Source organism: Lycium barbarum, chromosome 5 (assembly GCF_019175385.1).
Source record: "Lycium barbarum isolate Lr01 chromosome 5, ASM1917538v2, whole genome shotgun sequence".
NCBI classification, from domain to species: Eukaryota; Viridiplantae; Streptophyta; class Magnoliopsida; order Solanales; family Solanaceae; genus Lycium; species Lycium barbarum.
In genome coordinates this window covers 141180329-141252417 of record NC_083341.1, presented here as the reverse complement: position 1 = coordinate 141252417, position 72089 = coordinate 141180329, and the positions used below count along the sequence as shown (strand labels likewise).

Sequence of the window (72089 nt, the reverse complement as noted above, 5' to 3'; positions counted from 1 at the left end):
ATAAGGGAGCGTTTTGAATAATTAAACAAATAAAAATATAGTTTCTCTAATATAGTTTAACCTTTTTGGATGAGATGCATGATTGGATTTTTCAACACAGTCAAGTTGAATCCTCCACAGTCCACACTATCAATTTACTCTCCTTTTTTTTTTTTTCGTAAACTTTTTTTTACTAGTAATTCTAATTAATTTGTATTCTAGGACCTTGGGGGCAAAACCTCCTCTTATTAAATTGTATGTTTTTGTTTTTAGTTTCTATTTTTCACTGTTGAATGGTTTTAAATCAGTATATTGTTATATAAATTGTACATTATCTGTGATGCATGTAGACTTTTAAATTGTCGTATTCATATCAAGTCCATAATCCACTAAAGCAATTGCTTTAGGCTCCCCCAAATTGAAGGCCCCAAAATTTTATTTTATAGGAGCATATTATAAAGTGAAACTTATATAAATAGCTACCTTTTATTGACTTCTAACTAGATATAACTATAAAATGCAAAATTATCAAGCGTAGTTACTTTTCTTTAAAAACGCGTGTATTTCTATTTTTTTGAAATATAGAGAAATACAGTGAACAGTAGCTATTTATGGAACAAATTTTTTGAAATACACGGAAATACAAAATCGGGTTGAGTGAAAATAGGCTATATTTTTGGACAGATTCTTTTTTTTTTAAATGGTAAGTTAAATTAAATCAACCATATTTCACGCATTCCATAACAGCTCACGAATCTCTCTCAACTTTTATCACAATAAAAACTTTTTGAATTCAAAAACCACTAAAGATCTGAAAACTTCCAAATATAGAAAAATATACACTAGAATACAATGAAATATGGTTGACTGTTTAAGAAATATAAAGTTTATACATTGAAATACAGCGAAATACAAAAATCGTGAAAACAAAGTGGAGTAGAAATAGGCTCTACACCAAAAAAAAAAAAGATAAATACATTTAAATACAGCGAAATAATACACTGAAATATACTAAAAAATTAGATATATTGTTTGTTGATACACAGAAATACATTGAAATATACTAAAATATACTGAAACATTTTATCAAACACTCGGTGGGCATGAAGCTCCACAACTCTCATCAATGGTGTTGCTACAACAACAACAACCTATTCTCTTGCTCCTAGATGATGCTAAAATATCATATTGCTATAATCAATACAATTCTTCATCACTCATAAGATAAACATGCAATACCACATGTTTAGCAAACATAAAAAGAATTTTCCTCTTATTTCAGCCTATCCATGGAGATTTAGCAAACGAATTGTTATGGCTGAGCTTCGGCCATTGGCTGGAGATCCTCCGCTGCTTTTCTTGTTGTCACTGGTGTGTTTTTGCTTGAAGTATCAATATCCGCCATTAAAAATGGAGAGTTAGAGCTTGTTGAAGATACTCTAACAATGACTGAAAATATATAAAAGAAAAAAATTGAATGAAAAGTAAAGGTAAAGACAATGAAATTTATGAACAATTGAAGAGAAATACAACAAATAACATAACGAAAATTAGTTACCTGTAGAGATTGGGTAACTGATAAGGAAGAAGAAGAAATCGTACTAATTATGGTGCAGACTAATGGGAGTAAAATATGGTTGTGAATTGAAGATGTGAGAGAAAAATATTTGGAAAAAAAAAAATTGTGGGTAAGTAGGAGAGAGATACCTTATTTTTAGGGAAATACACTGCAGTTACAAAAATAAGTTATAGATGGTAATTTGATAAATAATTTTTAAAAAAGCTAGCTATTACTAATAAATAGTCTTAGAGATAGTTATGGGCTGTAAATTTTCCTATTATAAAACTATGAATAAAAGAGACTAGATTTTATATCTCTTTTCTTGAAATGTGATAAGTTATTGAAATAAATAATTCAAATTTTATACTCTTTTGGTTCCCATTTATGTAACATTTTTTTTTATCAGTCCCCAAAAGAATAATATGTTTCATATTTGATAAGAATCTAATTTTAAACTTTTCGTTTGACCTTAATAAGATGATTTATAGCTACAAAAGCTCTATAACTTGTTTTAGACCACAACTTTCAAGAATCTTTCTTTTATCTTAATTCCGTGCCCAGCCAAACATCTTTACATGAATTAGAGAGCAATAAACGTTATGCAATTTATAAAAATGAACAAATTGATGACGACTTTGATAATTTTAAAAAGATGAAGTCTCTTGTAGAGTTGAGTAATTCTTATAAATAATGGATTAAACCTTTTTTTCACTTCAAATAGATTGAATTATTCTAAATGTATGAAATTAATGACATCTACTTAGTGCTGCAAAATTGAGATTATTAGATTATGAGAATTTATAAATATATTATCGTAACCACCAATATATATTTCTTATACAAATATTCAATTAAATTACAATGGATAGAGTTACTAAATATCTGTAATGGTGGAAGGTAGCATGTAACAGAGTGAATATTAATCTAGATAGGCACAAGATGATTCATATACCATCTTTACAAAACAAAGAGAAAGAATTAGAATAAAATTATATAAAATTTTATTAAATAAATTAAGGCCTCTTATAAAAATTTAGCTTTAGCCCATGAATATCGTTGAGCCGCCCCGACATGACACAAGTTACTTTTTTGAGAAAAACAACAATAAGGCAATTGTATAAATTTACCGATCTCTTTTTGGAGTACTACAATCAGTAATACCTTTTTCTCTCTAAAACGACTGCAACCCGTCGTAATTTTTATCTTATTTTTCTTCTTTACTATTTTGCAAATCACCCTTTAATTCTCTCAACGTTAAGACGGATCATTTTCTAGTTATGGCTTTAACCTAATTTGTATATCAAGATTCCTCCAGTATACAAGTAATATGATTATATCCTTATAGTTATATATAGTAGTAATAGTCTTTGGTTTTCCATCCGATGATCGACACTTGTTGTTGAACTCTATTAATTCGGTTCACGCTAAAAAGTCCACTTTAGAAGAATAAAGTACCCCTATTAAAGACGATGTCACTCTCAAAATTTGAACCCAAGAGACCAAGACTCATAAAATATACTAAAGATACTAAATCATGACAATTCTAGCTTTTATGGATTATATTCCACTCTTATTAAAACATAAAAAGCGCTACTACATATAACATATATTTATACATAGATCTTAGCATTCAGATCACCTCACTAAATCACTTAAATATAAAAAGATTATGTAATTTGATAGTGTAAAATGTAAATAATTAACAGGGATAAGTATTTACCGTGATTATGTCATCAAAGGGAAGTAACGGACCAAAGAGATAATAAACCAAGAATTGCATAAGTAGTTTTAGTCTTTATTAGACGACGTTTCTTATCTATTCTTCACTAAAATTATTCTCTTTGCATTCCAAATTGTTTGATTCAGCGCCAAATTCTAAAAAAAAAAAATATTATAACTTTTAATTTTAAAAATATCATATGTATAATTACAAAAAAATATCATTTTTCAAAAATAATCTAAAAAATAAATAGCGTCAAACCAAGTAGAACGAAAGTAGTACTTACATAGACACGTGCTTGCCTAACAGAGACATTAGATATGCCAACCTTACCTTTAGTTACTTTCTGAAGTAGATGGGATCGAACCGAACAATTTGACTTCAAATATAGGACAAATAACATTTTGAAAGGGAAATGTTATTAAATTCTCTTAGGGAGTAATATTCTTTACTGAAGAATCCTACTTTATAAGTAGGGTAAAAATAATGTTGTTCTTATATATAATATAAATTGTTGAATTCTTTGAAAAATTGTTGAATTCTCTTAGGGAATAATATTCTTTACTGAAAAATCGTGTTTCATAAGTAGGGTAAACGTAATCTTTTTTGTTATACATAATCTGTTGAATTCTCTTAGTATTAAGAAAGATTTTAATGCAGCAATTAAAGGGGCTCAAAAATCATTTTATGGTACATGTTTAGATCCTAAGTGTGGCACTCTAATATTGTGTAGAATTTTTTGTATGAACTTCTATTCTTTAAACTAGATTTTCTCAAAAGTTCTAAAAAGTTACGAATAATTATTTTGATAAATGAAATTGTATTGGAATAATTGCAGATGTTTTAAAAACAATTATGTATTTGCGCCAAAAGAAAAACGTTCCTTTTAGAAAAGTGTTAAAAGTTCATGTTCAGGCAATTACTTCTTTTTGCTTTGAAATTAAAGTGTCTAAATAAATAATCATAAATCCTTTTTGTGTCCAAATGGGGTTCATCTTTGTAGAAAATACAGTGAATTTGTCCTTATTTTTGTTTATTTACGTTCAAACTCTCCTTCATTACTTCCTTTCCAATTGTAACTTAGTTGGAAGTCTGAACAATTTTAGGAATAAAATTTATATCGGGAGCTAGAAAGGTTATTGCAAAAACTTATTCGCATCGAATATTTATACTAAATTATGATTATGATTACGTGACAAATTAAGGTGAGAATGTGTATGAGTTAACTATAATTTTGTGTTGGGTTATGAGCATTTTAATATTAAATATATTATATTAATTTGCCTCATATTAAAATTCCTTATTATTCTTTATGCTCATTTTCGTGCCTCATAACTCATATGAGTACTGGCAGATTATGACCTTTTATTTCCCTGTAACCTTTTATCATTCATTCTCCCATGTTCTCCATTTCTTCACCAATTTATTACCCCACTGATCCACTCCTTCATCCAATCAATTCAAGGATGAATTTTTGAACTACAAATAGTTATTCATCCTTACTAGCTATGTGGTGGGTAGAAAAATTATAGAGTGCATGAAAAAGTGACAAAAGAGAGAGTTTTATTTCAGTTGAAGGAAGTTGTTCTTATGGGGGAGCTTTTGACTCTTCAACTAGTCCGGAGTTGTTTGAGTCATACGACGTTGACAGGTTGTTGTATCCTGGAGGGGACAAGTCAGAGTGTTACTGCTGGACCGGTGAAGATTATACCGCAGTGGGTTTGAATCTCCTTAGAGAGAGCGAGATATCCGCGCCTCAGCCTGAATATTTACTTATTTATTTTTTGTTCATTTTATTGTAATTTTCAACAGTAATTTATTGGTATATTCACCAACAATTTTAAGGAGATTCAAGCCCAAAAAATTCTAAGTCATGTATGAGGAAACCCAACTTGGGGACTAGAGACCCTATAACCAAGTTCAATGGAAAAAACGAATCGTATGATGACTTGTGTTGTGAAATGCACTATTATATTTTTATTCCCTCCATATGATGTGAGTGCATTTATTTAGTAACGATTTGTGGAGGTTGAGTTCATAAACTCTTAATGAAATTCTGTAGCTCGTATGAGTAGGGTGTTAAAGTTACAAAAGCACCCTTGACAGATTTCACCTATATAAGTGTGGAAGTAGGTCGCTTCCTATGAGAATTAGGCTTGTTCTCAAAAGCTCTCATGAAAATCGAGATAACACAAAGGCGTAATGTGCTGGCTGTTAAAGCTCATGTCAACAATGTGTAAGCAGTGATACTTTATTTTCCCTAAGCAGTCATAGTTCAATGCAGAGCACGCTATTGACTCTGGAATAGAAATCGTTGTTTTACTAAGTGAAGGTTCAACACAGAGTACACCTTCATTATGCATAGTAATCTTCCTTCAACTAAGTTGGTGATAACTCTCGTGTTTCAATATTAAAATGAATAGGGATTGTTGGGTTATGAGCATTGTAATATTAAATATATTATTTTAATTTGCCTCATATTAAAGTTCCTTATTAGTCTTTACTGCTCATTTTTGTGCCTCATAAACTCATGTGAGTTAGTGGCAGATTATGACCATTTATATCCCTGTAGCCTTTTATCATTCATTCTCCCATGTTCTCCATTTCTTCACCAAATTATTACCCCACTAATCTACTCCTTCATCCAATTAATTTAAGGATGAATTTTTCAATTATAAGTAGCTATTCATCCGTACTAGCTATGTGGTGGGTAGAAAAATTATAGAGTGCATGAAAAAGTGATAAAAGAGAATTTTACTTTAGTTGAAGGAAGGTGTTCTTATGATGGAGCTTTGGACTCTTCAACTAGTCGGAGTTGTTTGAGTCATACGATGTTGACGGGCTTTATATCCTGGAGGAGACAAGTCAAAGTATTACTGTTGGACCAGTGAAGATTATACCGCAGTGAACTTGAATCTCCTTAAAGAGAGCGAGATTTCTGTGCCTCAGTGTCACACCCCATTTTAACCCGGATGGGTTTAGGTTATGACGTATTGGTTGACTCCTATTTATTTTATTTTAAGGAGTCGTCACCTAATTAATTTAACGATGAATTAGGACATCTAAATGTTAACTAAGGTAAAGTTAAAACTAAACCTCAATTAATAGTCTACTTAACCAGTGTGATTCTAGGTAAGGGCTCTATATTATCCTAAAGGGAAGGGGTTAGGCATCATTTAGAATCCGTTAACTTACGGTTATCCGACCAAACTTAGGTTAATTAATTAATGCTAAATAAGACGTTAAACCTTAAGAAAAACAAAAAAAGGTTAAGAAATGTTGCTAAGGTTTTTTAAGAAAAATATAAGAATGTTGTTGAAGATAAGATTTAAAGAAAATATAATAATTTGCATGAAAGAAGATTTTCAAATGCCATTTCAAACAAAATTGATAGAAATTGATAAAACTTTAAATAAAAAATGCTATTTAGAATGAGACCTGTAGAAAACGTGATGATTTGCATAAAAGGAAATTTCAAATGCCATTCAAAATAAACTTATAAAATGTTGCTAAGACCTTAAATAATAATGCTCTTTGAAATAAAATTTACATATAATATATACATAGAAAGAAGAAATGCGAATTTGTAACATACCTTTTTTGATAACTATATGAAACAATTTTAACAATTATGTATTAATTAGCTTGGCGCTTTAGAAATACCCGAGATTATGTTTCGTTAACTACATTTGACTGAAGTGTGCATAATTTTGGATGAAACCTTAAGATGTCTACAAAATATTCTTTAGTTCCTATTTGCGTGTTAGTGACGTTTTGAAATTCCTAAGATAGTAAAACATGATTCCTATTGAAAAATTAATTATCCTAAATATTATAAATGCTTCAAATAACTTCAATATAACGGAAGAAAATGAAACTTACAGGACTAATTGTTAGTTTTCCTTAAACTAAACTACCCATTACTAAAACTAAACCTATTAATTCATTAGGATTTATCTAAATTAAGAAAACAAAACAAGCAAAGAGTTAGTTGCATAATACAAATTAATATGCACAAAATAAAATAAAAGAGGGAAATAAATATCAAATGGGCCAGCCCATTTTTTGACTGCTGGGAACTGTCCACGCTATTGGGCCTTGGCCCAGAATTTCCATTTTTCTTTCTTTTGGGTTTTTGCTGCGGATTGGGCTGGGCGGAGATGGTTTTGTTGGGCTTTTAGCCCAACCCCGAATATGGAAGAAGAACGAGTCCCTCGGACTCGTATGCGGTGATCATGCAAAAAAAAACGAAAGGAAAAGGATCAGTATACGATCAGTGAATAATGTTAAACATATGAAATATAAACTCAAACAAGTCGGTAGATTGGGTGCATATTATGTATATTCAAGTATACTTCGTGTATACGCATTTGTAGCGGTTTTAAATATAGATATACCAGTAGTATGCGCAGATACACATAACCAACTGAAATATGCTTTTAGCGACGCGCAGAATTTGAACAACACCAAATGATAATATAGACTATACATTACATAAGTGATGTACATATACATGAGGTATACTTCGTATATACGTACGCATAGATCAGGAATAAAACAGCAATGGTGCACACATATGCATTATTAGGAGTTAATTGGAGACGTACATGGAATCATACAGCGTATAGAAAGCAATATAGTAGTCATGGGGATAAAAGAAAGCAAGTGTAAGCACACAAATGAAGTTAGAAAGCAGGAGCAAACGCAGGGTCTGGAGTATTTATTTGAATTAGTGACATTTCATCAAAGTATAGAAATCTGCTTTTTCTAAAAAGGCAGCAAATTTATAATAGCAACCATTACGTCGAGTATATCATATATACTCATTTCCAACACTTAATCCATTAAGAGTACTTTAAGAGTGATCAGCATGCTTGACTGCAAACAACATCAACAAAATGGCAGACAGGGAAGCAACAAGTTTATCCCGAAATGTGACAGTCACATAGAAGTCTCAAAAGCCAAAAGCTACAGTTCAGAAGACATCCCAGCTACAGACAAACAAGTCCTGGACACCTAGCATGCATAATATACTTAGCGAAACATGTATATGGGAAACCTGAAGGATCATTTGGAGCTTACACATTCAAACTTTTACTCAGCTCTAACACTTATGATGTGTGATCAACTGATGACCAGATTGCAATTTGTGACACACAAGGAAAGAAAACTGGAACTAAACATAGATAAAAATGCATGTTCAAGCTTCACACTAAGACCAATCTCAGAAGTTGAAGGCAGCTGATGGCACAATGTAACACCAAAACTTATCAGAACCAACTCATGGACTAGGATAGAGACATTAAAGATAGCACAGAAACAACTCTGGAAATCTGATTCCCTTTAAACATACAGAATTAATTTTCACTCTCAAAATCATACTTTACCCATCTCGGATGAAGAAATCGTGAAAGGACGAGACCCTTTATAAATAAAGAATTTGTTCATATAGGCATAAGCTGAAACACGCAGTTAAGGAGGTTTAAACCAGGCAAAAAATACAGTCATGCTTAATTATAAAATCACTTATCATATAAGGCTTCACTGGATTAAGCTAACTTAAGCTGGCCAGATGATTCAAATACCAAGCAAACAGAAGGATCTTTCTACTTCAACTATGATTACAGTTTCAAATTGAGCAAACAAATTAGGACACTTTGGGTGTAAATTCCATACTAATTACAACACTAAGCAAGACAAACTAAATAGCTAAACACAGAACAAACTACTTATTATTATATAGGAACTAAAACCAAAATAACAAGGGAATAGGCCAGATCTGTTTTTAGACTGATGGTGTGAAAAATGAACAATTTGCACATCGACAGGACTAGGGAGTTGAGGTGGGGAGAAATAGGGATCAATGTCTATGTATCAAGGTTGCCAGGTGGTCAAGTATGTTCAAAAGACATCTTTAGATTGTTTAAACCTGAAACAGCATCTAACCTCCTTAAGACAATATATACCAAGCCTAAGAACTGAAACTGATGATGTTAATAGCTCCAAACAACACATCAATTTTACCTTATGCTAATTTTAGACCAGATTTATTTATCTTATCCACAAACCATCGCCCTTATCATAGTACAAACTGGATATGCTTTCTCTCTGTTACAATTTCAGCCCTCCATATTACTATGTCATTATTGGATTGCATTAAACAAACTTGTGTTATAATCAGAAGCAAACAGAAATCAATCACAGATTTAACCAGTAATCATGCCTAACCTAGCAACAAAAACTCAAATATCCTGCAAACTAATTGTCCAGATTTATGTAACGATATGCGACTTAAACCAACTAGCGCGATTAACTCATGCATTTGAATTAACTAAATCCAAGTTATCACACATAGCATATGTAATTGCATAAACAGGTCCGAACTCGATAATTAAACCATCATACAAACTAATTAAGCCCGAATTAACATCAACATACAAACAAACTATCCGTTGAACCAAACTAAACCAACTAATCAGCCTGTCCTAAAACTACATAGCGATTAAAAAAACAGATAAGACGGAAAATAAAAGGGGAAGGGGAAATTACCTTCTTCGGGTGCAGCGAAGTGGGTGCGAATCTTCGATCTACACTTGAACACTTCAAATCTACTTCGAAACACTGCGAATCCCGGATTTGTATACCATCGAATCCAAACGGATGCCAAGGGCAAAAAAAAGAACAAAAAGGGTGTGGATTTCGACTCGATATCAAATAATATTGCTAAAAGAATGATTTAGGAGCTTCATAAACTATTTTTTGTTGAGGTAATTTTGGGGTTTTTCGTGACCAGAAAGAAAAAATGAAATTTCAGATTCTTTGGGGTTTTCGATTTTTCTCTTCCCAAAGCTTTTTTCTTCTCCCCTCTGATAAACTTATCATCTCCCCCTTTATAGAGTAAGGAAAAAGAGGAGCGGAGGGAGCGTAGGTGATGATGAAAGAGGGAAGCAGGGGCGGCGGTGAGTGGAGAGTGGGGTAGCGGGGTACGACGATGATGATGATGAAAGGGAAAGAAAGGAGCGGGGGGTAGGGAAAAGGGAACGGCGTGGTGTGGGTGGCGGGGAACAGGAGATGACGAAGAGGAGCGGCGGTGGTGGGGCTGTCGATGAGAGAAGAGGGAGCGAAGAGAGAGAGAAAGAGGAAGGGAGCGGCGGAGGAAAAAAAATGAGGGGAACCCTTTTTAGGTTTCCCTTATTTTGATGAAACTATATCGGACCCGGTCCATTTGTGGACCGGGTTTTAAAAGGATGGACTAGTGAATTAAAACATGTACTGGTCAAAAAATTGAGATAAAAAACATGGTCTAGTCCAAAAAATATTAGGAGTTAATCGGACTTTGATTTGGGGTCCGGTAAGTCAAAAATACGGACTACGTGCACAAAAAATAGTTTGGTTTCTAAATTTAAATAAAGACCTGTTTAAATAACTTGTGTTAAAATATTGCTCAATATGAGATATGCAATCATTAATGCTCAGATATAAAAAAAATGGCGTTGTAATAGCCGTGCAATAATATTTTGAAAATCCACAGTAAAATAAATACTATTATTTAATTATGCAAAGATAAATGCGATGTGTGTGCGTAAGCTGGTAAAATGTCGAAATGATAAAAAAATTGTGAATTATAGTACTAATAATAATAATAATAATAATAATAATAATAATAATAATAATGATAGTAATCGTAATAGAATAATGAAGTGCCGGTATTGATAAGAGGCTAATAATTTAGTAAAAAATAAATATATATATTTTTTAATTTTCTAAAAATATTAGAAGCGTAAATAGGTATTTTGGAGGAGAGGCGGGACAAAATTGGGTGTCAACAACTTGTCCCTCTTTGCCCGATAATGATGAAAAGAGTTGTCGGGCAAAGACGTTGACTCGGTAGCCTATTTTGTCCCGGCTAAAGGAAACTTGAGAGGATTATGACCGAACTCCGGTCTCTGAGTTGCCTACATATCTCGGGCTGCACGATAATCAGGTCGAGTGTAGTTCTGGGACAACTACGACACCTGAACGACTAATGAACCCTGATTGGCGCGAATCTTGTAAAAAATTGTCCTAGTGTTGAATTATGATAACACTGGGTATTATGATAGAAACTCGAGAATTCTTAAAAAAATTGAATTGCTGGAATGCAAGAGAATACTTGTATTTAGAGATGAGTGTTCGAGGTAGATCTTTGACCCGTGTCGGGAAGTCTGATTATCCTTCCCAACAAATTGCCCCAGTTTGCTGCCGAAGAAAAAGTTCCACGATTTGATGTGTGATGCCAACTTCGATATTGGTCAAAGCCACCAGCTAAAACAAATGTTAGCCATAAAAAAATATATATATATGTGTAAATAAGACGAGGTTGGAGAAGTTACACTTGCAACCCCTGTTTTGAAAGTTGAATCCACATTCGGAGGTGGGTGCCTGAACTGAAATATAAAATACTCGCATTCGGAGGTGGGTGCCTGCATTCGGAGGTCGGTGCCTGAACTGATATATAAAATACCCGCATTCGGAGGTGGGCACCTGAACTGAAATATAAAATACCCGCATTCGGAGGTGGGCGCCTGAACTGAAATATAGAATACCCGCATTCGGAGGTGGGCGCCTGAACTGAAATATAAAATACCCGCATTCGGAGGTGGGTGCCTGAACTGAAATATAAAATACCCGCATTCGGAGGTGGGTACCTGAACTGAAATATAAAATACCCGCATTCGGAGGTGGGCGCCTGAACTGAAATATAAATCCACGTCCACTTCCACGGTACAAAAATGTAAATCCACATCCACTTCGACAGTGCAGAAAAATAAATCCACGTCCACTTCCACAGTTCAAAAATATAAATCCACGTCCGCATTTCACGGTACAAAAAATGTAAATCCACATCCACTTCCACAGTGCAGAAAAATAAATCCACGTCCACTTCCACAGTGCAAAAATATAAATCCACGTCCGCATTTCACGGTACAAAAATGTAAATCCACATCCACTTCCACAGTGCAGAAAAATAAATCCACGTCCGCATTTCACGGTACAAAAAATGTAAATCCACATCCACTTCCATAGTGCAGAAAAATAAATCCACGTCCACTTCCACAGTGCAAAAATATAAATCCACGTCCGCATTTCACGGTACAAAAATGTAAATCCACATCCACTTCCACAGTGCAGAAAAATAAATCCACGTCCGCATTTCACGGTACAAAAAATGTAAATCCACATCCACTTCCATAGTGCAGAAAAATAAATCCACGTCCACTTCCACAGTGCAAAAATATAAATCCACGTCCGCATTTCACGGTACAAAATGTAAATCCACATCCACTTCCACAGTGCAGAAAAATAAATCCACGTCCACTTCCACGTCCGTATTATACGGTACAAAAAAAATAAATCCACATCCACCTCCACGTCTGTATTATACGGTACAAAAATATAAATCCACATCCACTTTCACAATGCAAAAAATAAATCCACATCCACTTTCCACGGTGCAAGAAAATAAATCCACCTCCACTTTCACAAACTTAAAAAATAAATCCACTTCCACGTCCACAATGTTCATATGAATCCACATCCCCTTCCACAATTTTTTTTATTTTATAATGTACAAATATAAATCTACTTCCACGTCCACATCCACAATGTAAAAAAAAATGTAAGTCTACGTCCACTTAAAAAATAGTATTGTAGAAAGGTATCCACGTTTATATCCACATCCTAATCCATGTCCCGTTGTGACGGAAGTTAAATCTATAATTATCCCCACAATTTAATATATGATGCAAGATTTCGATCTTGTATCTTAGTAAATATCACATTCTAAAAAAAACATAACATGTTATCAACTTGAAATAAATAAGTATATATAAAGTGATGAAAAAGATGAGGAATTTAACCCGCTAATAGGTGATCATGTCCGTATCCACCTTGAAGAAAGTTAAATCCACGATTATGTGCACTTGATCCATCGAGAAATGCCACGAGCTAAAACAACTGTTAGTGGTAAGAATATGTAAATAGCTGGGTTTGAAAGAATTACGCTCGCAGTCCCTGGTTGGGAAGATAAATTCATGTCCACTGTTGCGATCAAAATTTCATGAAGAGTGGAACAACGTCCATCGTTTAGCGTAGGCTGACTTTACATCCACATTGAAGAATATTTGTCTTTTGAAGAAAGCTAACTCTTTGATCACGTGCATAATTAAAATTTTAAGAAGAGTCAAATATGCACCACATTCATGTTAATGAACCTGTCTCATCAAAGAAAAATTGTGAGTTTAAAAGAAAATTGGTTGACTTGTGCATGTCGGGGAACTTGGCCCTTGAATTGATCCTTGTTTCGGTCGCGTTCACGTTCTTCGATACCTCATTCCATATTTTGCCTTGCCTGGGGAGTTTCAGTTAAAAAAGTGTATTTTGAAAATAAAAGCAATGAGATTTGATGACTTCGAAAGGAAAAACTTAGTGGCTCTAATCGGTAAAATGATTATGAAGACTCGATTTTTGAATTTATCCGCATTTTAGAAATATATGGATGGACTTTTATTTAAAATTGTTAAACATTTAAGACCACTTTTATGCTACTTCTAAAAATTTGTCCCAGTTTCCAGTCTTGAAGCCACTTGGTTCTAAACGATTGAAAAGTGAGAACTTATAATTAAAGTTTTTGAAATTGATTTTGTTACACTCCATAATAATCTGTGCTACTTGTATTAAAACAAGAAAGAATGAGTTAAGAAGGTTCAAGGAAAGTTAATCGAGTTAGTAAGAATATCGTTATATATACATGGTTTCCTTAAGTATCCCAAGGCGACACGGTTACCTAAAGGGTGTGGAATCGCGCTATGAGTATGTATATGAAGTAATGCGAGTGACCTTTTAAAGTATTTGAGATTATTAGTAATGATATAGAGGGTGGACAAAAGATATGAATATACTTTTGCGATTGGAGTTTCGTCAAAGCTTTGTGAGTTCTCTAGTTATGTTTAAGGTTATTGTGAGTCTCTGGACCCTTCAAGATGTGTATATGGATTTTTTTATTGATGTATATAAGTGTGTATATGTATGCATAAGAGGTTACATAAGGTTGGAAGAGGATTAGAAGTTAAACGAAATGAATCGGAACAACTTCAGTAAAATTTCGGACCCGATTTTAGTCTATATTGTAGGAGGCATATCTCCTTGAATATGAGGAGTTTTAAGGTGTTTCAAAAGCCTAAAATGAAGTTCATCGAGTCTAGTTTGTAATGCAACAAACCGCTCGTCAAAATGATATCGGGATAAGGAGATATGGACGATGCAAGTTGGGCTGGCAGGGCAGCAAGTTTGGACCCGACCCAAACACTCACATTTCGGCCCATGAGGCCCATTAAACTCAATAGATAAGTCACCACTTTGCCCTATATCATTTCACACGACCTAAAACAGATCCAAAACCCTTATTTTCTCTCCCAAACCCCCTTTCTAATTGAGCCATCATATAAGCTAAATCCTAGACCCTTGACATGATATTAGTTAAAGAGAAGTTGTAGCTTAAGTTTTTTTTGTGTTGTTAAGCAAGCAGCTGGAAAGAGGAACAAGATTCTTGAAGATTCTGATTGCTAAAGGTAATTTCAACCTCCCACTCATGTTATCAATTTGGATTAAAGGTTTAATATGGTGTATACGTGAAGGAAACGTTGATATACAAGCTAGAGAGAGAGAGAGCATAAGCCATGGCATTCGGCCATGGCTAGCAAAATTGGAGCTCAAATTTGTTGATCCAAAAATCAGATTTTCTAGGTATTTCAGCCCTTAGGAAGGTGATAATAACGTGGAGAATTCATTTGGAGCAACAAGAACAAGTATTAGTGCATTTCACAAATTCTAGCTAAGTGGAAAAAGCCAACTTGTTAAGGTAAGAGTTGATCATTTTTCTATGTGTTTGATGATGAAGTTGGACGTGTGGGGAATATGCAAATGTAAATTGTATGTGTGAAATTATGTATCTTGATGTTGAAGCATAGTTGTAACTTGGTAACATGAATTGCACGAATGTTGGAATGTTGTTGAATGCCGTAGGGGCTGTTTTTAATTGAAATTTGATGGACTGATTTGAATTAATATTTTGGTTGTTGTAATCATAGATTATGTGATGAGAATGAAGGAATTTAATGGTTAGAGTTGGAGTTAAAATTGTTGTGGGTTGTTGTAAGGATTATAGAGATAATAATGTGATTTACTTGCATATGGATAGATGATGTGGTGTCGTGTGGCTGCTGTTGTATTTCCCTGAAATTTGCTGAAAAGATGGCATGAAATAAGTCGTAAGAAGTGTATATGGGCTGCTTGGTGTGTTGTAAGTGTTCGTTAGAATTTCGGGCATCGTTATGTTATAGTTTAGGGGCTGTTTTCGGCCCAATTTGGAGAAACTGTTGGATCGTTGGAAATATTATGTGAATTGTTTAGAATGTTCTTAAATGTTGTTAGTATGGGTTTGGGTTAGTATTTGAATGTATAGGCGTTGATGTTGGCTTGAAGGTAAGCCGTTGAATTGAATATTTGGAAAGTTGTCGAATGATGAAAAAGAGAGTATTAATGTAATATTGTCTTTCGGATTGGTTATTGGAGTTGCTAGGTTGGTTATTGTGGTTGTTGTTGTTGATTTTGAGCGAGTTAAATTCTCGGGATGACCTATTTACAGGGGAAGTGCTGCCGAATTTTCTGTAGAATTTAATGTTAGTTTGGAATGAATGGCTTAAGTGCCTATGTTTAATATTGGATATTCGTTGGCATATTTGTAGACCTTGGGGAGCCCGAGGCGTAGATTGGAATTTACTTTAGATTGGCTATCTTGGAGTGCGTACGAGGTATGTAAAGCGCAACCCTTCTTTCTTTTGGCATGCCTTAGTTTTCAATAGGCTATATCACGAGCCTCGAGGAAATTCCAAATTCGAAATCCGAGCACGTTATGATCCTTATATATATTTCTTGGCATTCTTATGTATGTTGTGATGAAGTATGAACAATTATGTCTTCGAAAGCATTGATTTCCAAACTTTGTACAAAAAGTTGTTTTAAAGAATTCCGTAACTACGAAATGCCATATCTTTTGCATAAAGGCTCGGATTGCTCCAATATTTTCATAAGAGTTTGCATGATGTATAATGAGTATGTTTTCCATGAGCGGGCCCGATTCGGGTCGATACCCGTTCGTGGGTCCCGCGACTTTCCTTTATGTAATTCGGACGACTTTTGAAAGAATTTGGTATGATTATCATTTCGAATTTCAAATATGATCATTTTACTTATGTTTGAATTTATGATAATGATTTTATGCATATGACTACTCTATTAACTACTAAACAAAAATTGTTTTAAATAATTCATTAAGTCTTATAAATTTTTTTGGCACTCGGAACGACTTCAGAAAGGTATGCTTCTGTAATTCATTATGACATCCGAAACTCACTTATTATGATCCCGTCTGACTTCATTGAATTGGTTTGTCATTGATATGCCTCATCGAGTCTCTGAAAATATTTATGATATTTTAACTGCATTTAGTTTCTCACTACTCTATTCGTGGATGCCCCAATGTTTCCCACACTGAGCCCGGGCCAGGATATGTTGTCAAGCGTAATCCTCTGCATTGTTCGCCGTGCCTCGATGTGAGGGGGCAGGTATACGTGTACATGGGTTTGTGGAGTATGCTGTGCCATGTACATATGTTCTGATATGATTTGCCATGGCCATCTGATATGATATACTATGTTACGGGGTTATGCCCCTATTCTGATTCTTCTGTGTTGTGGCACCAGCGTCGGGAGGGTGGCCACGTTCTGTTTGCCGAGTCCCTTGGCAGGGGTCGGATTTGATATGACATATGTTTCTGTACACACTCCGCATGTTTTGAAGATATGTATTTGATACTTTGGATTTTCTACTCACTTTTTCTGTACGTTCTGTACCAGTTATGATTTTGGTTCTGTAATTCAGGCTTTACATATTCAGTACATATTTCGTACTGACCCCCTTTCTTCGGGGGCTGCGTTTTCATGCCGCGCAGGTACCGACGACAGGTTTGCTGATCCGTCCGTCTAGGATATCTTTTCTGCCATTTGGAGCGCTCTTTTATTCAGAGCCCATCTTTTGGTACAGTCTGTCACTACTGTATATATATATATATATATATTCTCGTTCATGGGTACGGCGGGGCCCTGTCCCGTTATATGATTCCGTCGGTCTGTTTAGAGGTCTGTAGACATGTTTGTGGGTTAGGGTCTTTCTGTACGGATGCGTGTATATGTTGTGTTTGGGCGATCTCATTCGCCGCGGCGGCCGGTCCGCATATGTTTAAATGTTGCTTTGTTGGCCCTGGGTGGTCATTGTTGGTATTATCTGTGCGCAGGGTTAATTTGGATAGTCTGTAAAACAAAGGAAACTCTGCCAAAATTTTTCTGGAAATTATCTAAATATTGAAATATAGCCTTGTCGGCTTCTGCTATATACTTGAATGCGTTTGATAATATTCGTTCTCAACTCTGTTTAAAAATGATGATTTAGTTTGTATGTCCGTTTGGGTGCCCAAGTAGGGCACCAGTCGCGGCCCACGGGGCTGGGTCGTGACAGAAGTGGTATCAGAGCAGTTCGTCCTCGGAATGTCTACAGACCGTGTCTAGTAGAGTCTTGTTTATCGGTGTGTTGTGCACCACATCTATAAACAGGAGGCTACAGGACATTTAGGGTGTTACCTTTTTTTCATATCTAAGATCGTGCGATAGAGCCCAGTCATAGGAAATGAAATTCTTTATACTAACATTTGATTTCAACTGAAGAACGACATCGACAGAAGAAAGTGATTGATGATATTGGAAGTTTCAAAGTACGCAGGTAAGCAAAGGTACGAAAGGTATAAGTCGAGTAAGGTATGGAAGTGCGATTGAAATGTAAAGTTGAAAATTGAAAGAGAAAGTATAACAGGTGCAGTTTGAGTTGGGCATACGAGGTATGTTCATCACTTTTATACTGTTGTTAATATTGGGAGCCCTGTGTGGCTATGATATGATATGATGTGTATATACGTATAAATGTTGTCCCTGTGAGGCATTGTTGGTATTTCCTGCGTGGAGGTTTTGGGATAGTAAGAAGTACAGAGAAAACTCTGCCCAAATTTTTCCAGAAATAGAAAAAGAGAATGAGACATAGGTTTGTAATATGTTTTGAAAGGTTGTGTCAATAGTAAGGATATGATTTGACTAATTTGCCAATATGGCTGACCTCGAGAAATAAGTTGACTGCCGAATCGATGGTAATAGTAATTGGGAAGTCGATATCGATATGGTAAAAAGAATAATTTGGAAAGGGTTTATGATACTAAGAGATGATTTAGAAAAAGGCTGGATAATCTTGATAAAGTGTTATAGTAAGGTACCGACTGAATTGATAAGCAAGGAAAAAAAATTATGACGAGTTTATAGTAAAAGAAGTAGTAGTATGATTAAGATGAGAGTACAGAGGAAAATGAATTGTGACGGATGCGAATGTATTGGTAAGACAGGCTGTGAGGTTGTGAAGGATAAGATTGACTAGGAACGGTGAAAGGTTAAGTATGCTTATACAACACTAATGTAACATTCGAGGACGAATGTTCCTAAGGGGGGAAGAATGTTACACTCCATAATAATCTGTGCTACTTGTATTAAAACAAGAAAGAATGAGTTAAGAAGGTTCAAGGAAAGTTAATCGAGTTAGTAAGAATATCGTTATATATACATGGTTTCCTTAAGTATCCCAAGGCGACACGGTTACCTAAAGGGTGTGGAATCGCGCTATGAGTATGTATATGAAGTAATGCGAGTGACCTTTTAAAGTATTTGAGATTATTAGTAATGATATAGAGGGTGGACAAAAGATATGAATATACTTTTGCGATTGGAGTTTCGTCAAAGCTTTGTGAGTTCTCTAGTTATGTTTAAGGTTATTGTGAGTCTCTGGACCCTTCAAGATGTGTATATGGATTTTTTTATTGATGTATATAAGTGTGTATATGTATGCATAAGAGGTTACATAAGGTTGGAAGAGGATTAGAAGTTAAACGAAATGAATCGGAACAACTTCAGTAAAATTTCGGACCCGATTTTAGTCTATATTGTAGGAGGCATATCTCCTTGAATATGAGGAGTTTTAAGGTGTTTCAAAAGCCTAAAATGAAGTTCATCGAGTCTAGTTTGTAATGCAACAAACCGCTCGTCAAAATGATATCGGGATAAGGAGATATGGACGATGCAAGTTGGGCTGGCAGGGCAGCAAGTTTGGACCCGACCCAAACACTCACATTTCGGCCCATGAGGCCCATTAAACTCAATAGATAAGTCACCACTTTGCCCTATATCATTTCACACGACCTAAAACAGATCCAAAACCCTTATTTTCTCTCCCAAACCCCCTTTCTAATTGAGCCATCATATAAGCTAAATCCTAGACCCTTGACATGATATTAGTTAAAGAGAAGTTGTAGCTTAAGTTTTTTTTGTGTTGTTAAGCAAGCAGCTGGAAAGAGGAACAAGATTCTTGAAGATTCTGATTGCTAAAGGTAATTTCAACCTCCCACTCATGTTATCAATTTGGATTAAAGGTTTAATATGGTGTATACGTGAAGGAAACGTTGATATACAAGCTAGAGAGAGAGAGAGCATAAGCCATGGCATTCGGCCATGGCTAGCAAAATTGGAGCTCAAATTTGTTGATCCAAAAATCAGATTTTCTAGGTATTTCAGCCCTTAGGAAGGTGATAATAACGTGGAGAATTCATTTGGAGCAACAAGAACAAGTATTAGTGCATTTCACAAATTCTAGCTAAGTGGAAAAAGCCAACTTGTTAAGGTAAGAGTTGATCATTTTTCTATGTGTTTGATGATGAAGTTGGACGTGTGGGGAATATGCAAATGTAAATTGTATGTGTGAAATTATGTATCTTGATGTTGAAGCATAGTTGTAACTTGGTAACATGAATTGCACGAATGTTGGAATGTTGTTGAATGCCGTAGGGGCTGTTTTTAATTGAAATTTGATGGACTGATTTGAATTAATATTTTGGTTGTTGTAATCATAGATTATGTGATGAGAATGAAGGAATTTAATGGTTAGAGTTGGAGTTAAAATTGTTGTGGGTTGTTGTAAGGATTATAGAGATAATAATGTGATTTACTTGCATATGGATAGATGATGTGGTGTCGTGTGGCTGCTGTTGTATTTCCCTGAAATTTGCTGAAAAGATGGCATGAAATAAGTCGTAAGAAGTGTATATGGGCTGCTTGGTGTGTTGTAAGTGTTCGTTAGAATTTCGGGCATCGTTATGTTATAGTTTAGGGGCTGTTTTCGGCCCAATTTGGAGAAACTGTTGGATCGTTGGAAATATTATGTGAATTGTTTAGAATGTTCTTAAATGTTGTTAGTATGGGTTTGGGTTAGTATTTGAATGTATAGGCGTTGATGTTGGCTTGAAGGTAAGCCGTTGAATTGAATATTTGGAAAGTTGTCGAATGATGAAAAAGAGAGTATTAATGTAATATTGTCTTTCGGATTGGTTATTGGAGTTGCTAGGTTGGTTATTGTGGTTGTTGTTGTTGATTTTGAGCGAGTTAAATTCTCGGGATGACCTATTTACAGGGGAAGTGCTGCCGAATTTTCTGTAGAATTTAATGTTAGTTTGGAATGAATGGCTTAAGTGCCTATGTTTAATATTGGATATTCGTTGGCATATTTGTAGACCTTGGGGAGCCCGAGGCGTAGATTGGAATTTACTTTAGATTGGCTATCTTGGAGTGCGTACGAGGTATGTAAAGCGCAACCCTTCTTTCTTTTGGCATGCCTTAGTTTTCAATAGGCTATATCACGAGCCTCGAGGAAATTCCAAATTCGAAATCCGAGCACGTTATGATCCTTATATATATTTCTTGGCATTCTTATGTATGTTGTGATGAAGTATGAACAATTATGTCTTCGAAAGCATTGATTTCCAAACTTTGTACAAAAAGTTGTTTTAAAGAATTCCGTAACTACGAAATGCCATATCTTTTGCATAAAGGCTCGGATTGCTCCAATATTTTCATAAGAGTTTGCATGATGTATAATGAGTATGTTTTCCATGAGCGGGCCCGATTCGGGTCGATACCCGTTCGTGGGTCCCGCGACTTTCCTTTATGTAATTCGGACGACTTTTGAAAGAATTTGGTATGATTATCATTTCGAATTTCAAATATGATCATTTTACTTATGTTTGAATTTATGATAATGATTTTATGCATATGACTACTCTATTAACTACTAAACAAAAATTGTTTTAAATAATTCATTAAGTCTTATAAATTTTTTTGGCACTCGGAACGACTTCAGAAAGGTATGCTTCTGTAATTCATTATGACATCCGAAACTCACTTATTATGATCCCGTCTGACTTCATTGAATTGGTTTGTCATTGATATGCCTCATCGAGTCTCTGAAAATATTTATGATATTTTAACTGCATTTAGTTTCTCACTACTCTATTCGTGGATGCCCCAATGTTTCCCACACTGAGCCCGGGCCAGGATATGTTGTCAAGCGTAATCCTCTGCATTGTTCGCCGTGCCTCGATGTGAGGGGGCAGGTATACGTGTACATGGGTTTGTGGAGTATGCTGTGCCATGTACATATGTTCTGATATGATTTGCCATGGCCATCTGATATGATATACTATGTTACGGGGTTATGCCCCTATTCTGATTCTTCTGTGTTGTGGCACCAGCGTCGGGAGGGTGGCCACGTTCTGTTTGCCGAGTCCCTTGGCAGGGGTCGGATTTGATATGACATATGTTTCTGTACACACTCCGCATGTTTTGAAGATATGTATTTGATACTTTGGATTTTCTACTCACTTTTTCTGTACGTTCTGTACCAGTTATGATTTTGGTTCTGTAATTCAGGCTTTACATATTCAGTACATATTTCGTACTGACCCCCTTTCTTCGGGGGCTGCGTTTTCATGCCGCGCAGGTACCGACGACAGGTTTGCTGATCCGTCCGTCTAGGATATCTTTTCTGCCATTTGGAGCGCTCTTTTATTCAGAGCCCATCTTTTGGTACAGTCTGTCACTACTGTATATATATATATATATATATTCTCGTTCATGGGTACGGCGGGGCCCTGTCCCGTTATATGATTCCGTCGGTCTGTTTAGAGGTCTGTAGACATGTTTGTGGGTTAGGGTCTTTCTGTACGGATGCGTGTATATGTTGTGTTTGGGCGATCTCATTCGCCGCGGCGGCCGGTCCGCATATGTTTAAATGTTGCTTTGTTGGCCCTGGGTGGTCATTGTTGGTATTATCTGTGCGCAGGGTTAATTTGGATAGTCTGTAAAACAAAGGAAACTCTGCCAAAATTTTTCTGGAAATTATCTAAATATTGAAATATAGCCTTGTCGGCTTCTGCTATATACTTGAATGCGTTTGATAATATTCGTTCTCAACTCTGTTTAAAAATGATGATTTAGTTTGTATGTCCGTTTGGGTGCCCAAGTAGGGCACCAGTCGCGGCCCACGGGGCTGGGTCGTGACAGATTTGACCGATTTCAAAATTTTGTCCCAGTTTGAAGATACTAAGACACATGAATTTAAAAAGTGGGAAGACCGAAATCTTATATAAAAAATCCTTATGTATCTTATAGGAATTAAAATGGTTTGGACAAACCGAAGATATTGAAAATTTTAAAATAGAAGGGCCGAACCCGCCTCGGGTTGCCTACGTATCCCAAAGGAATCAGGCCAGACGTAGTTCGTGATAAAAATAAAGACTTTTGAGTTTTGTTTTTTTTTTGATAAAAAGGGGGGCCGAGCCCTATGTGGGTTGCCTACGTATCCAAAAGGAAATCAGGCCACACGTAGTTCCACCCATACAACAAAAACACTGAAATATTTTGAAAAAGTGGCCGAACCCGATATGGGCTGCCTACGTATCCAACAGGAAGTCAGGACAAACGTAGTTCCAACCACAAACAAAGATACTGAAATGATTTGAAAAGAGTGGCCGAACCCGATGTGGGCTGCCTACGTATCCAACAGGAAGTCAGGCCAAACGTAGTTCGTTACAAAACAAAAATGACAAACTCTGAATTCAAAAAGGCCGTAACAAAACATAGAGGCAGCATGACAAAAGGAACTAAATGTTCTAGTTGATGCCTCCGGCCTATTACAAAGGAAATTTAAACTTAAATTACTGAAACTCCCGGCGGGCTGGGGCTAAGATAGAAGTTCAATTCTGCAACTCAAGTCCTGGCTCAACAGCCTATAAAGTCAATATTTCAGCAAAGTCTTTGATTATCACAGCATGATCATCTTCATCTTCCACGAACAGGTTCTTGATTCCCTCCACGATATCATCATAGGCAACCTCAATAATTAGATCTGAAGGTTTTGAGAAAGTTTGATCAATGGTAGGAATAGGTTTTGGCAATGTAACCTCTTTCTTTTTATTCTTTCGTGCTTTCTTCACTTCTTCCTCAGTTGGCTCATATCCCAAACCGAATGTAAACTGTTGCGTAGGGAGAACGACTGGCTCAACCCGCCCATTTAATGTCTTCCCTAGCCCAAATCCAGGTTGGTACCCATTTCTCAGCATTTCTTTTGCAACCATAATCGCGGCGCATGACCTTTTAAACTCTTGAGTTTGACAGACTTCACCCACTTTAGTGACATTCACAACCTCCCAAGCGTGGTAAGCTGCTCCGTCGAACCCTCCTTCTGCCTCAATGAATGGGATGGATTGCTCTCGATAGAAAGACGTATCCCCTTCTCCATGTATACATATTTGTTGCTGATCCCACTCGAATTTGACAGTTTGGTGCAAAGTAGATGGTACAGCCCCAGCCAGATGTATCCACGGTCTTCCTAACAGCATGTTGTATGTCGTGGAAATATCCAGTACTTGAAAATCCATAATGAATTCAACAGGACCAATCAACACTTTCAACTCTATTTCTCCAATAGGGCGCCTTTGAGCCCCATCAAATGCTCGAATATTCACATCACTTGTCTTGAGCTCACTAACATTATATCCGATCTTCTTCAGACTTGTTAATGGACAGATGTTAAGTCCAGAACCCCCATCAATCAACACTTTAGCCACAAACATGTTACGACACTTGACAGTTATATAGAGCGCTTTGTTATGCATGCATCCTTCTGGCGGCAGTTCTTCATTATCGAAACTGATTCGATGACTGTCAAGCACGCGCTCGATCATCCCAGCTAACGCCTCACTAGTTGTTTCACTTGGAACATATGCTTCATTCAAAATCTTCAAGAGTGCATTTCTGTGCACATCCGAACTCAAAAGCAAAGAGAGAATAGGAATTTGGGCATTGGTCTTTTTCAACTGATCCACAACTGAGTACTCACTAGCTTTAATTTTCCTCAGAAATTCTTCTGCTTCGAATTCAGTCACGACCCTTTTGGGAGGTACGTTGGTTTCCTTAAGTTGCCCCAATCTAACTAGTTCTTCTGGAGAATAGCACCTCCCAGACCTTGTCATTCCTGACGTCTTAACCTTGTCAGTGATCGTGTCCTTTCCTCGACACTCCATCACAGTTTGTTGATAATTCCATGGTACGGCTTTTGTATCGAGCACTGGCAACTGATTTGGTGCTCGAACTACTTCCACAGGTATTGATGAAGCTCCTAATATCTCGACAGGCACACAACCCCTTATCACTACAGCCGGAGAAGCAACGGCTACAAAATCATGATCCTCCACACGATCCACAGGCACTATAAATTCGGCTGGGTCGTCAACATTTTCATCTATTCCAATCATATTTATCGTGGCCCCATCATGGGTCGGGAGTGGATTGTTAACCACATTTGGTGTTGGTGGTTTGACCGTGATCTGTTTTGCTTCAATAAGATCCTCAACCTTATGCTTCAATGCGTAACAACGATCAGTGGAATGGCCTTTTACCCCCAAATGATATGCACATGTTTTAGTGGGATCAAAGCTTCTGGGTAATGGATCTGGAATTCTACCTTCCACAGGATATACTAAGCCTGAAGCTTGCAGCCTTTCAAAAACAACGCTCAGTGGCTCTCCTAATGGTGTGAAATTGCGAAACGGTTTATTTGGGCGAGGTGCGGATGCATTGTTTGGATGATGAGTTTGTGATGGTGGAGTTGGATATGTTGGTGGTCGTGGAGCTCGATATGCTGGTTGTGTGTTGTAAACAGGGTAGGGTATTTGTGGTGATTGAGGTTGGTAAGAAGATGACAAAGCTTGGTCGTAGGGATGTGGAGAATATTGGAAATATTGTGAGTGGTGAGCGTTAGGCTGGTATCGCGGGGGTCGTTGATGGTGGTATGATGTGTTTCCCAAAGCCATTACCGATGCTGCTTCTTTTTCTTTTTTCTTTCCGTTTCCGAGAGTACCAGTTTGTATGGCCCTACTAGTAGACTGTAAAGCCGCAAGACTTGTTATTCTCCCTGTCTTAATGCCATCTTCGATCATGTCCCCGGCTTTGATCACCTCTGCAAAAGTTTTTCCGCCCATTGTCACCAAACGTTCATAGTATTCCGATTCTAGTGCTTGAATGAAGAAAGTAACCATTTCTGTCTCCTCCATGGGTGGGTGTACTCTAGATGCTTCTTCCCTCCACCGTATAGCATATTCTCGAAATGATTCGGTGAACTTCTTCTTCAACTTTGTAATTGAGATTCTGTCAGGAGCGATCTCAACATGAAACTTGTAGTGATCCACAAAAGCATTTGCCAAATCATCCCAAGTACGCCATTTGGTTGTATCTTGCTTAGAATACCACTCCAAGGCTTTTCCACTCAAACTCTGATTGAATAGTTTGACTCTTATCCCTTCATTCTTCCCCACACCAATCAATTTTTCACAATAGACCTTCAAATGGAAGAAAGGGTTCCCCGACCCATCAAACTTCTCAAATTTTGGAATCTTGTAACCTGGTGGCAATTCTACCTCAGGAAATGCACATAATTCTTCATATCTCACGCTTTGGTCACTACCAAGTCCACGCAAACTTCTCATGGCATCCTCCAAACTTTTGAGCTTTCTATTTATCATTTCATCATTAATTGACCGTGCCTCATTTTCAACTTCGACATAATGATCAACATCTGTGCGACATTGTCCCTGGATTTGTGTCATGGGTGGAGCTGTGGTATAAGTATATACTGGCGGAACTTGATGTGTATTGGTAACATCATGTGCCGGCGGTATGAACTGAGTTTTTGAAGAGGTGGCTGTAAATAAAAGGGGAGCATTCTGAGTGAGGGGTTCGGAACGAACCGGCTGAGAGGTGGTAAAATAATTTGCTTGGTTAAATTCGTCCAAATTTGGGAATGGATGTGGCATAGGCAAAGTCTGACGAACCCCATGAGACGGAGTCATATGTGGTGGCGTTTGAGAAAATGACCGGTTGTGAAGTACCATGTGACTTAATTCAGCAACTCGTCGCTCCAAACGAGCAATGATCTCCAAATGTGTTTCTGGTTGATTAGAAGATATGGGATCACTCGTGATCGGCAAACTAAGAGATGGCTCAGATGAAGTGGTTGCATTGATCAAACTTTACTCCATTTTAGAACGAGTCTTTTTAGTTAACCAGATGATTAGTGATGAGTCAGAGTCTGATTTTTTGGCTCTAGACCGTGTGAAATATGGATGCTCCGCCAGTTCCCCTTTAGCACAAGTCAACCTTTTATTTTGAAAATAAATTTTAAAAAGAAAAAAGATAAAACAAGAAAAAGAAAAAAGAAAATGAGTCAGTATACGGTAAGGACATATTATTGCATATAAACACATTATTGCACATAATACATCGTGTTTTATAATGCAAGGGACCTCTTTATGCCAGAGGTAGGCCTAACGAATATTTGAAGGACAAACATGTCTTTTATGTATCATTCCACAACTCCTCCTAAAAGTAATTTGCAAGAATAAGAAATTATTACATGCCAATAATACATCTCAAAATCAACCTAAGATATCTAATACTTCAACTTCACTAATTTCTTTGGTTGTCTTCGACCTCCGGCATTAATTGAATGCTCCACGCAACCTGCGACAAAAGGTCAGTTTCCTCGAAATATTTGTCTATAGAGTACTAGGTCCACATATTCTACATATTTGTCCTTCAAATAATGCACATAGATAGTGAGTAGTGTCACTTAGAGTCATAGACTCATTTGGACATTTGGTAAGGTTGACTAATGGACTTAATACACCAAGGGTATTAAGCCTCCTAGGTTTAAAATGATGCATGTCCTTACAAGGTTTTGGTTTTCGCTCTACCTAGGTAGACTAAAAATGGTTTTCCTATGACACAAGGCTCCCCCAAGCGGACAACTTGGAAGTGGAAAGTCCGTGGCCGTCGACTGCACCGCCGATCGACTAAATCCACAAGACCAATCCAACTAAAAGGGTAATTTAGTAGTGCACGGGCGCAAACTGCGAAGCCGCTTTAAGTGTGTGAATATGTGTGAATTTTTCCAGGAGTGGAGGAAAATATGAACGGAATGCCAATTTAAGGAAAGCAATAACATACATATTTACATAGAAAATTTACATAAGGAATAAAATAAAAACAACAAAAAAGCATATAAGGAAAAAGCAGTAATAAAGGCAAAAAGAAAAACAAACAAAATATCCAACAAATTATTAACCTAAGTCTGTTATGGTTAGAGCCTAAAGTTCCCCAGTGGAGTCGCCAAGCTGTCACACCCCATTTTAACCCGGATGGGTTTAGGTTATGACGTATTGGTTGACTCCTATTTATTTTATTTTAAGGAGTCGCCACCTAATTAATTTAACGATGAATTAGGACATCTAAATGTTAACTAAGGTAAAGTTAAAACTAAACCTCAATTAATAGTCTACTTAACCAGTGTGATTCTAGGTAAGGGCTCTATATTATCCTAAAGGGAAGGGGTTAGGCATCATTTAGAATCCGTTAACTTACGGTTATCCGACCAAACTTAGGTTAATTAATTAATGCTAAATAAGACGTTAAACCTTAAGAAAAACAAAAAAAGGTTAAGAAATGTTGCTAAGGTTTTTTAAGAAAAATATAAGAATGTTGTTGAAGATAAGATTTAAAGAAAATATAATAATTTGCATGAAAGAAGATTTTCAAATGCCATTTCAAACAAAATTGATAGAAATTGATAAAACTTTAAATAAAAAATGCTATTTAGAATGAGACCTGTAGAAAACGTGATGATTTGCATAAAAGGAAATTTCAAATGCCATTCAAAATAAACTTATAAAATGTTGCTAAGACCTTAAATAATAATGCTCTTTGAAATAAAATTTACATATAATATATACATAGAAAGAAGAAATGCGAATTTGTAACATACCTTTTTTGATAACTATATGAAACAATTTTAACAATTATGTATTAATTAGCTTGGCGCTTTAGAAATACCCGAGATTATGTTTCGTTAACTACATTTGACTGAAGTGTGCATAATTTTGGATGAAACCTTAAGATGTCTACAAAATATTCTTTAGTTCCTATTTGCGTGTTAGTGACGTTTTGAAATTCCTAAGATAGTAAAACATGATTCCTATTGAAAAATTAATTATCCTAAATATTATAAATGCTTCAAATAACTTCAATATAACGGAAGAAAATGAAACTTACAGGACTAATTGTTAGTTTTCCTTAAACTAAACTACCCATTACTAAAACTAAACCTATTAATTCATTAGGATTTATCTAAATTAAGAAAACAAAACAAGCAAAGAGTTAGTTGCATAATACAAATTAATATGCACAAAATAAAATAAAAGAGGGAAATAAATATCAAATGGGCCAGCCCATTTTTTGACTGCTGGGAACTGTCCACGCTATTGGGCCTTGGCCCAGAATTTCCATTTTTCTTTCTTTTGGGTTTTTGCTGCGGATTGGGCTGGGCGGAGATGGTTTTGTTGGGCTTTTAGCCCAACCCCGAATATGGAAGAAGAACGAGTCCCTCGGACTCGTATGCGGTGATCATGCAAAAAAAAACGAAAGGAAAAGGATCAGTATACGATCAGTGAATAATGTTAAACATATGAAATATAAACTCAAACAAGTCGGTAGATTGGGTGCATATTATGTATATTCAAGTATACTTCGTGTATACGCATTTGTAGCGGTTTTAAATATAGATATACCAGTAGTATGCGCAGATACACATAACCAACTGAAATATGCTTTTAGCGACGCGCAGAATTTGAACAACACCAAATGATAATATAGACTATACATTACATAAGTGATGTACATATACATGAGGTATACTTCGTATATACGTACGCATAGATCAGGAATAAAACAGCAATGGTGCACACATATGCATTATTAGGAGTTAATTGGAGACGTACATGGAATCATACAGCGTATAGAAAGCAATATAGTAGTCATGGGGATAAAAGAAAGCAAGTGTAAGCACACAAATGAAGTTAGAAAGCAGGAGCAAACGCAGGGTCTGGAGTATTTATTTGAATTAGTGACATTTCATCAAAGTATAGAAATCTGCTTTTTCTAAAAAGGCAGCAAATTTATAATAGCAACCATTACGTCGAGTATATCATATATACTCATTTCCAACACTTAATCCATTAAGAGTACTTTAAGAGTGATCAGCATGCTTGACTGCAAACAACATCAACAAAATGGCAGACAGGGAAGCAACAAGTTTATCCCGAAATGTGACAGTCACATAGAAGTCTCAAAAGCCAAAAGCTACAGTTCAGAAGACATCCCAGCTACAGACAAACAAGTCCTGGACACCTAGCATGCATAATATACTTAGCGAAACATGTATATGGGAAACCTGAAGGATCATTTGGAGCTTACACATTCAAACTTTTACTCAGCTCTAACACTTATGATGTGTGATCAACTGATGACCAGATTGCAATTTGTGACACACAAGGAAAGAAAACTGGAACTAAACATAGATAAAAATGCATGTTCAAGCTTCACACTAAGACCAATCTCAGAAGTTGAAGGCAGCTGATGGCACAATGTAACACCAAAACTTATCAGAACCAACTCATGGACTAGGATAGAGACATTAAAGATAGCACAGAAACAACTCTGGAAATCTGATTCCCTTTAAACATACAGAATTAATTTTCACTCTCAAAATCATACTTTACCCATCTCGGATGAAGAAATCGTGAAAGGACGAGACCCTTTATAAATAAAGAATTTGTTCATATAGGCATAAGCTGAAACACGCAGTTAAGGAGGTTTAAACCAGGCAAAAAATACAGTCATGCTTAATTATAAAATCACTTATCATATAAGGCTTCACTGGATTAAGCTAACTTAAGCTGGCCAGATGATTCAAATACCAAGCAAACAGAAGGATCTTTCTACTTCAACTATGATTACAGTTTCAAATTGAGCAAACAAATTAGGACACTTTGGGTGTAAATTCCATACTAATTACAACACTAAGCAAGACAAACTAAATAGCTAAACACAGAACAAACTACTTATTATTATATAGGAACTAAAACCAAAATAACAAGGGAATAGGCCAGATCTGTTTTTAGACTGATGGTGTGAAAAATGAACAATTTGCACATCGACAGGACTAGGGAGTTGAGGTGGGGAGAAATAGGGATCAATGTCTATGTATCAAGGTTGCCAGGTGGTCAAGTATGTTCAAAAGACATCTTTAGATTGTTTAAACCTGAAACAGCATCTAACCTCCTTAAGACAATATATACCAAGCCTAAGAACTGAAACTGATGATGTTAATAGCTCCAAACAACACATCAATTTTACCTTATGCTAATTTTAGACCAGATTTATTTATCTTATCCACAAACCATCGCCCTTATCATAGTACAAACTGGATATGCTTTCTCTCTGTTACAATTTCAGCCCTCCATATTACTATGTCATTATTGGATTGCATTAAACAAACTTGTGTTATAATCAGAAGCAAACAGAAATCAATCACAGATTTAACCAGTAATCATGCCTAACCTAGCAACAAAAACTCAAATATCCTGCAAACTAATTGTCCAGATTTATGTAACGATATGCGACTTAAACCAACTAGCGCGATTAACTCATGCATTTGAATTAACTAAATCCAAGTTATCACACATAGCATATGTAATTGCATAAACAGGTCCGAACTCGATAATTAAACCATCATACAAACTAATTAAGCCCGAATTAACATCAACATACAAACAAACTATCCGTTGAACCAAACTAAACCAACTAATCAGCCTGTCCTAAAACTACATAGCGATTAAAAAAACAGATAAGACGGAAAATAAAAGGGGAAGGGGAAATTACCTTCTTCGGGTGCAGCGAAGTGGGTGCGAATCTTCGATCTACACTTGAACACTTCAAATCTACTTCGAAACACTGCGAATCCCGGATTTGTATACCATCGAATCCAAACGGATGCCAAGGGCAAAAAAAAGAACAAAAAGGGTGTGGATTTCGACTCGATATCAAATAATATTGCTAAAAGAATGATTTAGGAGCTTCATAAACTATTTTTTGTTGAGGTAATTTTGGGGTTTTTCGTGACCAGAAAGAAAAAATGAAATTTCAGATTCTTTGGGGTTTTCGATTTTTCTCTTCCCAAAGCCTTTTTCTTCTCCCCTCTGATAAACTTATCATCTCCCCCTTTATAGAGTAAGGAAAAAGAGGAGCGGAGGGAGCGTAGGTGATGATGAAAGAGGGAAGCAGGGGCGGCGGTGAGTGGAGAGTGGGGTAGCGGGGTACGACGATGATGATGATGAAAGGGAAAGAAAGGAGCGGGGGGTAGGGAAAAGGAAACGGCGTGGTGTGGGTGGCGGGGAACAGGAGATGACGAAGAGGAGCGGCGGTGGTGGGGCTGTCGATGAGAGAAGAGGGAGCGAAGAGAGAGAGAAAGAGGAAGGGAGCGGCGGAGGAAAAAAAATGAGGGGAACCCTTTTTAGGTTTCCCTTATTTTGATGAAAATATATCGGACCCGGTCCATTTGTGGACCGGGTTTTAAAAGGATGGACTAGTGAATTAAAACATGTACTGGTCAAAAAATTGAGATAAAAAACATGGTCTAGTCCAAAAAATATTAGGAGTTAATCGGACTTTGATTTGGGGTCCGGTAAGTCAAAAATACGGACTACGTGCACAAAAAATAGTTTGATTTCTAAATTTAAATAAAGACCTGTTTAAATAACTTGTGTTAAAATATTGCTCAATATGAGATATGCAATCATTAATGCTCAGATATAAAAAAAATGGCGTTGTAATAGCCGTGCAATAATATTTTGAAAATCCACAGTAAAATAAATACTATTATTTAATTATGCAAAGATAAATGCGATGTGTGTGCGTAAGCTGGTAAAATGTCGAAATGATAAAAAAATTGTGAATTATAGTACTAATAATAATAATAATAATAATAATAATAATAATAATAATAATGATAGTAATCGTAATAGAATAATGAAGTGCCGGTATTGATAAGAGGCTAATAATTTAGTAAAAAATAAATATATATATATTTTTTAATTTTCTAAAAATATTAGAAGCGTAAATAGGTATTTTGGAGGAGAGGCGGGACAAAATTGGGTGTCAACACTCAGCCTGAAGAATCATTTATTTATAATTTTTCTTTATTTTGTTCATTTTATTTTTCAACTGTAATTTATTGTAATTTGTAGTATATTCACCAACAATTTTAAAGAGATTCAAGGCCAGTATTCATTTATAAAAATATGAGGTAAATAGTTTTTTACCTTTCCTCCGCTTGAGTTGAGCAAGTAGAAAAAAAAAATACTTTACCCTTCCATCTCTTAAAGAGATCTAGTGAAGTCGAAGCGCAATGATGTTAACATCTCCTATCTTGTATCCGCGATTTTTCAAACTGTAACAAAGATGAGTCTCCTTAAAAAAAAAATAAAAAAAAAAAAAATATATATATATATATATATATATATATATTTCCCTGTAACCTTTTATCATTCATTCTCCCATGTTCTCCATTTCTTCACCAATTTATTACCCACTAATCCACTCCTTCATCCAATCAAATCAAGGATGAATTTTTCAACTATAATAGTTAATTCATCCTTACTAGCTATTTGGTGGGTAGAAAAATTATAGAGTGCAATGAAAAAGTGATAAAAGATAGAGTTTTATTTTAGTTGAAGAAAATGTTCTTATGGTGGAGCTTTGGACTCTTCAACTAGTCCGGAGTTGTTTGAGTCATATGACGTTGACGGGTTGTTGTATCCTAGAAGGCGCAAGTAAAAGTGTTACTGCTGGACCTAGGTCTGTGCACGAATCGGTTCGGTTCGGTTTTGGCCATCATCGAGTTGAAGTTTTGAATTTCGACTTTCTAAAATTCTCGACCAAACTCGATCCATTCTAGGTTCAATTCGATTCATTTTTTATTATTTCGGTTCGGTTACACAAATCGATTTGTTCGGTTTATTCGAAATTTAAACAAGTAACTATTTCATTTCAGTTTTAGAGTAAACATAACAAAAAATAATGAGATCCTAAATTTGCAGCCTTATAACCAAGACATTAACCAAGAAAAAATCATAAACTTGCAAGCATAATAGCATATAAATAGCAAAACAAGAGCTTGACAACTTGTGCAAGCATACAAATTAGTCATATTAGTCACTAGTGGCATATAAATTCGGTTTGTCTGGATCGGTTCGGTTGATAATTGAAGCCAACCGTATCCTAACCGTTAAACCGTAATATTTTACAATTACATTTGTAAATCAAAATCGAATTGTATTATCCAAATTGTTTCGAATCGGTTCGGAAATTCGGATCGAACCGATTAGTGCACAGGCCTAGCTGGACCGGTAAAGATTATACTGCAGTGAACTTGTATCTCCTTAAAGAGAGCGAGATATCCGCGCCTCAGCCTGAATATTTACTTATTCATTTTTTGTTCATTTTATTGTAATTTTCAACTGTAATTTATTGGTATATTCACCAACATTTTGTAATAAACTAATAATCATATTTGTGAAGACACATGTCAGGTATTTATTGGATTGGATTAAACATTTGTGCTAATAAGTATTACCAAAGAATAGTGTGATTAGCGTGATTGTATATTAAGACAAATGCTTACTAGTAAAACCAACGTTACATGGTTTTTTCTCATCGCTTTTTTTTTTTAGTTCAGATAAGATATGATTCATTTATAACTATTTCGATTCAAAAGACTCATAGTAAATACCAATATCTATCTATTATAAGTGTAACAACAATTACGGTCCCCGTAAATTTTACTATGTTAGCTAAATTCTCACATATTCTGAAGAAGGAAAATGATTAGATAACTTTATGCCATGTGATTTTACTTCTACCTAATCTCATCTCAACACTTCTCGTGTGATTTTATATGGACAAATACATGTGAAAGTTTGTATAAAGCATGTCCAAACCATCTCAAGTAACATTAGATTAAGTCCTTATTTAAAAACAATGAAGTTACATCTAAGCTTAATTAATTACTGCAACTTATTACTTTACGTACACGAACAATTTTGTGAAACACTAATAAAGATTAGTACAATTAGCCAGTTGCATTCTACTTCCTCAAAATATCAACACTATATCTTAATCAACAATAAGAAGTTAAATTTTGACTTCCCTACATATATTACTACAAAAGTAACGGTGGATGAAAATTTTAACATCAATTTATTCACTACGTCAAGATCTCATTATCCAATTTTTACCTTCCAACATTAATTTATTCACTACGTCAAGTTCTCATTATCCAATTTTTTCTCTTTCACAATAAAAATAGTTAAATAGAGAAATAAGGAAGACCTAGCTACAACTAAATGTTATTTATCGATGGCAAATAAAGCTTCATCCTTAACTAGAGATCTCGAATTCGAATTCTCAAATTGAATCGCTTTTGGCAGGAAGAGTTTTATCCCTAAAAGTAAGACTTCTCCACAAGAATTCAAATTAATTGGACCTCAAAGCAAGTTAGACATCGAGCAAAAAATAGAAAGAAAGGAGAAAAAAAAAGAAAAAGGAAGACCTAATCTGAACGCAGGGATCAAACAGTCAATTGGATTCTATTTCATAAGTCCTTTTTATATTGCAGTTTTTTTTTTCCTGATAATAAATAACCTTACTATGTGAATACATAAACGGTCTCAAAGAGTTAAATAATGCAGCAACATCAGTTACAATCCAACTACAAAAAGCAGAAACTCAAATAACCTTATGTAACAACACAAAAATTGGATAAATTGTGCGCTAGCATTAACATTGCAATTTTCATTTATGACATCTTTGATAATTGTTTAATTAACAAAATCTGTCTTTAGTCAGAGCAATTAAATACTCCATTTAATCCTAGTGAGTTAATTAATACATTTAACTACTCTTTTCAATGTTTTCAAACAAATACATGCACACTACGTACCCAAACACCGACTAAACATTGAGTAATATTTCAATCAACAATAACTCCACTCTTTCCACTCTTTATGCCTAATATAAATAGGACACAACCCTTCACTTCTCTTTACCAAAAAAAGACCAAAAATCTAACTAGCAACCATGTCAAATATCCTTTACCAAGGAGCACCAACACCATTGTTGAAAGATGAACTTGATATAGTGATACCAACAATAAGAAATCTTGATTTTTTGGAGATGTGGAGACCATTTTTTCAACCATATCATTTGATCATTGTTCAAGATGGTGATCCTTCTAAGACCATTAAGGTCCCTGAAGGATTTGATTATGAACTATATAATAGGAATGACATTAACAGGATTCTTGGTCCTAAAGCTTCTTGTATTTCCTTTAAGGATTCTGCTTGTAGGTGCTTTGGTTATATGGTGTCTAAGAAGAAGTATATCTACACCATTGATGATGATTGCTTTGTGAGTATTTTTTTCTATTTTTTGTTTGTTTGCACTGATTTTTGTGATTATTTAGTTTTAGTTTATAGTGGGGTAGGATAAAAATTGGATCTTGGTGAATTATGAAGGGGCTTAGCCCTGATTTGTGTTTTGGTGATTATTTAGTTTTAATTTGTGGTGGGGTGGCAAAAAAAATGGATCTTGGTGAATTTTTTGAGGGGTTTTAAAGTATTGAATAATGGGGTTTTTCTAGGGTTTTGGATGAGCTAATTTGGGAAATTTAGTAATGTGATTTGGTAATTGTTACGGATCTATTGCTGAATTACGTTTGGTTATGTTTTTTTTTTTTCCCTGATTTTTTTTCTTCTGTTTTTGTGATTATTTAGTTTTAATTTGTGGTGGTGAAGGATAAAAATTGGATCTTGATGATTATTTTAAGGGTTTTATAAAGTATTGAATTTGGGGTTTTGCCCTGATTTATGTTTCTGTTTTTGTGATTATTTAGCTTTAATTTGTAGCGGGGAAGGAAAAAAATTGGATCTTGATGAATTTTGAGGGGTTTTAAAAGTATTGAATGTGGTTTTTTTAATCAGTGTTGAGATTTTGTGTGGTGGGGAAGGAAAAAAGTCTGGATCTTGGTGAATTTTGAGGGGTTTTAACTTTTAAAGTATTGAGTTTGGGTTTTTTGCAAGGTTTTGGATGAGCCAATTTGGGAAATTTAGTAATGTGATTTGGTAATTGTTATGGATCTCTTGTGCTAAACTGCATTTGGTGATGCTTTAATTTTTGGACCAAAATAGGAGATCTGATTGATCGGAAGTTCCGATCTGCAGTTATATCAGAGGCTTAATTCTTTTTCTTAAATGTTTTAAAATTAAATTAGTTATCTAGTACTCCTTTATGAATTGTTGCTAAGGTATTCATAGTCTTTGTGTGAAGATTTTGACCGATCCATATGGTTTTTATGTGAATAAAGAAAGGACCATATTGCTAATTGACAGATCTTACTCTTTTTCACCATATAGATTAGGTCTTTGGCATATGCTTACACATAAAAGAGGTGCCTGATTTGTAACAAGTTTAAGCTTTGGCATTGTTTTATTTCTGCATTCCTGTTTCATGTGATAATTTTTATTGATCTGATGTCGAAAAGGCTTTGTTTCTGTGGCCACCCCCGGATCTGCATCGTTCTCTAACTTGGTCGCACGGCATTGATCAGATCCACTATAAATGACTTGTGTTATTGCTTACTTAACAACACCGACATCTTAGGCCCATTAATCGGAAATTTGTCTCTCCTATCATTGTGTGCATCTTAAACTGGAAAAAATTTATTTGAGTATTTGCATTGATCTTAAAAGCTCTAATGCTTAAGACTTAATATGTTTGGTATTCTTTCTCACCTGCTGAAATATTATCTGCTGATGTGAAGGTGGCCAAAGACCCGTCTGGAAAAGATATCAATGCACTTGAGCAGCACATCAAGAACCTGCTGTGCCCATCCACACCGCATTTCTTCAACACTCTGTATGATCCATACAGAGAAGGTGCAGATTTCGTTCGTGGCTACCCTTTCAGCATGCGTGAGGGTGCTCCAACAGCTGTTTCTCATGGCCTGTGGCTCAACATCCCTGACTACGATGCCCCCACACAGCTCGTTAAGCCTCATGAGAGGAACACGAGGCATATACTCTTTTTCATAAGCCAACTATAAAGTTATCTGATACTTGTAGGATTTAGCTGTACTTATCTAATTACCATTAATATCTTATTTCAGATACGTTGACGCTGTCATGACGATTCCAAAAGGCACTTTATTCCCCATGTGTGGAATGAATTTGGCGTTTGACCGTGATCTCATTGGACCTGCAATGTACTTTGGTCTCATGGGTGACGGTCAGCCAATTGGTCGTTACGATGATATGTGGGCCGGTTGGTGTACCAAGGTACTCTTATTTCCTATATTTCCTGTAATTATGTTGGTAAAACAGAGAGCTTGTTTTTCTATAATACCTTTTATGATGTCCTATCTGCTTGTTTTGATCATGGGGATTTCAACTGCAAGATTACCTTGGATGAGCATTTTTTTTTTTAAGAAGCATTTTAATTAAATACTATCAGATAATTCTGACATTAAATATTGTCAAACTTGCAGGTCATATGTGACCACTTGGGACTAGGAATCAAGACTGGTCTGCCCTACATATGGCACAGCAAAGCCAGTAACCCGTTCGTTAACCTCAAAAAGGAATATAAGGGAATCTTCTGGCAAGAAGAGATCATCCCCTTTTTCCAGGCTGCAACCCTTCCTAAAGAGTGCACAACTGTCCAGCAATGCTACCTTGAGCTCTCGAAACAGGTCAAGGACAAACTTTCCAAGGTTGATCCCTATTTCACCAAGCTCGGAGACGCTATGGTCACATGGATCGAAGCTTGGGATGAGCTCAACCCTACTGGGGAGAACTTGGCTAAGCTGTCCATCTCCGATGGTCCAGCAAAGACTAAAAAGTAGATGCTATTTATAGCTTTTGCTCCTTTTCTTTGACGGCTAAGAGACTTTTGAGTTGAGTAGAGCTGGATTACTTGTTTTATGAATTTACATTGTTTTAATTATGGTTGAGGATTTAGGTCATATTGCTGCTCTGTGGAACAGCTTTTGCTTCCTTCTCTGAAACATTATAGGAGTATTATTTATAAGGTTTAGTTCCAAACTTGAGATTATTATCTATATCAATAAAAATGGTTTAGTCGCCACTAGGCGTTTAAATCTCCTCTCAATTTTTACCTGTCTAGTTTCATTTGAATTCAGTAATTGAAAATTGATATTTTGATGATGTTTCTGGTGGTTATCATTCTAGTTACGAGTAAGCAACTCACTAGAATTTTTAGTCAATGGAGATTTGCCTCGTGTTTACCTCGATACAAGTAGTACTAAGTCATGCAAGCAGAAATCTCATGAAGAGCTTGACGGTCCGGAGCCTAAATGGCACAAAATTGGATCAAAATTGCCAAAAGGGGTTGTGAAATTTTTTATAGACCAAAGGGGGTTAATCGTGCAGCCCTACACGATTTGGCACAAAATTGGATCAAAATTGCCCAAAGGGGTTGCGAAATTTTTTATAGACCAAAGGGGGTTAATCGTGCAGCCCTACACGATTTACCCCCTTCCTTTTTAACTCTGTTCCTTCCGTCAACTTTAAAGAAAAAAAAAAGTTAAAGGTGCAAATCGCGTGCATGTACACGATTTGCCAAAATTTCATTTTGCAAATCGTGTAATGCACGCGATTTTTGCCCCTTTAACTTTTTTTTCCTACTACTCATATATCATGTGTTTCTTTTTTCGATTAACCCGGATCAAAAGAAAGCTTCTTATCGAGAGACAGATTACAGCAAAAATGACTCATGAGGATAGCTGGAAGCAAGGAACATTCTTTTGCGGCTTACCGTCCTAATGTTAACTTATTTTTTATTTTTCATTTGTTGTCACTTTTGATCAAAAATATTTTAACTCAAATAAAATCATACAATAATTAAAAATTTATGAAATAATATGTAAAAACACAAAAAAAAAAAAAGTTTAATAAACATCACACATTATCTGAATAAAACGTCACTCATATAGGTGATGAGGCATATTGGCCACCTTCTCCGTTCAGTTTAATTGCAAACACTAAATACGATCAAATTTCAGGAGCGCGGAGTACAACAAGAAGGAAGAATGAAATGGATATAGCTCCTGCTCGCATAACTAGGAAGTGTAGTACGTGCAAGGAAACGGGTCACAACAAGAATCGTTGCCCCTTGCGAAACCAGTAGTTGTTTTTTTTTTTTCGTTATTATGTTTTCCTAAGTTGTACGTTGTTATTTCCTTATGTAATTTTCTACGAATATGTTGTCTTAATTGTGTGACGTTTTATTCAGATAATGTGTGATGTTTATTAAACTTTTTTTTTGTATTTTTACATATTATTTCATAAATTTTTAATTATTTTATGACTTTATTTGAGTTAAAATATTTTTGAATCAAATGTGACAACAAATGAAAAATGAAAAATAAAAAATAAGTTAACCTTAGGAAAAAAGAAACACATGATATATGAGTAGTAGGAAAAAAAAAAAAGTTAGAAGGGCAAATCAAGTAAGGAAAAAAAAAATGTTAAAGGGGCAAATCGTGTGCATGTACACGATTTGCAAAATGAAAGAAAGAACGGAAAAGACTCATAAATACCCCTAACCTATTGAAAAAGGCTCATAAATACCCTCCTTCCACCTTTTGGTCTAAAAATACCCTTAAGGTTTGTTTTTGGCTCAAATATACCCCTCAAACTAACAAGTTAAAATTAACTCTTTTAAAAAGCCAAATGGCATTTTGTAATTGGTCAATAATAAAATTCCGTAATTTAAAAAAAAATCTGGATTTTTTTTTTTAAATCTGGATTTTTTTTTTCTGGGATTTTTTTTTTAAATTAAGGAATTTTATTATTGACCAATTACGGAATTTTAAAAAAAAATCTGGATTTTTTTTTTAAATCTGGAATTTTTTTTTTAAATCTGATTTTTTTTTAAATTACGGAATTTTATTATTGACCAATTACGGAATTTTTAAAAAAATCTGGATTTTTTTTTAAAATCTGCATTTTTTTAAAATCTGGATTTTTTATTTTAAATTACAGAATTTTATTATTGACCAATTACAAAATGCCATTTGGCTTTTTAAAAGAGTTAATTTTAACTTATTAGTTTGAGGGGTATATTTGAGCCAAAAACAAACCTTAAGGGTATTTTTAGACCTAAAAGGTGGATGGAAGGATATTTTTAGACCAAAAGGTGGAAGGAGGGTATTTATGAGCCTTTTTCAATAGGTTAGGGGTATTTATGAGCCTTTTCCGAAGAAAGAAATTGCAAAAGAAAGAAAGAAAAGAAAAGTAAAGGGAGAGAGGTTCCAAACAAAGCTCTATAAAACTAAGTAAAAAATAAGACAAGTTCATAGCATTAATCGTGTACATGCACACGATTTGCCCCTTTTTTTTTTTTCTTACTTGATTTGCCCTTCTAACTTTTTTTTTTTCCTACTACTCATGCATCATGTGTTTCTTTTTTCCTAATATTAACTTATTTTTTATTTTTCATTTGTTGTCACATTTGATTTAAAAATATTTTAACTCAAAAAAAGTCATACAATAATTAAAAATTTATGAAATAATATGTAAAAATACAAAATATAAAATACAAAAAAAAATACACATTATCTAAATAAAACGTCACACAATTAAGACAACATATTCGTAGAAGGTGGCCAATATGCCTTAACACCTATATGTGTGACGTTTTATTCAGATAATGTGTGATGTTTATTAAACTTTTTTTTTGTATTTTGTATTTTTACATATTATTTCATAAATTTTTAATTATTTTATAACTTTATTTGAGTTAAAATATTTTTGAATCAAATGTGACAACAAATGAAATATAAAAAATAAGTTAACATTAGGAAAAAAGGAACACATGATATATGAGTAGTAGGAAAAAAAAATTAGAAGGGCAAATCAAGGAAGAAAAAAAAAAGTTAAAGGTGCAAATCGTGTGCATGTACACGATTTGCAAAATGAAATTTTGGCAAATCGATTTGCCCCTTTAACTTTTTTTTTTTTTTTTTTTTTTTAAAGTTGACGGAAAGGGAGTTAAAAAGGAAGGGGATAAATCGTGTAGGACTGCACCATTAACCCCCTTTGGTCTATAAAAAATTTCACAACCCCTTTTGGTAATTTTGATCCAATTTTGTGTCATTTAGGCTCCGGACTCAGAACTTAACGCACAATAATTCAAGGAGTCTGGAGCCTAAAGGGTATAAAAATACACGATATAAATCAAAAGGGGATGGCAAAAAATTTATATACCAAAACGGGTATAACGTGGACTGATCCACGTTATACCCCAAATATTTTTTTTCATCTGTCAGAGATTCACCGAAAAATTAAAAAAAATAATTAAAATGTATAACGTGGACTGATCCACGTTATACAATCAGTCCACGTTATACATTATATATCAGCTGTTTTATCTTGCTTGCCTCTCTGATTGATTTGGATGGAGGACAAATCACCATCCTGATTTAGAGTAGGCATAAATTAAGAGAGCTCACCTACGAGTCTCATGAATCGTTTTGAGGGTAAGGAGTGTCATCTCCTCTATTCCTTGCTCATGAATTTTTAGGGTAAAAATTAAAGATTTCAAATTTGAGGACAAAATATATTGTATAACGTGGATCAGTCCACGTTATACATTTTTAATTTTTTTTAATTTTTACCCTAAAAATTCATGAGTTCCGGGTTTGAACCCCCGTTCAGTCAAATATTAAAAAAAAATCGCTAGGCAGAAGTTTGCAGCAAAATTAGGCCTATTCGGGCAAAATTAAGCCTACTAAGACAGAAGTTTGCATTAAGGCAAACCCCTACCTAAATAGGCCTAATTTTACTACAAATCTCTGCCATGCGAAATTCCTTTTTTTTTTCTTTTTTTTTTACTGAGCGAAATTTCAAACCTAAAACCTCGGAGTAATAGGCGAAGGATAAATTAAAAACCAACAATTTGAAGGGCAATCATACAAATGATTGACAATTAAGTCTATATCGCAATTTCCCAAAAAGTTCCTTAAAATATTTTACTACTCCCTTTGTCCTATTTTAACGCTTTACTCTTTTATATAATTTACCAAGTTACCTCTATCTATTAAATGTTTTTTAAAATTGAGCCATATTAATAAAATCTCACTTTTACTTATCACATTTAGCTCTTCAAATAGCTAAAAGATTAATTCAATATTTTAAAATTAAAATTTAGATGTTCGAAAGCTACACAAAAAATGAAGTTGTAATTCTTTTCAAATTACTATGATTGAAAAAAAACATCTTAAAATGTTAGTCAAAAAACATGTAGATCGTCTCGGAAAACAAAACGTGACGAGTAAAAATGAACAAAGGGAACACTTCTCTAATGTTAAGGGTCCAGTAGAAAACAATTCTAATTTTAATCTTAAATTTCTAAAGACGAAGAGAATTCAATACAATGATATTAAAGTTATAATTATAGATAAACGCCAAACTTCCATGACGAAAGAGATCAAAATGCTGAGATAATGTTTGTTAGAAAGCACGTTTGATGGCAAGACCTTGACCAAATAAGATTATGGTCTCACAAAGTAAGGCCATATTGAAGATGGCAAACATTGACCGAAAAAATAAAAGAATTTGATGGAACTGAATGAAGCTATCATGAGCAAGGAATAGAGGTGATGGCACTCCTTACCCTCGAAACGATTCATGAGACTCGTAGGTGAGCTCTCTTAATTTATGCCTGCTCTAAATCAGGATGGTGATTTGTCCTCCATCCAAATCAATCAGAGAGGCAAGCAAGATAAAACGGCTGATATATAATGTATAACGTGGATTGATCCACGTTATACAAAATATATTGTATAACATGGATCAGTCCACGTTATACATTTTAATTTTTTTTTAAAAAAAAAACGGTAAATCTCTGACAGATGAAAAAAAAAATTGGGGTATAACGTGAATCAGTCCACGTTATACCCATTTTGATATATAAATTTTTGGCCATCCCCTTTTGATTTATACCGTATATTTTTATACTCTTTATGCTCCGGACTCATAATTCAAGTATATACTAGCTAATGCTTGTGAGACCTGATGTACCATAAATTTGGCCTTTGGGTGAAACCAGTGGGCAAAATAACCAAAGACTATTTATTGCCTAGATCGGAAGTTCTGAGTTACTTCCCTTTTCCTTCAATTTGGTTCTTTGTTTTACTTTGTTACTTGAACTGAGTATAAGTACAAAATATTCATCCGATCTAAAATGAATCGTGAGTTTTAAGAATAATTGATTGATTTGTATGCCTGTCTATGAGTAAATATTTACCCGTCCATCACGTGTACAAGTCAATACTGCCATTGGCAAAAGCGTTTTAGCTGCCAACCACAAGCTTAGCTAATGAAAAAGTAAATGTGCCTTAAAAAGAGATACTACAGTAATCGGCTTAGCTGTTCATTTGATGTAAAAAGTGCACGTCAAACAAATATTCAAGAAAACTAGATGGCAGTTGTAGAAAATACTAAAAGGGAAATATAATGGATCCTCATTATTTTAAGATCCAACTTTAACCTGTTATTTACAATCTATGATCGTACTTGGATTGGGATCAAATAGAATCGCGGAAATATACAATTTGACAGATCTACAAAGAGCTTTGCCCAACCAAAGCCTCGTTTGTTTGGTATCCAAGGCCTACCAAGCTATCGGGTTCTAGACATTAGGCTTGAAAAATTGGCTGATACGTCCATGTAACTTATTAAAGGTGGAGTAAAAGTTTATTCATTCAATATGAACAGAGCCTGTCAAGATCGCAAATATACCAGCAACTGACCTCCATCGCTGGCTATGGCCACTGCACGATGGCTGGAGTCCTCAGAGACAATGGATGACACAGCTGCTTCTGAAAGAGGAATCGGGAATATTAGTGAAATTCTAACTTAACCATAAGACAGACTGATTAGTTGTTTTGAGGAAAAAGAGCAATCTCAGTAATCCATAGCTTCCTAGAGAGATGGAGAAAACTGATGGAAAAGGGCATATCCTGAGCATGCTCCTTAGAGTTAGCAGGGCTAAAGATGGCGTTGACACAACCAAAGTGAACAGTGCAAAGGGATAAAGGACGACTAGATCTTGGAAAGCCTGACCAAACATGAACATATTATTTAAAAGACAATCACCATGTCACTATTCCAGAGGAAGTAAATCAATATATTTTGAAGATATACTTGTTCAATAAGAAGAGATCATATACTTTGCACTCTTATCCAGCCAAAAGGACAATTGAAATATTAAAGTTTTTAAACTGATTAAATAAAGCTAAAGTTTTTAACACTATGGAGCTAATACTGTTTTTAATCTCTTAAAGAGTTAAGAGTCAATGCAAGTATGCAGTAAGCTGAGATGCAACCATTATGCCAACGAATTATCTTTGGGAATGTTTAAATTCCTAGGTTACTGAAAGAGATAAGGTGAAGTAATGTAATGAGTAATTACTGAAAATCAAAATTTCCAGCTGAAAGTCTGTCCAGAACCCAAAAAGATAAATAAACATATTAGCATAGGAATTCTTCACATATAATAGCTGACGAAATTTCCAAAACCAAAATCTCAGCAATCACTGCTAAGATTTGAGCAATAAATCTTGCAACAAAAAGAGTACCTTTGAAGTAATGCAGATTTTGGAGCTTTCTCCCTGTAGTTAGTTCCCACAAGTAGACCAGTCCATCACTTCTCCCAATAATCCCATAACCAGCTGAAAAACCAATTGCAGTAGCCCTGAAAGGCATATAGGCTGAATGGTCACCATTTATCAAAGGACAGTAAAATAACATTTTCTTTTTTAGCATTTTATCACTTGATGCAAGAAGCCAACATGCTATCGTTCTTTAGAGAAGATTAGACTAGTAAATAGCATAAATTCAGGAATCTAGATCACAAGAGTAGTCTAAAAAGAATCTAGTACAAGATGTTGGCAGTACCTTGGGTCAAGAGAATTTCCCATGATCATTGTGTTATTAACCAATAGAGCAAGCCTCCACCAATGAACTGGGTCACACTGCTGCTCACTAGATTGATAAGCAGGCGAGTTTGGATCAGGAGCAGTCGAAATAAGAAGCCAGATTGCCACATCTTTATCCTCTAATGAGCAGAAGGATTGATTGTCACTTATTTCCAAGAAAGACATCTTTGTGACATCTGTTATTTCGTTAATAATCTCTTCTGTGATCCCTGCAGGAACAGTGAACTTTCTTTGCCATCTAAAAAGACTAACTGGAAGACATTGAAAAACAGAAGTACTGGCAGCAGAAAACTTTGACACAAGCATGCGCTTCTTTATATCCCTGAAAACAACCAAAAAACTGTGAGAAGGGACAGTAAACAAAAACCACTAGGAATCTTAAGCACCAAATATCTGCACCAAGCTCAGCAGAAGTTATTCTCATCTCTCTGCATTTGCTTTTGATATTTGTTCATTTTCCAGAATGGAAGAAAAGCAAAAAGGTGTATGTATATCTCATCCTTCGCGACAAAGAAAAATAGTGAAACAAAAGTAAGAAGAAAACTTTTAGACCCTAATCTATCCAAAATAATAAGGTATTGTAAAAGTTGCAGTAAATTAGCTGCTATGAAACAATGTGCTATTAGTTTAAACTAAGAAGTGTTAAAGCAAAATTATGTGTCATATGCATATTCACTAAAACAATAACATTGCAGCCAGCTCTGATATTCTGACATATTGCTTCTAATTGATTCTCTTTTTCGGTTTTCTTTTCATAATGGTAGATGTCTTCAACATATATTTACATCTGTGTGTGCACTTGCTTTTGTAGGTATGTATGTGTGTATAAAAGTGACTAAAAATATGACATTCATACATTAAAATACATATCATTTACAGACTCTTGAAGCGATTTGCACATACAATTGAGTAGAAGCTGGAGGTATAATCATTAATCTGTTTATATTTTGACAGAATGAGCATGACTTGGTGAAGAAAGAAGTAAACTATGAAAAGAAACAAAATAAGGAAATTGATCAACAGTAAAACAGAATGTGCATGTTACAAGTACAGCATCATTTAAGATTACAAGAGATATATTACCATAGGCTAAATTCGCTGAATCCATTGTACCCAAGAACCAAGCTAGCAAAATTTGGTATTCTTTTCAATTTCGTTGAAGAAAAGGGTGGGCAATCAGGTGGCAGCAAACAACATTCTTCTGTCTCCGCACTGCAAATTCAGAAAGCAAATCAAACTAGATAACAAAAGAAACAAAACATAAATCACATCAAGAAGCATCACATATTCTAAGTTGGACACCAGATAATTACAGTGAAGAAATTTTTATATTAGTAGAGTACAATAAATGACTGATAAAGCACGTAATTACTGTCAAGTTGACTAGTATTGCAAAATGGCCCTATAACTGATAAAAGGATTGGATTTAATGCAAATACAAGAAAGATAAATATAAAAGTAACTCATCAAAGTCACCTCCATTTTGAATTCATGACCCATATGTACAGCTTTCCACTTTCTTCCACAGCAACAAGGTGATCAGGTGGACAGACCAATATACAACAGACCCTTAGCGTTGTTTTCAGTTTAGTAATGAGAGAGACATAACCATTTCTAATTTGCACAATTTTGATTGCATTTTCCTCGAAAAGATTCAAAGCACATAATGAGCAGTGGCACTTCATATCACCCTCCCTGAGAACAAACATGGCAGATCAGTGCATCAGCATTCATCTATGCTGCTAAAAAATAAACTAAAGACCAAACACTTTTGTCTCAAGTGAAAATGCAACCTGCAGCTTGGGGCTCTTACACTGTTGAACAACACAAGCGACTGCCCAATGGGTGTCAACTGCACAGCAGCACTGTCCAGTTCAATCTGCATAAAATAATTATAGATTATGAGGTATTACAGACCAAGCCATAGGACAACAGCAATTCAATTGAAGAAGATAAAGCATCTCACATCTCCACCAAAGGCACCGTCTGACAATAGAAAACGTATGGAAACATGACCAATAAATGAAGGGCACCCCCTTTCTTCTCCATCCATTGGGGCCTTGTACATGAAAATAGTTCTATCCTCATGCAATGGTTGACCACATAAAACACAAATATAAAGATAATTTTCTTGTGTACTTAATAGCACTGATGAAATTGGCATGGGATGGGCATAGCCTGCAATAACCTTGAGAACACCACTTTCAATCTCAGTCTTTAAATCTTTCTGCACTTCCATGTTTAAATTCTCATTGTTCTCCTTTTTCTCAGTGGTGTCAGCAGGAAAATTTATCTTCTCGTTTTGCTTATGTAACGGAGGATCAGTAAACCTGACAAATTGTTGGTCTCCGGACAACTTTTCAGTCAAGTTGCCTTCAGAATTAGTTGCAGTTGAATCAAGAAGCTTTGAAGTTTGATTATGGTTTAACATCTGATCCATTTCTTGATCTTGTGATCTGGTGGCCAGGTTAGAAGGTGTACCACTGGTACTAATGAAACTTTCTTTTGTACTGAAGTTAAGGGGGGGTCCATTAATGTGGGGTTCATCAGCAGATATAGATTGTTCAATTTGGCGCTGCTTAGAAGAACTCCCTTGCAAGAAATGTGAGGTGTGCATTGCATTTATGTCGACACTTGTCTCTGGAACAGAATCATCTCTGAAATCTCTGCAGATGATACTTTCGGATAATGAAACATGTTGCACCATTGATTCCGCAGAAGGTGGAACGCTAGTTAAGCCCCCACTAACAATTGCGCCAGTCTTTTGGGTTCCACTAATTTCCTTTCTTGATGCTTGAACGATTTTCTGTGTGCTTGGTAAGAAGTCTTTTTCTCTTTCTGTTCCTGTGCAACAATTTATTTCAATCAATTAGTCTACAGACCGCAATTCAGCTCAAGAGACTGAGAGCTCATATCTCTTCACTATATAGAAAGCTTTGAGGTTCAGACTAGCTACATAAAGAATAATTAGAAATAAAGAGGAAATATGAAATATGACAGGGCTATATCAATCAGTCTATTCACCTTTTGTCAATTAAAAAGACCAGTCTAGGAAAAGCACAGGGGAAGAGCATATTATACCATCTTTCAAAATTAGTGGCAGGAGGGGAAGCTGAATTTGTAACATCTCAGGTAGAGGGAGACAAACTGACAAAGGACATGAAGATACTTCAATCAAGAGAGGGAAAGTGAAAGCCTTGAATAAGCCGACTCCGGCAAACTTAGAATTCAAAAAAGAATATTTCACTAACAGACTGGAAAAGAATTCAGCATCGACTCTGGGAACCAAAAGGCTTGAAATACAGAAATTTTAAGATTGCCAGTGATACAAATTAAATAGCCTTGGGGAATGTGACATCCTTCTAAGTTATGTGCTCTGCACATGCTACCTGGAGCAAAATTGGACAAAACAGCAGCTATTCAGGTCCTTCAATGAAAGAATCATAAGGAGATAAGTCACCTGTTTCACCATTGCAAACTGATTGCTTTGCTTCTAAATTATCATTCTTTGATGTTCCCTCGATTTCAGATCTGCAGGTTTGTAAACCTCGAACACTTTGATCGTCTTTAGCAGCTTCAGCTACTTGTAAAATCTGAGCTAACCCCTGACTTGGAGTATATCCACCTTCTGCATTATCAAAACTATCAGGAACAACAGCTTCTGCAAGGGAACAAGCTGTAGATGCTGGAATGCAACCTCGAACTGGAAAATTGATGTTTTCCTTCTTCTGTCTGAGCAGTAAATTCTCATCAAGCTCACTGACTGCAAAGGAGCAAAAGAGGGAACTAAAATAAGCTATAATTAGAAGACTTCATGATAGATCTTCAGAAAAGCAATGATTGAGATGCAACTAAAAAATTACCCTATAAGAGGAGCAATAATCAGTTGAAAAGAAAGTTACAGGCTACAGTTTACCATCAATCTTCTTATTTTCATCCTGAGAATTGCGGATAGATATTTCTGATGACTTTATATCATTCTTCTTCTTTCTAGTGTATGTCCTAAGCAGAGGGAGTGCTCGAGGAAGCAGAAATGTCATCATTGAGTTGGCTATTTCATTCCCAGCAGAATCTGACTCACTTCTCTGTGAGTGCTCTTCCAAACGAGATGTATTCATTTCACTTTCGGGATGTGAATCAACTATTAGAGAGTCAGGAACAGTGGTAGTAACAGCAGCTACACCATCCTTCACAATCTCTGCGGTGAGACTAAATGAATCATCTACAGAGAGGAAAAGACAAGCATTTAATACTTTAATCAGGAAAGTCAGGTAGGAGGTAGTGCAAGATGCAGCACTAAGGAACAACGTAGGTAAGTTCATAGTACCTGGTGGGTGATCCAAAGTATCAGGTGCCCAAAGATTGGCAAAATTAACTCTCTGTGTTTCATTCTCAACTGGTGATTCTCCGTCCTTCTCTTCCGCCATTTGGTTCTGAATTACCGGCTCATCCAGAACTCTTGACCTATCAAACTGCCGAGAAGTTAAGAACATGTACCTAGCCAGCAATTTCAGTAAACAAACAACTTGCAGAAAAAGGAAAATAATATATGATTGTTATCCCTTTTGGTTTTGTCATTTACGTGGGATCTCATAAAATAATAAAAGAAAAAGCAGTATAAAAGGACTAGTATAAAAAACAGGAAAAAGATGATGCAAAATAAATGAGAACAGTGTATCAGAGTATTTGATGTGAATGAAAGGGAGAAGGGCAGAGTAAACACACTAACCAGCTTTGCATCTTTTAATATTTCTGTAAATTCTTCTAATGGTACTTCAGTCTCGGGATTTAAATGCTTCCTCCCTCCTTGAGAAGTAAGACTATCTACTTTCAGATGATCATCTTTGTCAAAAGATTCTACAACTGGAACCAGAACTTTTTCTCTCTCAATTATTGTTTGCAAGGTCTTTGACTCTTTCAATGCTTCTGAAATATTGCAAGACCCTTTACTTGAGGAGAAGGGAGGCGGATGTTCACTATACTCCTGTTGGCCGGAATTCAAAGCTTTGATGTCACTACTTTTATTCTGACGTCGAGATTTGTTGAGACTGGTATTGGCAGCTGACTTGATATTATTGGTTCTACCTTTCCTATTTCTCTTCCCAGCAATTTGTGGTTTTTCCATGTCTGTTAGCAGATTAGGATCTGCTTCTGATCCTGTGTGTTCAGTTTGGTTTACTGCCTCAGATGTCTCATTGCTAAGAGAGATAGGCGACAAATTCTGCTCCGGCCCTCCACTGATATTTGCCACCAATTCTTCTAATGGTATTTCAGTCTCGGGATTTAAATGCTTCCTCCCTCCTCGAGAACTAAGACTGTCTACTTTCAGATGATCATCTTTGTCAAAAGATTCTACAACTGGAACCCGAACTTTTTCTCTCTCATTTATTGTTTGAAAGGTCTCTGACTCTTGCACTGCTTCTGAACTATTGCCAGACCCTTTACTTGAGGGGAAGGGAGGCGGATGTTCACCATATTCCTGTTGGCCAGAATTCAAAGCTTTGATGTCGCTACTTTTATTCTGATGTTGAGGTTTTTTGAGACTGGTATTGGCAGCTGACTTGATATTATTGGTTCTACTTCTACCTTTCCTGTTTCTCTTCCCAACACTTTGTGGTTTTTCCAAGTGTGTTAACAGATTAGGATCTGTTTTTGATCCCGTGTGTTCAGTTTGGTTTACTGCCTCAGATGTCTCATTGCTAAGAGAGATAGACGACAAATTCTGCTCCGGCCCTCCACTGATATTTGCCACCAATTCTTCTAATGGTATTTCAGTCTCGGGATTTAAATGCTTCCTCCCTCCTTGAGGAATAAGACTATCTACTTTCAGGTTATCATCTTTGTCAAAAGATTCTACAACTGGAACCAGAACTTTTTCTCTCTCATTTATTGTTTGCAAGGTCTCTGACTCTTGCCATGCTTCTGAACTATTGCAAGGCCCTTTACTTGAAGAGAAGAGAGGCGGATGTTCTCCATATTCCTGTTGGCCGGATTTCAGACCTTTGATGTCCCTACTTTTATTCTGAAGTCGAGGTTTTTTGAGACCGGTACTGGCAGCTGACTTGATATTATTGGTTCTACCTTTCCTATTTCTCTTCCCAGCACTTTGTGTTTCCAAGTGTGTTAGCTGATTAGGATCTGTTTTTGATCCCGCGTTGTCAGTTTGGTTTACTGCCTCTGATGTCTCATTCCTAAGAGAGATAGATGACAAGAAATTCTGCTCTGGCGTTCCACTGATATTCGCTACCAATTCCCTGAGTAACCTCTGAACAAATGTGTTCTTGAACCCGAAAAACTGCACTTATACACACAATAAGGAAAAAAGAAATAAGAACATTAGTCTCATTTCAACCTTTTAACATTCCCATTCAAAGTTAAGAGAAACTTAACGACTCAAGCACTTTGTAACCTAGCATCCAAAAAATTGATTCAAAGGCAATTTTACTTGTATAAGACAGTCCATAAACAGATAATAAATCGTATCAGCAAAACGTATCTCTCCCACAAAAACTCTGCTAATATAGAAAATAGCGCCTAAGCACACTGCCTGAGTTTCTCACAACAAGCATCAGAAAATTCTTTTGACTAGCTTAGCTTCACATCTCGGGGACTAATCTAATGTGTAGGCTATTTATAACGCATCTTTCAACAGTAAGATGTAGAAGATCGGGTAACTAAACTACCTTAACAATCATCCTCCAAAGTGACTTGATAAAAGCATTATGATCGCTTCCAGATAAATTTAGGATTAGCAAACATTTCTTTGGGGTAGTTAAATGCGTCGAATGACTTTTGGCTGCAAAAGAGAGCACAATGTGCCTACAAGTACAGAAGTCGCTTGTTTTACAAGGAAATGCACAAATCTTCTCAACAGATGTCATAGTCCAGGCACCAGAAACACAAGTTTACTAGCCTAGTAACATTTTGAATATACAATCTCAAGTTTAGACCAAACCCCTGAAATGACTCGTTTATTAATGAATCTTTAGATACAAAGATGCACAGTAATTGAGGAGATCTCAAACCATCATATATAAGCATAACTTCATACAGGAGCCAACTCATAAAGCAAGGCCCTACAGGTCCTTGAAAAAGTTTGATGATGAAAGGGTTTGAGAATTGAGTGCACTCTTGCAGCTTTTTAGTTTGTATTCTGTGAAACAATAATCGATTCACCATTTTGACATAAGATTGGACCACCTGTGGTGACTGCATGTCACTCATAAGGGCCAGTATAGTTCAATAAATTGCCACTTTTCCATCAGCTTACTCCAAATGGAAACATTATGAAGGCAGAGTTATTTGAACCTACTTCTTCATCAGTTCACTTCAGGCCAAAGGTTTAAGGTTTTAAGTGATGACGTATTGCCTGTTTGGCCAAGCTTTTGACATAAGCTTATTTTGAAAAGTGCTTTTCAAAAAAGTACTTTTGTTGAGAAACAGTTTGTGTTCAGCTAATCAATTTGAAAAGCACTTTTGAGCAGCAATTAGTGTTTGACCGAGCTTTTAAAAAGTGCTTCTAAGTGTATTTTCTCAAAAGTACCTTTTAAAAAAAGTACTTTGAGGTAGAAGCTACTTTTTTCAGCTTCTCGTAAACAACTTCTGCTTCTACTTAAAAACAATTTTCTTCTCTTAAAAGCTTGGCCAAACACCTCAACTTTGAAAAAAGAAAAGCACTTTGGCCTTGAAGAAGCTTGGCCAAACAGACCATTAGAAGCGTGAATCATCATAAAATTGCTCCTTTTTTAAAAAACTGAGAATCTGAGTCAAAACTCGGTAAATAATGGGCCTGTTCCTCTACCCTTCCCCACTTAAATACCAGGCTTTTGTCTACGACAGGTTTGAACTCATGGTGTACACCTGACCCACTCTTCACGCATTGTGCTCTTGGCACTAGGTCAATGCTAGGGGGGCTTCATCAGAGAAGTGCTCTTACCGCTCTAATTCTGAAATGTGGCTGCCCAGTGTAATTTCCATACAAGAAACTACCAGCTTAGACATACCAATCTTAAGACAATTTTGAGGAAAATAATTCTTTGATTTGACCAGTTCCATCAGTTTCAAAACATAAACTTCCTGATATGACCTGCTCCATTAGTGTCTTTATTCTCTTGTAAGAAAAGTAGACTTCTCAGAAGATGTATCGGATTTTTTATTAGAGATTCCAAAATGAATATAGGAAATGGACATCTTTGGCGTGCTTCATCTTTTGGGTAAAGGCTCAATTACAGTTCAAAATGAACCCTGTCGAAATCCCAAAATATAGTTCTTAATAGAACAAAACTGCATGCATGTTTTCACCTCAGACTAGACCAAGGAGACCAATTCTTGTTACAACAGTACCAATACTATCAAACATTTCAATATCACTCGAAATTAGCAATTCAAATGACAAAAGGACAGAACATTTAGTATTGCAGTATGCTAAAAGGCGCAAGACACACCTCCACGCCATCAATCTTACTGGAATATCTCTTTCCATGCAACAATTTTATTTGACATCCTTTTTTCTGGAAACTGTCACATGCAATTTCTGGAGTTTTCCCACTACATGACTGCCCATCTGTAGAACTAATCTGTTGTGAAGCAGAGAGGCAGGAATTAGTTATAAGTTCAAAGCTAGAAAGGCAGTAACAGTCTATTCAACATGTTGCAAAAAGAAGAAGAATCTTTGCTGCACACCGTAAATAATGGACCATTTAGGCCTTCATGAATTTCCAGTTTGTAAGCTACTCCATTTTGGGTCCTTAGAGCACTGTATCCAATAGGATAAGGATAGCGGTCTTTGCCCTGCAAGTCAAAAAAGCCAACTTAAGTGGAACACACCTAGAAATTTATACAATCACACCTAGAAAGTGGAATAAAAATTGTGCCAAATACTCATTAATACAACCATTAATGCTTCACAAGCTCCAAAAACTAATATTTTAGCTAAATGACTCAGCTCAATAGTTCATCAATTGATCTATAAGTAGAATCTCCGTTCAAACGACTTTGAGATAAAAATTTATGCAATTTTACATACAGAAAAATAAAACTAGCTGTTTGATGAAAAGGAATTCGCAAATTTGAAACATTTACAATAATGTCCGAGATGAAATAGTTACCGGAAGGAGCTCAAAATTTACAGGAATTCTCAGCATTGTGCAAAGTACTCGTATGTACAACCATTAATGCTTCACAAGCTCCACAACTGATATATTAGCTACATGACTCTGCTCGATTGTTCATCAATTGATCTATAAGTAGAATCTCCATACAAACGGCTTTGAGTTTTTTTTTTTTTTTTAAAGGGAATTATACATAAAGAAAAATAAAACAGGCTGTTCATCAAAAAGGAATTCGTAAATTTGATACGTTTTTTACAGAAATAACGGACATAAAATTGCTTCACAAGCTCCGAAAACTGATATATTAGCTAAATGAATCAGCTCAATAGTTCATCAATTGATCTATAAGTAGAATCTCCGTTCAAATGACTTTGAAACTAAAAATAACGCATTTGTGCATACAGAAAAATAAAACAAGTTGCTTGATCGAAAAGGAATTCACAAATTTGATACATTCTACAAAAAATCACTCATCTCAATAGCTCATCAACTGATCTATAAGTAGAATTTCCATACAAACGACTTTGAGATTAAAGAAACGCAATTATACATACAGAAAATAAATCAAACTGTTCGACGAAATTCGCAAATTTGATACATTCTACAGAAATAACGGAGATGAAATTGTTGCCTAGAGGAGCTCCAGAAAATAATATATTAGCTACCTGATTCAGCTCAATAGTTCATAAATTGATCTATAAGTAGAATCTCCATACAAACGACTTCGAGATTAAAAAAAATGCAATTGTACATACAAGCTGTTTGATGCAAAGGAATTCACAAATTTGATACATTCTACATAAATAACAGAGATAAACAAATCTAATCTTGTAATATATTAGCTACGTGTCTCAGTTCAATAGTTCATCAATTGATCTATAAGTAGAATCTCAGTTCAACTGACTTTGAGATTAAAAAAATGCAATTATACATAGGGCAGCCCGGTGCACTAAGCTCCCGCTATGCACGGGGTCCGGGGAAGGGCCGGACCACAAGGGTCTATTGTACGCAGCCTTACCTTGCATTTCTGCAAGAGGCTGTTTCCACGGCTCGAACCCGTGGATACAGAAAAGTAAAAAAAAAAAACAAAACAAAAAAAATTGTTCAATTGAAAAAGAATTCGCAAAGTTGATACATTTTACTGTAATAACGGAGATGAAATTGTTACTCAGCTCAACAGTTCATCAGTTGATCTATAGGTCAAATTTCCGTTCAAACAACTTTGTGATTTTAAAAAAAAAAAAAACAATTCTACATATAGAAAAATGAAACAAGTTGTTCATAAATTGATCTATAACCACAATTTCTATCCAAACTAGAAATCAAAGTACTCATATGTACAAGCATTAATGCTTCACAAGCTCCAAAAACTAATATCTTAGCTAAATAGTTCATCAATTGATCTATAAGTAGAATCTTCGTTCAAACGACTTTGAGATAAAAAAAAAAAATCAATTGTATCTACAGAAAGTTAAAAACAAGCTGTTCGATTGAAAAGGAATTCACAAATTTGAATCATTTTACAGAAATAACGGAGATTAAACAAAATATTCTTTGATCGAAAAGGAATTCGCAAAATTGTGCAAAGTACTCATATGTACAAACATTAATGCTTCAAATACTCAAAATATCAATAAATTAGCTACATGACTCAGCTTAATTAGTTCATCAATTGATCTATAAGTATAATCTACGTTCAAATGACCTTGAGATTAAAAAACATTATGCAATTGTACATACAGAATAAAAAAAAAAACTAATAATACTTCACAAGCTCCAAAAATTAATATATTAGCTACATGACTCAGCTCATTAGTTCATCAATTAACCTATAAGTATAACCTCCGTTCAAACGAATTTGAGTTAAAAAAAAAAAAAAAAAAAACGCAATCATACATACAGAAAAATAAAACAAGTTTGAAACATTGAAAATTGTTACCCTAGATGAACTCCAGTATTTCTTATCCCACGGTCCAGCATAAAGCTTGCCGATTGATAATATCTCTAAACCGTCCGATTTCTCATCGCTAAACTTCGCCATTGAAATTTCTCTCTCTAGATTTTTTTGTTTCTCTCTCTAGATTTTGGGGATGGAGAAAATATAGAGTTGAAAATGGCGGGAATGAAATTTCACAAATATCTTCCGTTCCCTCCTAAAAATTTCATGATCCTTTTCTTCTTGTTTGTTTCATCTTTGAGTCCCTTTGTTTGTATTAAACTGACGTTTTAGTCCCTAAAGTTGATGCTTTGTTTTGATATTGCACCCTATTTTTCTATAGTTTGAAACGAATTAAGGGTGTGTTTGGTATGGTGGAAAATGTTTTTCAATTTTTGCATGTTTGGTTGGTCAAAATGTTTTGAAAAATATTATTTTGAAAACAAGTCCTGTAAAAGAGTGGAAAACGACATCTCTAATGGAAGTAGGGGAAATAAGTTTCATAAATGACATTTCAAATTAATTATCTCCTCCCCACCCACCCAACGCCTCGAACCCCCACCTCTTGACCATCCAACCCCGCCACCCCTGAATCCCTACTCTCCCAAGACATAGTGTTTTGCTATATTACATATAATTGTTCTTTGATAGTAATTTTTTTTTTGCTGACTTACCAAACACTAGGACAAAAATAAAAGTAAGAAATTCAATTGTTTTCTAAGAGAACATTTTCTATGAAAATATTTTTTATGGAAAACATTTTCCGTAATACCAAACACATCCTAACTTTTAGTAATTCATTCAAGATAATTTTTATTATGAATTTCTTTGTAAGGACTTCAATTGTTGCAGTTGAGGGTGGTGATTCAAAATGAATGCATATGATTGAACTGAGACCAACATTACTTGGATTACATAGTTAAAGGCCCAATATAGCCTTTATATTACTTGAAAGTGCTTACCTTTGGTCCATTCATATACTTGTCATTAACAAATAGTCCTATATTTATAATGTTTGGCCTAAAATGCATATATTTTGTTATTATTTACCTCACATTTTGGTACTCTAAATCATTTTTTGAGTATTAATTATAGTGATTTGTGTTTTAAATTGTATTTTCCCCCCTTTGTAGGTACATTGGAGATGGAATTTGGAGCAAAGATCATGAATTTAAAGCAGTAATTAGAAGGAGAATATAATGAATCCAATCATCATACACTGATTAATTGCAATGTGAGCAGAGACACATGAGTTAGCACATTGGACCAACCGCGGTTGCGGGATCTTGACGAAAACTTTTCCCTATTTTGCTTGAACTTGATTAAATTTGTTTGGGACTTTTCCTACACCTATAGATAGTCTCTAAACACATTTTTTAAGGAAACTTTGACCTGGGAGAATGAGGAGCCACCGTGGAGGTAGGAGTTCAATGGGTTTTACCTTTTCTTCTCCATACTATTAGTTATGTATATATATATACATATATATATGGATGATTTGTTCTTTTTATTCAATATCTACTCGGAGCTGAACTTCTATTTCTAGGGTTATGGTTTGTTCGTGATCGTTATTATTCAAAATATTGATTTTAGTTAATTAGCTTATTGTATTAATTTGTTTATTTAATCTTGAGCTTAATTATTTGACTGCTTGATCACCAATTAAATGTTACATGAATTGAACTCGAAACAAAGAACTCAAGATTGCAATAGGATTAAATAGACTTCTTAACCCTGGGTATAGGGGAGCAAATTCATGATTAGGATAGACATATGCTAATTATTTTGCTTGATTATTACACAAGAAATTTGAATACATTCTTGTTAATCCTTATTCTATAGACATATAGGTTTAAACTGTGTTTTATCTCATATTTGGTACATTTTTTTATTATGGGATCGGTAATCTCTGGATTATTTATATGTTGTGGCATTATTGATTACACTTAATGTAGGATAACAACTCCGAATTAGTAATCCTAAGAAGAAGCAACAAAACTATACATTTGTCCATTTCCAAAGCTTTTTTCGCAAAGTTTTTTAAGAAAGACAAGGTTAAATTGAAAATAAATGTTTATTCCAATATATCTGGTGTAGACTAAACACATGTTATATTATACACTGTATATTTTATTTTTAGTTCAATAAACCAAACACGTATCAATAAAAATATATTCATTAAAATAATTTCATCATTATTTAATTCCCTATTATAATCCGGCATTTTTGGTCCAAACTATCGGCATGAAACTAAGTTCTACTACAAGCCACTTGGAGTAGATCCTCCACGCCTAACGGAGGATGGGTTGATGTGCCTAAATAAGGTTGGGAACTTCAGAGACCGCCTGGGGCACATGGCTAGAATGACGCCCATATCCCTTTGAATTGGAGGAAGATGCCATTGCAGTTGAAGAATGCAAGTATGCAACTATCCACTTCATGTTGTCTGTATTTTAAAAAGCTATATTTGACCTTGTGAATCCATAACTTTAATAATGCGCCAATGATATGTCCAATATGTAATTGGCCAATTATTATATATACCTAATCATATAATATTAAAAGTTGGAAGCTCCTAAATTCAAAGTTAGTTTACCATTTTGTTCTCACACTAAATCAAAATCTAATTAAATAGTATTGTTTAACCCCAAGTAGTGGGTAACAATTAAATTTGTAAGTGGTGATTAGGATAGGTGGTTAGATTTAATTATAATATAAGATAGTAGTGAATAAGTAATGATATATATTAGCAAACAATAGTAATGGGAACTAAAGGAGACAAGTTGACAAATGCTGCGAACTGATCCGGTCTGGAAGATGCTTCCTTCAACCGAGCTTAATTACTTAAGAGAATTCTTTTGCCACTTTTCTGATTACAATATGTAGAATAGTGAAAAGCTAAACTAAAAAAGGAAGGGGTAACCCTCTATTTATAGCTAACAGCAAATGGGCCCAAGTACAATGTAGGAAAAGCCCTTCTAGAAAAATCCTAAAATAGATAAGGCTGCGTCCGTACAGTCTGACATTCGTACTGTTATCAGCGCAAGTGGAGGAACGGTTAGATGACGGGTGGCCTGCTCCATAACTGATTATCCGAACCTATATTGAGCGTGCTCTTTAGGCTCGGGTTTTCCGTGCTTAATAGAATAACCTCGGTGTTGATGCAGAGTTGAATACACTCACGGCCCCTCGATTTTTGTTCCTATCGATTGTCACAACCCTACTCTCCCTCGATCTGATATCGGACGACTTTAAACTTCACCCCGATTCTTATCGGACACAAGTTGATTCGGTTTTTACCGTATACAGATAGTCCCCACACTTTCTGGATCGAAGTTTCACTGAAGTGATGGGAAGTGGAAAAACTGCCTCTGTGACTTCTCTAGTAAGTTTACTTTTACTTCGAAAATAAGCGGGCAATGAAACGTCTTTTCATATCACGTCCTTCTGACCTCTGACATGTGTCGCCTTTCAGTTGGCCAGCTTCGGTAACTGCCTCAGGGTCACTTCTCTTCATGTCACGTCTCATTAAATTCCGGACACGTATCTTCTCTTGGTTGGACGACTTCGGTAACCGTCGTGGAAGTTTTGCCTATATAAGGGAGTTACAGTGATAGGATTTCTTTACTTTTCACTTTTTACTTTCACCACTGATTTGGTTCTGTTTTTTCTTTGCTTCGAAATCTCATATTTTCGGGGATCCCAAAACCTTCTTCATTTCTCAGAAAATCTTCTTAAATTTCTGCTAACTCCATTTGTTTATCACCAAATCTTCATATCTTCATATTTCTGACCTTCAAATATTCATACCTTCAACTTAAATCTTCAAATCCTCATCTTTAATAATCATATCTTCATATTTAGATCATTTAAACTCAAAATGTCAATGAATACCGACTCTACTTCCCAGAACATGCCATCGGTTTCTTCTCCGACTGTCGAGCCTGTTTCCAACCCCGGGGACAAAACACAAGTTACTCCCTTCGAACCGACGACCAAGGACATAATACCCTCGCAGCCCAATTTTACCCACGAATTCGCCGTTGAAAAAGCCGTACAGACTTCCGATCGGGGTTTCGATGTGCGACGCTATCCCTCGTCGATTAAAGAAGAGCATGTTCCTCGAGTTCGGACCGAGTGTGGTTGGGACAACCGCCCCATACAAATTTTTGCTCCCGGTGATGACGAATCGGTCACCGATTTCAAAGAAGAATTTCTATACGTTTATATGTATCCGATAAGAGCAAAATAGCATATATAAATTAAGTCGTTATTTAATTTTTATTATTAATGTTTTGTACTTTCCTTGCAGGAAATACCACAATTTAGTAAATAAATTAAAGGAGCAAATCAGAAACAAGATCGAGAAATGTAAAGCAAGAAAAGTGGAAAGGAAGTGCTGCACAATATGAAACCAATTATGCAAATTTTCCTTGGTGTGTGACCCATTAAACTAAAAGAAAAATACAAAAGGAAAAAGAAAATAACTTGTCAGAGAAATCAAATTGGAAACATGAAGTGCAATTGGCCAACTTGAAAATAAAAAATAAAGCAAAAGCTACGTGAGCACCAACTTTAATCTACGGCAAATGCTAGTCGAAGTGAAATTCCTAGACATACACCCTTGAGAAACTCTATAAATAGAGTTGTTTGAGCTGCTACCAGAGACATGAGTTTGGGGAGAAAACAGAGAGTAACGGGAGGTAAGGGTGTCAAGTGGGCCGGGCTGTAAGTTAGGGGGTTGGGCTGGGGGCCGGGCTTGGAGAGGGAAAAGGGTGTTCGGCCCAGTCCACCCCGGATAGGGGCTACACTTCGGGCTAACCGGACCGGGCCGGGTTATAATTAGTAGGCCAGGTTTTTTTTTTTTTTTTTTTTTTAAAGTTCTAATACAAAAATAGATATTTACATTTACTAATAATAATAAAATTAACATTTACATCTAATGATAAAATTGCTAAATTAAAAAAAAAAGTTTAGTCGTGATCAAATTCAAAAAGCTAGCCGTTGTAAATTTAAAAAACTAGTCGTTGCTAATTTTATTTGAACCCCTAAATTTATGAATAACTTCACTTTGGTCATATTTTCAAACTATAAATACCCTTCCATTCTTCTTCATTTTCACACAATTCTTCCACAATTCTCTCTTTATCTAAATTTGTTATTCAATTAGTGTACATTACTTCACCTCCACCTTCTCCTCGAGTTCGAAGATCAACTTCAAGTGCGGTGTGGATGCATTTTGAGCGACTAAATGAAGAACATGTTAAATGTCAACATTGTGGTGACATATATCTCCACAAGTCCGGAGCGTCGGGTATTAGCCTATTAGGGGGGTGGGGGTGGAGGGGGGTACCGGTGTGTTGCGTAGACACTTGTGAAAAGGCATGAAATTGAACTGAATGATTTATCAAAGGTATATTTGTTGAGATAAGTACTATCACAATCTAATATATACTATATACTGAAAATGTATCAAAGGTATATTTGTTGAGAAAACAAGATTGTCTAGCTTTAAAATACAATTTTAAAGAAAACTAAAGTGCTCCGTAAAAAGAGACTCCTAATTTATTGGGATACAATGTTTTTAAAATCCTTATTATTAGTAATAAATGTAATACTTATCTTTTTTTTTTATTTGAAGTGGGTCAAGCCGGGTCGGTGCCCCGGTGGGCCATCACCCCGGCTACTGGTGGGCTGTCCACTTTGGCCCAGCCCCCTAATAAAGCCCACCTAGCCCAGCCCCTTACACCTCTTAGTGGGTCTGGACTGGGCCGGTGGTGGGTCGGGTTTATCGGGTGGGGTTTGGGTTGGCCCGACCCACTTGACACCCTTAACGGGAGGAGAACTGCAAAATACATTGTTTCTTTCTTTAGTTCTTCTTCTACTATTTCTTCAATTATTTGGTGTTGGAAATTATTCTAGTTCCTGCTTTTAATTAAATAGCGGAATTATTCTTCTTGAATATTTCTTCTATTTTCTTATTAATGGATAAGAATATTTCCATGAGTTGTATTAACTCCAATATGGAGTAATTTTCTTTTGTGTTGGGAGAATGGCGGATCTTGATATTTCTATATAATAGTAGATATTATTCCTCAATTTCACATGTTTGAGCGGAAGCTTTCTATTTAACTTTTATATACTTTACAGTTAGATGTTATTTTATTTGTTAACATTTATCTAATTTATACTACCAATTAACTTGTTACTAATTATATAATTGAGAGAGGCGGACGAAGTAACATAGTTAATTGTCGTATGGCTAGATGTTAACATTTAATTAGTGACATCTATCTCTTTATGTCGTAATTAATTTTACACTCATTTGTAATCGAGAGAGGCGGATAGTGTATTAATTAGTTCTAGCAAGTAAGGTAACCAAAAGGGACTTACTATAAAGAGCATGTTTCAGTTCAAGCATATATTTCTGGTTCTTTAATATTACTAATTTGATAATTACTTTGAATAACCGAGAGGAGTGCAATTGATTGTTCAACTTAAGTAATAATATATAAATGTAATCGTGAGAGGCATTTATACATTTATGAGAAATAGAACTTGGAGATTAAAGAATTTACTTTATAATAGAAATATCAGGTGAAGTCAGGATCCCAACACCTTTTATTATATTTGTGAAAAATCAAATTATATCTCCATTGCTCTATTTACGCATTTTTAGTTAATTAACTCACAACTCAACTCTTTTTTATTTTCTCAAATAGTAATTAAAACAAGAAACGTCTGGAGAATAGATAAACCAATCTCTGTGGGTTCGACATCTTTCTATACTATTATTTGACAGAGTACGAGTTAAAATATATATATATATATATATATATATATATATATATATATATATATATATATATATATATATATATATATATATATGCCAGACACTCGTCAGTATGCTTTCACTCTTAAGCTCAACCCTCCGATAGATCCGGTCATTCTTGAAATGTGCCGAACGTATAAAGTATGCCTTGCCCAGATTGGTCAGAATATTTGGAGGATCGTGGTCTGCCTTCGTCTTTTGGCTAATAATGCCAAAATCGATTTTACGTTGGCTTATTTCATTCGGTTATATTGCCCGAGGATCTTCCGTGGGGGTGTGATAAAAGTCTCCAAACGAAGCAAAAATCCCATTCTTTCCAGCGTTGATGAGAACAGGGACCGGGGTGGCACGAGCGTTTTGTCCGGGTGAGGACCGCAAACATTATACCAGCCAAATATATGCCTTTTCTTGAAAAATGGAATGACAAACGTAAGTCTCTTCGAGAACCTCTTTTTTTTTTTAAAAAACCTTTTCCGATGTTACAGCTGAAGCTTGGATTCCTGATGTAATTCCGAGCTTCGCTGATTGGATTGAGGAGATAATCGGATAACACTTGCACGATGATCGAACATGGGCGGTCTTGTCCCGTGATCGATGGATAGCATAGAACCACGGTATCCTCTTCTTTCCTTTAATTCTTGTCATCCCTTTTTCGTTCCAATTTACCTCTATTTTAACCTTCCGACATCCAGGTTTGGGCAAAAGTTCTGCGACCCCACGACCCGCACCAGCGGATGAGCCCTCAACACCGGGCTCGGATTTTGACATGTTAGGGTTAGCACGGCTTATTGCCGCGGCTGAAAAGAAAAGGAGAAAGACCATGACCAAGGGTTAGAAGAAAAAGAAAATGTCGAGGGATGATGTTCGAGGCTTGAGGGATGAATCCGAGGCCGATGTTTTGATCGCAAGTGTCGTATCGGGACCTTTCGTTGCTATAGCTATCGGGGACGAGATAGCTTCGGTGGAGGCCCCGGAGAAAAATATTGCAGCTGCTTTTCCGACCCCAATCACTGGTAGGGAGGCTGAGGCTCCTTTCCCCTCAATATCCAAATATATCCAAGTTTCGATTCCACTAAGGTCAGTTGATTTTATTGATATTACAGGTGAAACTTCACCCAATGTTGTACCCCTGGTAAAAAGTCCTAGAAGGGTCGGCCCAACTTCAAGGGCCGAGATGGCTCAACGGGTTGAAACAACTCGAGGGGTCGAAACAACAACGGCTACCGATTTGCCCCCAGGCGGCGAACTAGCTCCTACGGCCGAGATACCGTTAACGGCTGATGCAACTCTAACTTCTCCTCCTGCTTCTTCTTCGGAATAGGAGAGCTTTGATGATATGTTTGCCAATACCCCTCCTGCAACGGCGGAAGCCTCGGGGTTCGGCCACCTTCCTATTTCTTGAGCAACGAGGATTGCCAGCCGATCCACTGAGTCAGGTTCGCGATCCAGACTTGTAGATATTTTCTCGGCCCCAAGTGTAGAGCCGAGAAGGACAAGGTCGACCATGGTCACCGTCCCTGAGGACTGCAGCTTTTTATCTCGCCCCGTGGGGGTTGCCAGTTATCTAAGACCTCTCATTTCAGATTTGGACAAGGAGAAGATGGAGGGGCTCTCATGGTAGTGTCTTATGGACGAGGGTATGCATGCCGGCAATCGGGTAAGTATTCTTACGTAACTTTAAACAAGCTTATAGCACTTTCATCGTTTGTCGATTTCTTATCTTCGTTTATTTCATTTTTATAGAGTGTTGTGCTTGGGAATGAAGGCTTCCTTCGAGCCCAGCACTTGATAGATGACTTATGGGCATAGTTAGATGCTCAAGGCCGAGAAACGGAGAAGTTCAAACTTCTCTTGCAGCAAAAAGAGGATCAACTGAGCCGAGTCATTGCTCCCCCAACTCTCCAATCTGAGCTCGATGCAGCAAAAAGGGAGAATCTCCGGTTAAAAATTGAACTCGATGATATAGTCGAAAAGAACAAAGTCCTTGATGAAGATAACAAAAATCTCAGCCGAGAGAATGCCGATTTTTCCACCAAACTTAGAGAGTTTGAAGCTACCATCGCCCAATTAAGGGAAGGGCTTGATTCTGTTAAAGGCGAGGCTGTGAAAACGGAGGAGAGGTTCAGGCATCTCGAAGCTGAGAGACCGTAGAAAAAGACAAGCTGAAAGTAATTGAAGAAAAGGCCGATACACGAGCCCGGATGAATGACAAGCTCAAAGAACAGCTCGAGGCCATTGTTCTAGCCGATAATGCCCTTCAGGACGAGCTGGCATCTTCTAACGAGGTTCATATTACTCTGAGCGATATGAAATCCGAATTAGAAGAAAAATTAAAGAAAGCCGGATTGGAGGAAACCTACAAAGAGGTCGAGTCAGTCGAGGCTCGTTCTACCCTTTTAGTAGTACATGAAAAGTGGAGGTCTCGGAGGATTACACTTGAGGCGGTTCAATAGGGTCTAGAGAATATTCCTGCTCGTATAGTCGATGCAAAAATGATCGAGGAGCGGGCAAAGAAAGCGCTGGAGGATAGCTCTGAAGAAGACCATGAAGAGACCGATTCTGAGGACTCGGGTTCTTCTCAGACGGAGTGAGATAGGGCTTGTAGGAAGTTTTTGTTTTTGTTTTTTGTTTTTCAACTTTGAAAATCACATGTGTAAAGCCTCGGCCAGCTAGGCTATATGTGTTAGGCTATATATGAAATTCATATTTCCTTTTGCCAGCATTTTCTTCGATCTTTGGGTTGAGCACACTTTATGATATTGCTTTTATTGTTTGCTTCGTAAAGAATGACTGAGGTTCGACCCTAAGCCTTTTAACCATTTCTCTTAGAAAATCGAGCCAACCTTAACTCATTGGTTGTGGGCTTTATTTTGTTCGGTTTCGTATTGACCGAAGACTTATAGATGGCTTGCCCGCGAGCCTTTTTATGCTTTGTGAATTCAAACGTCACTGAATCACCTTGGGCATGTAAGTCAAGGTCTTTAATTATTTGACCCTCTTCATACTGTTTGAGTTTAGTGAATTAGGCTCGGTTAACTATAACCTTTGTGCCTTTGTCGATTTTATGACGATAGTCCCCAGTCGAGGGTTATATTAATAAAAGAGCGTATTTAAAACATACTTTTCAGAAGTATTTCTCTTTATATCTCAAATGTTTATCTCATACAAAACTAAGGATTTCATTCGATCCCTTCTGCTTTTGCCGTAGCAACACTATCTGGGCACGATTCGTTCGATCATTTGGCCCTTACATTGAAACCTAATATAGAAGGTTCAGGTAACTACAAAAAACAAAAATTGTTTCGACGCTGACTTCGTTTCTTATTTTGCTTCGATGAGCTTTTCTATTATTTCGACGCTGACTTCGTTTCTTGTTTTGCTTCAATGAGCTTTCCTTCGGTCTTGGTTAGGGTATAGTAGTCCCCTAGTGTTTGTCCGTGAAGTATGAACAGGGAAACACTACTCAAAAAACGATGCTGCCAATTATCCAGTCTCCAGTACTTAGCTGGTCTTCGAGTTTATGGGCACTTAGCCTCGTCTTCTTAAGGTAACACGTTGTACTTGTTGCCTCGTTAAAAACCTTGCCAGAAAATCCACTTCGGGACAAAACCGAGCTAAGGAAAAGAGTGCAACACGTGTTTTCAGACCTAATTTTAACACCTTCAGAATTTATTCAGATATGACACTGCAAAAAAGATAGGTGAGAATTTTTAGAATAATAAAAAGGGTTAACGGATCATACCTTAGCAATAGTATTTCTTCAAGTGTGTCACGTTCCAGTTGTTGTGCAGCTGTTGGCCGTCTCGGGTTTCCAACTTATACGATCCTTTTCTAGTTATTCCAGTTGCCTTATACGGTCCTTCCCAGTTCAGTCCCATCTTTCCATCATCGGGATTTTTAGTGTGCAGGGTAGTCTTTCGAAGCACTAAGTCCCCAAATTAGAAATGTCGAAGGTTTTTCCTTCGATTGTAGAATCTTCCTATTCGCTGCTTTTGAGCTGCTAAACAGACCAGCGTCTTCTCGCGTAGTTCATCTGCCAAGTAAAGCTTTACGGTCATAACCTCTTCATTTGACTCGTTTGTTGCATACCGGAACTTCAGGCTTAGTTCACCAACTTCTAAGGGGATTAAAGCCTCGGCCCCCATATACCAGGGAGAATAACCTTTCCCCCGTACTTGATTTGATGTTGTTCTGTAGGCCTATAATACCTCCGATAGCACTTCCTTCCATTTGTGTTTTGACGACTCTAACCGCTTCCTCAGATTTTGGATTATGATTTTATTCGTTGATTCCGCCTGTCTGTTTGTACTTGGGTGATATGGAGTTGACACAATCTTTTTGATCTTCAAACCTTCGAGGAATTTATTAACTTTACTGCCAATGAACTGACGACCGTTATCACAAGTTATCTCGGCCGGATGCCGAACCGACAAACGATATGGCCCCATATGAAGTTAATAACCTCCTTCTCTCTAACTTTCTCAAAAACATGTGCTTCAACCCATTTAAAAAATTAATCAGTCATAAATAAGATAAAACGAGCCTTACCTGGGGCCCATGGTAGAGGACCGACGATGATATCCATTCCCCATTTCATAAACGGCTAAGGGGATAGGCCGGGTGTAATAACTCCCCTGGTTGGTGTATCATCGGTGCATATTTTTGGCACCCACCACATTTACGGATAAAGTTTTTCGCGTCCTCTTCCATTCGGTTCCAGTAATTTCCTGCTCTGATAATCTTCCAAACCAAGGCTTCGACACCGGAATGGTTACCGCAGGTTCTTTCGTGGACTTCCATCATCATATAATTTGTTTCTCCGGGTCCTAAGCACTTAGCCAAAGGTCCGTAGAAAGACCGGCGATATAATTGATCGTCGACCAAGTAGAATCGGGCTACTTTACTTCGAAGAGACCTCGATTCTTTTGGGTCGTTTGGGAGTTTTCCTTCACGCAAGTAATCAATGTATTTGTTGCGCCAATCCCATGTCAGACCTATTGCATTTATCTCGGCGTGACCATTTTCCACTGCCGAGTTCATCAATTAGACGATCGTGCCAGAATTGAACTACTCCGCTTCAACCGATGATCCTAAGTTGGCCAACGCATCTGCCTCTTTATTGTGCTCCCTCGGTAGATGTTGCATGGTCCATTCTTTAAACCGATGCAATATTACTTGAGTTTTTTCCAAGTATCTTTGCATTCGTTCATCCTTGACCTTGAAGACACTATTAACTTGGTTCACGACCAGAAGGGAGTCACACTTCGCTTCGATAACTTTGGCCCCTAAACTCCGAGCCAATTCCAGACCTGCAATCATAGCCTTATACTCGGCCTCATTGTTAGTTAATTTCATGGTTCTGATTGATATTCTAATAACGTCACCTTCCGGGGCCTTAAGAACAATACCAATTCCGATCCCTTTTAGGTTTGATGCCCAGTCCGTATACAGGGTCCAGATACCGGAAACTCTTTCCGAAGTTAACAAGAGCTCTTTCTCTACCTCGGGAATTATGGCGGGGGTAAAGTCTGCTACGAAATCAGCTAAGGTTTGAGATTTAATATCCGTTCTAGGCTTATACTCGATATCATAACTGATAATTTCTACGACCCATATGGTCAACCTACCCGATAGTTCCGGTTTATGCAAGACATTTTTTACGGGTAAGTAGTTACTACACATATGGGGTGGCATTGAAAATAAAGTTTTAGCTTTCTTAAAGCACTCGCCAAGGCCAAAGCTAATTTCTTGAGGTGCGGATAACGGGTCTCCGCATCTCCTAATGTCCTACTCACATAATAGATTGGGAATTGCGTACCTCCTTCTTCTTTGACCAAAACGCCACTTACCGTAACCTCGGACACTGCTAGCTATAGGAACAGTTTTTCGTCTGCCTTCGGCATGTGCAGCAAGGCCGGGCTCGACAAGTACCACTTCAAATTTTGCAAGGCCTTTTGACATTTTGGGGTCCAAACGAAGTCATTCTTTTTCCTCAGCAGAGAGAAGAAACGCTGACTTTTATCTGATGACCTCGAGATGAACCGGCTCAGAGCTGCTATCCTTTCGGTCAGCCTTTGCACTGCCTTCACGTTGTTCACTACTTCGATGTCCTCAATGGCTTTGATTTTGTCTGGGTTACTTTCAATTCCCCGGTTTAATACCATGAAGCCCAAAAATTTGCCAGATCTGACCCCGAAGGCACACTTCTCCGTGTTCAGCTTCATGTTGTATTTGCGAAGTATATCGAAGGTATCCTGTAAGTATTTTAAATGGTCCTCTGTTTCCAGGGACTTTACTAACATGTCACCAATGTAAACCTCCATTGTTTTGCCTATTTGTTCGTCGAACATTCGGTTAACTAGGCGTTGATAAGTTGCTCTGGTATTTTTTAATCCGAATAGCATGACATTGTAGCAATAAGTCCCATATCGGGTTATAAAAGAAGTTTTCTCTTAATCCTCCGGGTGTATCCGAATCTGGTTATACCCGGAGTAGGCATCGAGAAAACTTAAAATCTCGTGTCCGGCCGTCGCATCAATCATTCGATCAATGTGAGGCATAGGGAACGAATCCTTTAGGCATGCTTTGTTTAGATCTTTATAGTCAACACACATTCTAAATTTGTTACCTTTCTTCGACACAACGACGACATTAACTAACCAGTCCGCGTATTTAACCTCCCGAATAGAACCTATTTTAAAAAGTTTTGTTACCTCATCTTTGACGAAGGCATGTTTTGATTCGGCCATCGGTCTTCTTTTCTGTTTGACCGGAGTGAATTTTCTATCGAGGCTGAGCTTATGAGTCGTCACCTCCGGTGGCACACCTGTCATGTCTATATGGGACCATACAAAATAATGGGCATTAGCTTGAAGAAATTTAATTAACTTGTTCGTGAGCTCCGAGGTTAACCCCGTGCCCAGGTATACCTTTCTATCCGGTAAGTGCACGAACAAAATGATCTGCTCCAACTCCTCCACAGTAGATTTGGTCGCATCCGAATCATCCGGTAATATGAACGATCTGGGCACACTGAAATTATCCTCTTCGAAATCCGAGCTTATCTCCTTCTGCTCTTCATTTGAGCCTGCATTCTTTAATTGCTATTTGGTGTCCTTGCCTTTGGTCTATTCATTAGCCTTTTGAACCGGTTTCTTTAGGTGGAGGAGGGCTTCTTCGACTGCGAACATCTCCCTTGCTGCGGGTTGTTCACCACAAACCATTTTTATCCCTTCCGGAGTTGGGAACTTCAACATCTGGTGTGATGTCGATGGTACCATCGGTTGAGTAAAGCATTATACTTCATCTCCCCTCGATGACATAGAACACGGTCTGCTGAATAGTCCCGTCGATGTTGACCGACAAAGAAATTTCTCCCTTTGTAGTTTCGCTTGCCATATTGAATCCGCACCCGAGTTACCGGAATGATTTGATCCAGCAACTTCAGTTGTTCTACCACTATCCATCGGATAATGTTGGCTGAACTACATAGGTCAATCAAAATACGTTTAACTTGAGATTTAAAAATAAGAATATAAATTACCAACGCATCATTGTGCAGTTGAATGATGCCTTCTGCATCCTCATCGTTGAGTAATCCCTGGTCTGCTTTTTTCGTACAATCGAAACCTTTGTTCTTTTCATCATCAGCCCTCGTGGCGTATCCGTTCCTCCGATTATCATATTGATCACGTGCTGCGGCTCTACGGGCTCGGCCTGTTTGTTATTTTCCCTTCCTTTATAGAGGCTTTTCGCTCACTCACTCAGGAATTCTCGAAGGTGACCATTTTTTAACAACTGAGCCACCTCTTCCCTTAATTGGCGACAGTCCAATAAGTTCTTCTTTAATTTAAACGAGGCCGTTGAGCTTTGGGGATTGAACCCCTTAGTGAAAGCTTGGGCCGCCCATTCTTCCGGGACCGGGGGAAGTTCCATCCGTTCCCTTTGGAACCGATTCACGAATTCTCGTAGCAGCTCATTATCTCTCTGGGTGATTCTAAAAATATCCGCCTTTCTGGCCTATACCTTCTTGGCCACGACATGGGCTTTGATAAACGCATCTGCGAGCATCTTAAAAGAAGTGATGGAATGCTCGGGCAGATAGTCCTACCAAGTCAGTGCCCCTTTGTACAATGTTTCACCAAACATTTTCAGCAATACCGACTCTATTTCATCCTCCTTGACATCATTGCCTTTTATGGCACAAGTGTACGAGGTCACGTGCTCCTGTGAGTCCGTCATCCCATCATATTTTGGAATATCCGGTATCTTGAACCTCTTCGGGATCAACTTTGGGGCCCCACTCGGAGGGAAAGGCCTTTGAATGTATCTCTTTGAATCCGGCCCCTTCAAGATCGAGGGTGCTCCCGAGATCTGATCCACCCGAGAGTTGTATGTTTCCACCC

At 36.3% G+C, this 72089-nt stretch overlaps 3 protein-coding genes and 1 long non-coding RNA gene across 11 annotated transcripts; 2 read left to right on the top strand and 2 right to left on the bottom strand.

Moving 5' to 3' along the window:
- Window positions 1-13949: 13949 nt before the first annotated feature.
- Window positions 13950-22569, top strand: LOC132641943 (uncharacterized). 5 transcript variants are annotated; one of them, XR_009583031.1, is made up of 4 exons: window positions 13950-16111; window positions 17311-20126; window positions 21013-21078; window positions 22278-22569. It is a non-coding gene; the product is annotated as an uncharacterized LOC132641943 (long non-coding RNA). The 5 variants fall into 5 exon arrangements; XR_009583030.1 differs by adding an exon at window positions 22030-22166 and having other exon boundaries at window positions 17311-21078; XR_009583027.1 differs by having other exon boundaries at window positions 17311-21078.
- Window positions 22570-35774: 13205 nt separating this feature from the next.
- Window positions 35775-38939, top strand: LOC132641942 (probable UDP-arabinopyranose mutase 2). Its single transcript, XM_060359092.1, has 4 exons — window positions 35775-36193; window positions 37605-37855; window positions 37950-38118; window positions 38328-38939. Exons 1-4 carry the CDS (start codon window positions 35864-35866, stop codon window positions 38682-38684), a joined length of 1107 nt encoding a protein of 368 aa, XP_060215075.1. The 5' UTR covers window positions 35775-35863; the 3' UTR covers window positions 38685-38939.
- A 5331-nt stretch (window positions 38940-44270) lies between these two features.
- Window positions 44271-57065, bottom strand: LOC132641940 (uncharacterized). 4 transcript variants are annotated; one of them, XM_060359091.1, is made up of 15 exons: window positions 56853-57064; window positions 54486-54593; window positions 54248-54379; window positions 50533-52098; window positions 50131-50275; window positions 49720-50025; window positions 49501-49566; window positions 49264-49431; window positions 47770-48647; window positions 47597-47682; window positions 47280-47498; window positions 46887-47015; window positions 45763-46125; window positions 45444-45559; window positions 44271-44684 (listed from the first exon to the last, which is right to left on the bottom strand). In XM_060359091.1, the coding sequence occupies exons 1-15, from the start codon at window positions 56952-56954 to the stop codon at window positions 44587-44589; spliced, it is 4482 nt and encodes a 1493-aa protein (XP_060215074.1). In that variant the 5' UTR covers window positions 56955-57064; the 3' UTR covers window positions 44271-44586. The 4 variants fall into 4 exon arrangements, with proteins under 4 accessions (XP_060215074.1, XP_060215073.1, XP_060215072.1 ...); XM_060359090.1 differs by adding an exon at window positions 54911-55018 and having other exon boundaries at window positions 49264-49566; window positions 56853-56965; XM_060359089.1 differs by having other exon boundaries at window positions 47770-48641; window positions 49264-49566; window positions 56853-57065.
- An 11686-nt stretch (window positions 57066-68751) lies between these two features.
- Window positions 68752-69645, bottom strand: LOC132639933 (uncharacterized). The gene is made up of 2 exons (XM_060356315.1): window positions 69534-69645; window positions 68752-69212 (listed from the first exon to the last, which is right to left on the bottom strand). Exons 1-2 carry the CDS (start codon window positions 69643-69645, stop codon window positions 68752-68754), a joined length of 573 nt encoding a protein of 190 aa, XP_060212298.1.
- Window positions 69646-72089: the final 2444 nt, after the last annotated feature.

Excerpts from the sequence above, each read along its gene's own strand:
- LOC132641942 (XM_060359092.1), top strand. The coding sequence starts at position 35,864 with ATGTCAAATATCCTTTACCAAGGAGCACCAACACCATTGTTGAAAGAT. Across the intron at positions 37,856-37,949 it reads CCTCATGAGAGGAACACGAG|ATACGTTGACGCTGTCATGA; the intron begins GCATATACTCTT and ends ATCTTATTTCAG. Across the intron at positions 38,119-38,327 it reads GGGCCGGTTGGTGTACCAAG|GTCATATGTGACCACTTGGG; the intron begins GTACTCTTATTT and ends TCAAACTTGCAG.
- LOC132641940 (XM_060359088.1), bottom strand. The coding sequence starts at position 56,954 with ATGGCGAAGTTTAGCGATGAGAAATCGGACGGTTTAGAGATATTATCA. Across the intron at positions 54,380-54,485 it reads TAAATGGTCCATTATTTACG|ATTAGTTCTACAGATGGGCA; the intron begins GTGTGCAGCAAA and ends GCTTCACAACAG. Across the intron at positions 47,683-47,769 it reads ACGGTGCCTTTGGTGGAGAT|ATTGAACTGGACAGTGCTGC; the intron begins GTGAGATGCTTT and ends TATTTTATGCAG.
- LOC132639933 (XM_060356315.1), bottom strand. The coding sequence starts at position 69,645 with ATGTCAAAAGGCCTTGCAAAATTTGAAGTGGTACTTGTCGAGCCCGGC. Across the intron at positions 69,213-69,533 it reads TAGCAGTGTCCGAGGTTACG|ACTTTACCCCCGCCATAATT; the intron begins GTAAGTGGCGTT and ends ATTTCGTAGCAG.